At 33.5% G+C, this 72,089-nt stretch overlaps 2 protein-coding genes across 3 annotated transcripts in view; one reads left to right on the top strand and one right to left on the bottom strand.

Moving 5' to 3' along the window:
- Positions 1-6,213, bottom strand: part of LOC111058546 (probable splicing factor, arginine/serine-rich 7) — a 15,444-nt gene extending 9,231 nt beyond the window's left edge. Inside the window, exon 1 of the mRNA XM_039438915.1 lies at positions 4,810-6,213. Coding sequence (XP_039294849.1) covers positions 4,810-5,879 — 1,070 coding nt within the window. The 5' untranslated portion in view covers positions 5,880-6,213. The remainder of the gene's footprint in view (positions 1-4,809) is intronic.
- A 7,733-nt stretch (positions 6,214-13,946) lies between these two features.
- Positions 13,947-42,596, top strand: LOC111058548 (alpha-crystallin B chain-like). 2 transcript variants are annotated; one of them, XM_039438918.1, is made up of 4 exons: positions 13,947-14,413; positions 16,187-16,207; positions 20,185-20,377; positions 40,921-42,596. In XM_039438918.1, exons 1-4 carry the CDS (start codon positions 14,229-14,231, stop codon positions 41,113-41,115), a joined length of 594 nt encoding a protein of 197 aa, XP_039294852.1. In that variant the 5' UTR covers positions 13,947-14,228; the 3' UTR covers positions 41,116-42,596. The 2 variants fall into 2 exon arrangements, with proteins under 2 accessions (XP_039294852.1, XP_039294853.1); XM_039438919.1 differs by lacking the exon at positions 16,187-16,207 and having other exon boundaries at positions 13,963-14,413.
- Positions 42,597-72,089: the final 29,493 nt, after the last annotated feature.

Below are 72,089 nucleotides of genomic sequence, written 5' to 3' on the forward strand. Positions count from 1 at the left end.
TTATAAAAAGTATTTCAATAGGGCTACTTGTACAACATGTTATAGTGGAATAGAATGAAAGATTCTTTGTGTTTATGCAAAAAAGTATAAAAAGGGTACTAGTTATTTCTATAATATTATTTGTTTATTTCTTTAACAAATTGAAAAATGAGTTTCAAGTTGGCCCATATTTATAAACTCAGTCGTTTCAATTACAGTACACAGTACTTCACGTACAACCATGTGAATCTCTTTAATTCTTTCATTAAAAATACCATCATAATTGCCTCACTGTATTAAAATATCGTAGCCTACATAATATTATTGTAGTTGTAAAAAACACTAAATTTAGTTTTCTTTATTTAAAATAAACTAAACTAAATTTCTCTATTCTGAAATAGACTGATATATGATATTTTCATATTTTAAGATACTGTATCAATATTTGAGACAACAGAATAAAGCAAGTGTTGTTTATCATTCTATATTAATTTTATTGTAGTGAATAAGAGGAAAATATAATTTATAAATTAATTATGTTAGGCTTACATAAAACAATTGTAAATGAAATAGTAATACTTTTTAGTTCAATTATTAAGTTATAGGAATTTTAGAACCTTTATGCTATTTTCAAGTGTCAAAATTTGACACTTGAATATTGCATTAGTGCTCAAAACTAGTGTTCATGTAAAAAAGTACGAAAAGGGTAAGGTACTAGTAATTAATTATATAATAATCAAACAATCTATGATGTAGTCCTATTGAAATCTTAATAGTTGATACATTCTTGATTAAAATGAACAATTTGTGGACATTCTTCTTCTTTTTAATTATGAATCAAGAATCAAACAAGTTGAGACTTGGAAAAAATATCCGCGTTGCCAAATTGTACAAAATGCGGTCTTTTCATGACTAAATGTAAATCCTACATGACAGTGTTGTTGAATTGAATATATTCAGTGAGAAAAGAGTTCCATAAAAAGTTGCATTTTTAATCAATTTGGCAACGCTGATATTATTCGGTTCAAGTCTCAACTTCTTTCCTTCAGAGTGTACCTTGAAAGTAGATATCAATCGCTAGGGAGCGCCCCAGAATACAAAACTCTTATAAAAAATGACGCATAAATTTTGTCAGTTTTCCTGTTGAAAGTAGTGAAAAATCAAGAGAAATAAAGATATGACCTTATGAGGATATCCTTATAATTGTTCGGTACGGGAGTGGGTGGAAATTTTAAAAGCCAACTGAGCATTCCTGAATGTTTATAAAATTACGGCGTGCTATAGCGAGGTCCACGTTATAACGGCAGTGGAAAAATATAGGAGAACAGTGTTGATTTTCTTCTTTGCTCGTGCCTTCTAATCCTGATACCAGTATATCTGCTGTTATAATTAACTGTTCACTCTTGTTTTGAAATAATGAATTATATTTTGAATGTAAAAGACTAGGAAATTGTCAAAAAAACACAGATTTATATAAACTAAATATTTAGTTTTAGTTTATGAGAGATTGACAATGGTGTAATAACCGAAACAGGTCTTTCTAAGTATCAATAAATCTGAGGTTTTTTGACAATTTCTTAGTATATTCCATTCAATATGAATAATTACCACAATATCAACTTCTCAACTACACAAAAAGTAATTATATTTTATTTGTAGAGAATATCAACAGCAGCAATCACAATATATCAAATAAAAGAACAGTGATGCTAAACAAAAAAGGGAAAAAGATTGATTTTCAACTATGGTTATCCATGTACTCTAGGAAAAACTTGAATATTTGAGAAGGTAAGGTACCTAATCAGGAAAAGTCAATAGACGGTGTAGGTATGAAAGGATGGGATATAGGAAGAAAAAGAAGTGATGGGAAAAATATGATAGGACCAGGCGGTGAAAAAGGGATTGAAAGACTAGAGGATTTACAATGGATTGCAGAATAAGCAATCACACAAGTCAGAAGAGTAATCTTAGTGAAGGTATCTCATATATAGAAGAAAAAAATGCATTTAATCCAGGTGTTGATATACTTATTTATTTTTTCAGTTGTTATAGCACAGTTAATATTCTGTTCGGGGATTGTATTAACTTACTATTTTACTGCTTATATTTATAGGCGTTGTCTTTCGTGACTTGCAACTTGTGGTCTTTTTTTCCTGTTCTGAGCTTCTTCTGAAAAATGGCTGGCTACAAATGTTTGTCGTGGAGTTTTGCTCTAAATCATTTTCGTTTATTAATGTTTTAGATTGAGTTTTATATAAATTTTGTGCAAAATTAGCTATTAGTGTAGTAAAGCCATAGCCACTGTGTTTCAACTGTAAACTAAATAAGTATTTTAGTTCGTAGTTACTTGAAATAATTAGCCTTAAGATATTTTCTCTTTCTGTATTTTGTGAAATTTTATCTGAAGATTATAGTTAATTTGCTCTGAAAACTGGATTTCTCATTCATAGGCAATAGATCCATTCACAGTTTATCAAGAATCTATTTTATTGGAGCCGACAACTGTCCTTGTTTGATAGGTGTTAAATGCTATTCCAACCGTTCAAGGAAAAATTGGTAGCACGGCAAATGTTACCCCTGTTGTGGGACAGAATTAACAAAATAAATATGTCCCAAATGGTACACCATGAAATCCCTGGTTATAGAATTATTAGTAGGATAGATATCTTGATAGGTTGTGAATGGTTTGTTGCTGAGTGGGAAATCGGTTCAGAGAGATCAAGTCCTAATGAATATTATCTGTGCAGACTAGCAAAATGGCATACATATGAAAAATATTAAAAATGATAATGAGTTAATAGCTGCCTTAACACAACTGTTTGATAATTTTAAACAAGAGCAAAATGCTAGGTTTGATGAGCAAAATGCTAAGTTTAATGCTAGTTTGTGATATGAAGCAAGAATTTGCTGAAACATTGAGTGATAATCATGAAAATGAAAACAAATTGAAGCAGGATGATAGTAGTGTTAAGTTACAAGATCAACTCATTCAAGTTTCTGACAATGTAGCCTAGTTACTGTTGTTGAAAAAGTCAACCAGTGAGACAGTAGAATTGAGTAAAGAAGTAGGTACGGAGTTGTCTTCATTGAAAGTCAACTATCATGAAAGTACTATGCTACATTGAAGGTTAGGAAAACAGTAAACAAACGAATGTTTCTATGGATCAGATTACTACATCGAAAGTTAGGAAAACAGTAAATAAAATGAATGATTACATGAGACAGGTTTCTGTGGAGGTTAGGAACAATGTGAACAAAATGAATTTTGCTTTGAGTCAAGTTGATGAGTTCAACTTTCAACTGAGAATTGAAAAGGTGTATGCTATGCATTCTCAAGTGAAAATGACTAACTTTTGTAGGCAAAACTGCTTGTTGAAACAAATGAACCTATTAATAAAATCATGCTATTGAAGAAAACAAAACGCAAAGTCTCCATATGTGTTAGTGTTCAAAGTTGTTTTCAAGTTGCTTACTTACAAGATGATGACAATGAATCGCATGATGAAGGGTATTCCCCAACACACAATGATTAGGAATCCTGTGTCATGCCGGGATTCAGAATAGCAATGACCGTAAATACTACGTATGGTAAGAGTCCATAATTGTATCTTTTTTCTTTCCTGTAGCCTATTTTCTTGGCCCTTATCTTTTCAATTTTCTATTCTTTCCTGTCGTTGTGTAATATTCAGTAAATTTCTTCTATGATGCATATCTTAACCAATCTTGTCCATAGTCATTTAAATTGTATTTTTTCTGAATAATATTAGAAGTTGAAATAGTAGCTTATTTTCCTAATCTTTAAATTGTTGATAAAACTTAACTTTTCCAAAATCGTATCCATTGTTGTAAATAATTGTTTGCTTGCGGTATATTTTTTCATCATGTATTACATATTTTAATCATGTCTATTTTTTTTTCAGGTATCATATTAGGTAATTAGTTTTTCAGAGCAATTATGTCCCATGTTCTCATCTTTCATTGCATATTGTGCCATAAGCCATATGTAATTAGGTTATAGTTTTCTTCTGGCTTTTAACCCATTTTGCATTTTATTTTTTCTTTGCTGTCCAATACTTTGGATTTTTGGTAGACAAGTAGGTGTGATTTTTTTTAGAGGTGTGGCGTGAACCACATACGGCTGGACTCAATTATCTGACCTACTTGTTTGCGATATAAAAACCTTATGACTGCAACAACAAATGTTGTAAAACCTTTTGCATACTTTTGTTTTTGTGGTCCGATACTAGAGTCTGCTATCACATTGCCTTACAGACATCTAGGAACTATCCACCCAGTCACACAGTCAACATTTTTTTTCCTTCACCAGTTGTTTTTGTGGGAGTGATAGCTCACAATTATAACAAATTAGAGTCATACTTGGAATTTACAAAATTCCATAGTAGTATATTTTATTAAATATACTTCCTCATGAAAGTTCAGTACTGACATGTAGGATAGGCTCTAATTAATCTTTCTCTTCTTTGTATTGTTTTAGGGATTTATTTACCCAGTTTTCTTTTTCTCTTGTTTGTATTTTTTAGGGAACTTATTTACCCATTATCATCTTGATCATCTTGTATTATAATCTGAAATGTTTATACTTATTTACAGTCCTTTAAATTTTAAATTATTTTAAAAAATAATTGGTTTAATTTAAAACGTTGGTTATATTATCAATTGAAATGAGTTAAAGGCTAATTTTTTCTAAAGTGTTTTGTAATTGATATTTTTTTCAAATTTTAAAACTGTTTGTTCTATAATTTTGATATGATTGATTATCGTTTGAAATGGATGCTGGAGTGTATGTAGAAGCGGTCCCTGTCTCTGGACCTCGACCGCCTCGAGTGGGAGCGTTTCCTTGAGCGTGATCTGGAGCGACGTCGTGATCTTGACCGTGACCTCCTATGGCGCCTATGACCTCTTGACCTTGACCTGGATCTTCGATGACGATGGGACCGTCCGCGGGATCTGGACCTTGAGTGACCTCGAGTCTTGGAGCTGCTGCGACTGCGCTTCTTGTCTTTGGACAAAATTCCAATCACTGGATCGATGGCTGCCGAAATCAAGCTCTGTGCTTCCTTGACACGTGTCATGGCCTCCTCAATCTCCCGCTGTGCAGCTTCGTTACTCTTAGCCATTGGTTTCGCGATCGCTTGTGTAGAATGATAGACCTGTATCACTTTGCCAGCCAACTCACTTCCATTCATCTTCAAGCCGGGGATAATGCTACTCTGCTCAGAAAACTCTACCAAAGCATACCGGTTACTGTCATTGTCCCTAGTGCAGAATCTCACATATTTGACATCCCCAGCTGTACTAAAGAAATCGATCAACTGTTGGGCTGAGATGGAATTATCAATGTTGATGACCAACAGTGTTCTTCTAATCTCTTCAATTCGCCTGGCGTCGTATGTGACTGGTAGAGGTGGATAGAGTGGCAGTCCATTTGACACTAAAACTGGATCGTGAGTTGTGATTACCTGATTAGGCGGAAGTCCCTCGATCTGGTTAGTCACATGAGGAGGCAGTTTAGGATCATTAGGATACAATCCTGGCACGACGTTGGCTTGAGCAGCTATATCCAAAGCCCTGTACTCATCAGGTATTTCGCCGCCTGATGACTGATATGGTGTAACAATCAAAGCTCTGTCGATGAATACCGTGTTTGTCATATGCTGAGAAACTCCAACACTAGCTGTATCAAAGAATTTGACATAACATATTCTCGACTGAACAGGCACTGATACATCCCTGATGGTTGGGTACAATCGTATGTCTTCAATTTTCCCTATGAATCCAAAAAGTGTTTGCATCTGATCTTTAGTAGCCTGCGGTGCTATATTTGTTATCTGAATGACTTTGGATCCAGGGCTAACCGTGGAATCCGTTTCGGCAGTCATTTTAGATGACCGCCGACTACTCTTTCTGTAAGAACTAATATTAAGGCTATTGATTTACTGGTAAAAAATAAAACTTACTCGCATAACCACTCAAGTAGAACAAATACACACACTTATAATTGTACTAGGACATTTCTAAAAGTTTATATACTTTAGGAGATAGCACAATAAATAAATAATACGAATTGTAACGTTGCAGTCGTAAACAAACGTTCATCAGTTGTACAAAATACAAAACATGGCGGTCGGCAACATCGTGTTCGTGTGAGATAACATTCATACCATCCAAATTTCAGTTCATCTACAATCAGTTGTCATGTTGTCAGTTGTTTGTTGAATAATTGTTTTATATGTATTTAATCTGATATTATCGTAACAATTCTAATTATACTTTCATTTGGGAACAAAAACTTATCTCTCGCCCTTCCACCTTAGAAACACAATTGAATAGATTACACAGGTTATGTTCATTTATGTAAGATTCAGGAAAGATGAACTGAAATTTTGAGAATCTGAGATCAACTTTCCATGTACTCCTTTGTTAATGCCTTGTGAATATAACTTTTCTTCAATATAGTATTTTGTGATTTCTTGAAAAATGTCAATTTGTATGTTTTTTGAGATAAAAATACATCAAAGTTTATTGTTTGTCAAATTGAACTAGAGTATTTACTATAATTATTACTTAAATTAAGGAGCGAGATCGAGATCTTGATGGCTGGGTATTCTACAAGACCGCGAGCGCGAGATTCAAATTTTATACTCACTACCTTCTATGCCTACTCCATTTACTTTTTTATCTGATTGTGGTTAGAGATTTTAAAATACGATAAAAGATAGAGTCTTATGGACTATGAAGTTAATGATAAAATACACTTGTAATATTCATATTGTTCTCTAATAAAGTATTTTAATGGGGTAACTCAAATTGTTTAATTATTAAATACAAGTAACTAGTAGGTACCCTTTTTATACTTTCTTATACATAAACACATTGTGATCCAAATTTATTATATTATATTTTAATGCTTTGGAGAGCATTCAGATTTCTTTATTAGAAAATTTAATAAGTAATCTTTTGTTTTTGATTTTATTAATTGATTTAGGCCTATATTCTTTATTGCCGAATGCGTCTAGTTTCAACTGTGTGTGCCGACTGCACAAAAGCCGGTTAAATTTTAATCATGTCACCACAAGAGCCAATCGGAGAAGAATATTTTCAAAAATCCTTCTCTGATGGGCTCTCATGAACTAAATTAATCAAGATTAAAAATATTAACCCGGCCTAAGTGTGGATTTCTTATTTGTTCTTTCATGAATTTCTTAATTATTTTGCATGTGTATTTTTCAAATACTTTTTAAAATTATTACGCAAATAGCAATGCCAATGCCTGCGCCAATGCCAATAGCTACGCCAATGCCTGCGCCAATGCCAAAATCTGCGCCAATGCTGATGCCTACACTAATACCTACAACAAAATCAACACTAATAACTACGCCAAAATGCCAAAATCTATGCCGATGCCTGTGCTGATATCAATGCCTGCGCCAATGCCAATAGCTACGTCAATGCCTGCGCCAATGCCAAAATCTGCGCCAATGCTGCACCAATGCCAATAGCTACGCCAATGCCTGCGCCAATGCTGATGCCAACACCAAAATCAACGCCGATGCCTGTGCCAATGCCAATAGCTACGTCAATGCCTGCGCCAATGCCAAAATCTGCGCCAATGCTGCACCAATGTCAATAGCTACGCCAATGCCTGCGCCAATGCTGATGCCAACACCAAAATCAACGCCGATGCCTGTGCTGATATCAATGCCTGCGCCAATGCCAAAATCTGCGCCAATGCTGCACCAATGCCAATAGCTACGCCAATGCCTGCGCCAATGCTGATGCCAACACCAAAATCAACGCCGATGCCTGTGCTGATATCAATGCTGCACCAATGCCAATAGCTACGCCAATGCCTGCGCCAATGCTGATGCCAACACCAAAATCAACGCCGATGCCTGTGCTAATGCCAATGCCAATAGCAATGCCAATGCCTGCGCCAATGCCAATATCAACGCCGATGCCAAAGCCGACACCAAAGCATACGCAAATAGCAATGCCAATGCTTATTGCTGACTCTGTATCTCAAACTTCAACACTACTGCATTACCTGGAGGTAATTGCCATCCATGTTCACATTCACAACTTTGAATTCAGAAGAACAGTCACAGTATCATGAAAGAATTGATTTAAAAAATCCTCTCCTAAATTATTCCTGTATGCAGAACTCTAAACCTTGAAAGCTGAAAATATCAAAAAACCAAACCTTACCTAAATTAATCCTCACCTAAATTAATCCTGTATGCAGCGTCTATCTCTTTTCCAAAAAACGAATTACATTGTCATTTCAAGCCTGAAATGTACATTGTATAATTACAAATATGATACAAAATTTATGTGACTCTGTATTGAATTTGGAATGCAGCCGTCTACTACAAGCATGAGGCAATGCCAACTGAGATGTCACCTGTATCGAGTTTGGAATGCAGCCGTCTACTACAAGCATGAGGCAATGCCAACTGAGATGTCACCTGTATCGAGTTTGGAATGCAGCCGTCTACTACAAACATGAAGCAATGCTAACTGAGATGTCACCTGTATCGAGTTTGATATGCATCAGTCGACTACAAGTATCAGCTCAACACTACGTGCATCCAGATCAGCCCAACACTTAACGTCATCACATTGGAGTCACACTTAACTGAAAATCATACTGAGTGCCTTAACGGACTGTTTTCAAAATGTGCATCAATAAAATCAACCGCGTCAATAGTGAAAGAAATGAACATTTTTTGATTTATTGAAATTTTATGTGAAAATTAAATGTAACAATTCATCAATTCATTTAAAAAAAAAAAAAAATAAATAATAATAATAATTTTTTTATTCAACATACTAAATTTTTTTATGCAATAAAAATAAATTTTCTATCTATTAAATTTATGTGCAATTTCAAAAAAACTATTCTTTACATATTAAACTTTCTGTTGAGATATTTTTCTTTAAATTATAAAGCTAAATCAAAAGTAATATTGATATTTTATATTTTGAAATATTGTTTGGAAACATATAACAAACGCTATTGATGAATTTTTATAATAATTTTCAATATTTTTGGATGACATGTATTGTTTTTTCTAGAAAAAATTGTTACTGTTCTCAAATTTAAATTTCAACAATTTTCATTAGGGTCAATGTAAATTTTTTCTTTGAATTTTCAAACAGTAAATTTTTTTATGTCAAGAGGGGGTATTTGTAATATTACATTTTTCTTCTTACATTGGAATCGAATCTTCAATTCGAGATCTATGGAACTTTATAATAAATGTCAGAGTTATCAATAGACGGATAAACTTTTTGACGGAGAATTTATTATCGTAAATGTTTGTTGCATTGTTCCATGATGTCACCGAGGCAGGGTTAACAAATTACTAAATAAATCGTTTATTTAAATAGAAGATATGTATAAAAATTTAAAATAACATTTTCAAAATAAAGTTTTATTGAGAACAGATGTAGAATGTGAATTCTAAACTTGTAAATTATGATTTTGTGGTGACGTGTCTGTAATGTTGGAGGCGTTGTTTTCGTGACTTGCAACTTGTGTTTTTTCCTGTTCTGAGCTTCTTCTGAAAAATGGCTGGCTACAAATGTTGTCGTGGAGTTTTGCTCTAAATCATTTTCGTTTATTAATGTTTTAGATTGAGTTTTATATAAATTTTTGTGCAAAATTAGCTATTAGTGTAGTAAAGCCAATAGCCACTGTGTTTCAACTGTAAACTAGATAAGTATTTTAGTTCGTAGTTACTTGAAATAATTAGCCTTAAGATATTTTCTCTTTCTGTATTTTGTGAAATTTTATCTGAAGATTATAAGTTAATTTGCTCTGAAAACTGGATTTCTCATTCATAGGCAATAGATCCATTCACAGTTTATCAAGAATCTATTTTATTGGAGCCGACAACTGTCCTTGGTTTGATAGGTGTTAAATGCTATTCCAACCGTTTAAGGAAAAATTGGTAGCACGGCAAAGTCTCAACTTCTTTCCTTCAGAGTATACCTTGAAAGTAGATATCAATCGCTAGGGAGCGCCCCAGAATACAAAACTCTTATAAAAAATGACGCATAAATTTTGTCAGTTTTTTTATGTTGAAAGTAGTGAAAAATCAAGAGAAATAAAGATATGACCTTATGATGATATCCTTATAATTGTTCGGTACGGGAGCGGGTGAAAATTTTAAAAGCCAACTAAGCATTCCTGAATGTTTATAGAATTACGGCGTGCTATAGCGAGGTCCACGTTAAAACGGCAGTGGAAAAATATAGGAGAACAGTGTTGATTTTCTGTTTTGCTCGTGCAATTCTATACAGGAATGCTGATACCAGTATATCTGCTGTTATAATTAACTGTTCACTCTTGTTTTGGAATAATCCATTATATTTTAAATGTAAAATACTAGGGAATTGTCAAAAAACCACAGATTTATATAAACTAAATATTTAGTTTTAGTTTATAAGAGATTGACAATGGTGTAATAACCGAAACAGGTCTTTCTAAGTATCAATAAATCTGAGGTTTTTTGACAATTTCTTAGTATTTTATTTCATTAAATATGAATAACTACCACAATATCAACTTCTCAACTACACAAAAAGTGATTATATTTTATTCGTAGAGAATATCAACAGCAGCAATCACAATTTATATTAAATAAAAGAACAGTGATGCTAAACAGAAATGGGAAGAAGGTTGATTTTCAACTATTGTTATCCATGTACTAGGAAAAACTTCAATTCTTGAGAAGGTAAGGTAACTAATCAGGAAAAGTGAATAGACGATGTAGGTATGAAAGGATGGGATATAGGAAGGAAAAGATGTGATGGAAAAAATATGATAGGACCAGGTGGTGAAAAAATAATTGAAAGACTAGAGGATCTACAAAGGATTGCAGAATAAGCAATCACACAAGTCAGAAGAGTAATCTTAGTGAAAGTATCTCATAGATAGAAGAAAAAATTGCATTTAATCCAGGTGTTGATATCCTTTTTTACTTTTTCAGTTGTTTTAGCACAGTTAATATTCTGTTCGGGGATTGTATTAACTTACTATTTTACTGCTTATATTTATATGAGTTGTCTTCTGATTGTTTCGTTGTTAGTAGGTATTGTAAATTTAATATTTATTTGATGTATAGGTCGTAGGTTATATAGGCTGTTGGCAGTTTTATCGTACGCCGAGGTAATTCAGTTTATGCTAATAATATATTATTTTACTACACTCAACATATATAATTGTCTAATACTGACAACATTGAACTCTTAAAAAGTGGCACTGGCTGGGAGATGTCTAGGCTTATTTAGAATAGTTTTGATAATATTAATAGTTCTGATAGTGAATGATTAGTTGCTCACTTATCATGTTGTGATATCCACAATGCACAAAATATCATTGGAAAAGAAGGAAAAAGATTGGAAAATTAAAACGTATTGCGTACGGTATTGCTTAATATTAGAATACTGATAAAAATACATATTCAGTTACAAGAGGAATGAAAACAAAAATAATATACGTGGTAGGAAATTGTGACTCATTTCATATTTTCGAAGTAACTTACGGTAGTGACAATCATCAGTATGGTAAAATTGCCAAGTAGAGATCACAATCAAGTGGGAAGTGCATTAGCCATTATTAGCACACTATGTAGGTGAGCAAAAACTCTAAATCGGGCCGTAACTTGTTTTCTTTCGTTGAAAATCATTTCCACGTCACGAATTTCTCAGATCAGTGGGTGAGTTTCTGAATGAATGCATGAAATGCTTCACGTGTGGGACTCGGCTCGAAGCTGCTAGAACTATTTTGTATTAGGCGTTAATTTTAGCCCGTTTTGTCGTTTCTGTCGGCGGCGGGGAGTAAAGGTGTCTGTTGTAAACTTGCCAATTTTATAGCTGAAAAACTCTGCTGTGAGCAAGTGATTGAGTGAACAGCATGGGAAGACAGGCTTGCAAATTTGCTCCAGGAACTGTTATTTACAGTCGGTTACTGATACCGGTTACTGGTTAAATTTGAGCGCCTTACACACTTTTTTAAGTTCACTATTGGAACTGGAACATTTTTTCGAATTCTGCCTGCAATGGTAGTATAACTTCAACATAGATAAATGAGAATTAAACGCAGGAAACCACATACAATCTTGGGCGGAGCCAGCCAAGTGGCCTTATAGAAGTGAAGCTTTTGGGCTTCACTGTGGCTGGAGTAGCCAAGCCACATCAACAATGTCTGCTTGAAACTCTCCAGAGTGATATTTCTTCTCAGACGACTAAGGCCTTTGATCCCTAGGGAGCATCTGATGGAGGTATACTTTGCCATGTTCCACAGCCATACCAATTATGATATTCAGTTGTGGGGACATGTACCTGCCTGTAAAGAGGTTTTACTCCTCCAGAAAAAAAAACACTCAGGATATTGGACTCAGCAGGTTACCTTGACAACTGTCGACCCATCTTTATCAGGCTGGAAATATTCACTGTGTTCAATCAATACATCTTGCTTTCCTTGTTAGGCATGAAGAAAAAACCATCACTTGCTGGCAAGAAGAGCTGATAAACACTTTTATAGCACTAGAGGAAGAGTGAAATTAGATGTTCCATTCTGCAGGCTGAGCAAGAAGAAGGATTGTTTTCTGATGCTAACCCTGAGGATGTATAATCCTCTACCTGGGGGAGTGAGGAGCTTGGACATCCGGTGCTTCAGGATACGGTACTAATTAACAAATATTTTGAGGCTAACAAAACATCATTTGAATCTGTGATGCTTTTAATGACGGGGCATCTTGAAAAATGTGCAAAATGCCTATTTTTAATTGTTTTCATATGAGCCGTAGTGAACAAACGTAAATAAGTGTTATTTCTGACATAACTTATATGTCAATACTATGGCAAGGACCAAGTCATGTCCACTTCCAGACACAGTCAATTTTTAGCTTTGGTCATGACTGAGGAGAGAAGTATGAGAGTGAGAAGTGAGTACATTGTTGAAAATAGGATTCACTATTTCTATTGGCAAATAGTTGAGAGGAAATAGCTCATTGTTTGATCTATTTATAATCATATTATTTTAACCCAATCAGTCAAAAATGTAAAAAAGTGGGTTATAATTCTATAACACACAATATAATTATTGTAAAATAATATAAGAAAAAAATATTATAAAAGTCTTAATTTATTTCCATTTGCTATGTATAAAGAGCAAATAAAGGGCAATTAAAAATAACAAAGAGTAAATAAAGTGCAATTGGTAGAGAGCTGATTTACTTCAAGAAAAAAATATGCGATAGAATTATTGAAAAATATAGAATCATTGCTATCTTTTTTATTTGGGGCTACTTTTAATATAAATGAAAATATTATTCTGAGTACCCTTAAAAATTATTTTGGCATTAGTAGCCAAAACTTGTAGTGACAAAATAATTTATAAAGGTACTCAGAATAATATTTTTATTTATAGAATCATTGTTATGTATATGTTGCTATATATCTATCAAATGTCAAGTATCTACTATTGAAGGGAAAGAGAAGAGATTTATGAAATAATACATTTTATTTATGTGTTATGTGATCTTATATGCTTCCGAAGTTGCATCATCAGAACATAACACAAGCTGTAATGTAGGCTACCTATGAGGCTATGTACCCCAAGTTTCATTATGGATATAGTAACTTTCGGAAAGGCTTTGGGTAGACTTTTGTTCGCATTTTGTCCATTTACTGTCTTGGACAGAGTGACCCAAAGACACTTCCCATGGCCTTAGCTTCGCAGTTAATTTTGGACCACTCTGTAAATTGAGTGTCTCCACAAAGTAGAAGGAATTTCTTTCTCTGTGGTGTATCTGAAATTGTAGTAACCGTTCTACTAGTAACAACTAGTATCAGTTACCACAAGCCTCTCTAGCCACAGCTTGATGCAGAGCGTTGTGACGTCACGCATGAGTGGGTAATCATGACGCATGCGCAGTGTAGGCGTCGCTTTCCCCTCTCTCACAGCAGACAGCCGTGTTTTATTCTTCTATTTAAATAAGCCGACCGGCGAAGCTGCCAGAGCAGAGGTTAGTTGTTGCTAGTTGAGTGGGCAGACTTGTTCGCGAATAAACGTGCATACACGATTTGATTGAGCTCAGTACTCAGTAGAGTTTGCGTGGTGAGTGAAACACATTGACCATCCGTGGCAACAGCGATCGATTGTCTTTTTGTTTTGGTGGTTTATAAAAGCGTTGTGTTGCGATCACCACTTGTCACTTATGGCTGAGAGCGGCGTGAGACGCAACATCCCAGTGAGGCTCGGCGATTTCAGCGTCATCGACTCGGAGTTCAGCAACATCAGGGAGCGCTTCGACGCTGAAATGCGAAAAATGGAAGACGAAATGACCAAGTTCCGGTCCGAGCTCATGAACCGCGAGTCCAACTTCTTCAAGACATCGTCCAGGTGAGAGAGCCTTATCATAGCTGTTGCTGCTTATCATTATCTCAATAACCAAGCCTTATCATCAAGCTAGACCCGGTGTATTCTGATTCAAATTGATCCTCAAAATGGATAAAATTTATTTCATTCTTTGACAATCACAAATCATTATAGTATACAATAATATGATTGTGAGAAGACAACAGGCATAGTAACAGACAACAAAGTTAAAATCAACAATAATGCCTTATCATGAAGCTATCACCTGGTGTATCTCGGTTGTTATGATTTTCAAAATATATTAGTTCCATAAATTGATAGAGTAATATAAATAATACATGGTGTTCTGCACTAGTAATAGGACACTTGTGATGGCATAATAGCCTAAACAACTTGTGTCTTGAAAAAATGAAGAATAGGTACAATGATAGTTCATGAAATTCAACAATGTAATATGAAAATTGAATAAATAATAGCATATTCAATACATACAATGATGTATGTAAATTGGTGAAAGATGAATAAGTTGGTTTTAGTTGATCGATTTTCTCCACACTGGAACTAAATTTGATATAAGTGAACTTTGAAGTAAAAAATTAGCTCTTAAATAATTATGTGAGTGGTGATCATAAGTGATGAGTTGTTGAATGAGAATAATAATCCATTCAGAACAGTGAGTTATCTAGTTAACTTTCCATGGCAGCTATATATTTCAATCAAGAATTGAGTCCCCATTTTCAAGGAATATTAGTTAATGAATTTGGGTAAACTACATTTCAGAGATGTGGCCAATGAATAAAATCTACAGTTTCATTCATAACTGATCTCTCAGTGTAATTTCACATAGAATACAATAAATCATAGCAAATTGAGAAAGTTAATGAAGCTGAGGAAGAAATAGAACAGTACAGTAAGTTTCATCCTTTCATTCAAAGGAAATAGTAGAAAAACTAATACTGAGTTGTTATAATTAGTTAAAACTTATTATATTATTGTAATTGATCATTTACTGTAGGTCTAAACCAATGTGTAATACTATAGGTTTGATGTGTTATTGTTTTGAGATTTGTTACGATAAAATAGAAGCTGTCAAGTAGAGTGGAGATATCACTGTAGTGATGACCATGCGGGTCTCTAATTACCCAATTAACCCTGCAATGAATAGGGTAGGCTACTCCTCTTAACACGACCTTTCACACGTTATTAATCCAATTATCACATCTCTCGATAGTCGATCTCATCTCAACTATCGACTTTCCGATTATTTATCGATAATTGTTGACTAGTGATTCACTTCAAACTGTCTGAATTGTTTAAATAAGAAGCATTGATGTTATTTATAAAGAATACTGATACTTGAAAGAGAATCTCACTCTATTCTATTAATCGGATTAGATCTTTGAACTATCGACGACTCTTCGATTAACGATAATCGATGATCGATTTCATTCATTTCGTAAATTTGGATAATATTCCGCACTTGGATTGAGGTTTTCGAAATAATGAAACCGTTTGATCATTAAACTCCAAGCGATGAAGACTTTCATGATGAAATCTTCCCATGTTACAGTGATGAATTTATTATAGTCTATTGTATAGTTTGAGATTTGATGTTTGGTGTAAAACGTTTGTAAATCCTTCATCACATAATGACAAATGCTTTTGAGTAACAGCTTTAACAGTGTATAAAATACGACAATTAATCCATCTGAGATGTTTTTGTATTTAAATAATTCTACTAATATTGTGTTTTTTCATTGTAAACTAATGACTTACTAACACCACTTATGTTTACAGGTCTACCGAAAGGACATTTAGGTATGTTTTGAAAGTTTTGTGTAGCCTGAGATGTATGTTTCGTATTTTCTGATGAATGTTTCTCTCTATTCTTCAGATGCACACACAACATTTCATGTTTATTGTTTGCACATCTTTTGCATATCTTATTCTGTGTTGGAGATTGAAATTTATGTTCACATTCAATGCAGTATTCTTTCATTTTGTTAATGCACAAGATTTTTTGCTATAATACTATTCGAAATTGAATGGGAAGTGGATTCAATTTAGAGCTTTCCCAACTCAAATAATATATGTTCATTTAAATACATGAATAATCCATCACGAATTACTCCCATTGATCACAATATGTAGTTATGCTTGACATTGCTAGTATTGATATGATCTGCACCGCTTATTATATTTAATAGAATCAAGTGTATATATTCAGAGTCACATTCTTGTCATTCAAGTCCGTACATGTTATACAGTATGTTATGTGCTAAACAACATACGATATAGTGTTTGCCATTTTCATAGCTGCAATAGCCTAATTTCCTTTCCAATTCAATAATTAATCAATCATTAATCATAGCAGATCTCTCCATAGAAATTTCCATGCAAACACATGTATCCAAACTCCCATAATTTTAAAATCCTTATGCTTTTTCAATAGTATTTCTTCTTGTATTTGTTCCAAACGATGACTAACATCAAGCACAACGATACTTATTGAGAATAGTAAATATTGAAATCTTACTTATCTATTTTCTGAGTAGCATCTCGAGTATGGATATCAGAGAATGAACTTATTTGAACAATATTTGCAAACTGATTTTAAGATAAGGCCAACATAATGATCATACAATGAGTCATATTTTGGACTATGGTTATCTTACTCATTCAATAATCCAAATACACAGGCTACTGGAATGTTATCCTTGAAAGCTTGGAAAGTTACTGATTATGGAATAAACCAGTAAACAATGCATAATGAAGCATACCATATACACAATGCATGTTGAAGCATGATTGCACATTCTTGACATGGAAATATCCGAGTATAATCGAACCAAAGTTTCATAATCAATGAATTCTCTTTGTTGCTCATACTTGAAGAATAGAATAGAAGTTTTATTGTTCTCAAAAAGTACATTGTAGCAAAATTTCTAAGAAGCCGATGTTGAATGAATCATTTTCTTTCAACATGCCCCAAAATATATGTTGTGGGGTAGGCGGTTTCTTAAGTTGTGAAATATCCAAGTTAAAAATATTTGTCTCGTTCTAATTTGATATTGTTGGCAAGGAATCAATTGATTTCGAAATCCAATTAAGTTGTTTCAGAACAAGATTAATAGCGGTGTGAGAAAACAACATTGGTTGTCCTGGTTTTTCTCTCAAAAATTCCGTCATAATATTTGAATTCTGTTGTTTGAGGTTGTTATTGAAATGTGGGCAAATCGTTGAAAGATTCTTTCTGGCTTCTTAGTAATCTTTCATTCAAATTGATTAAATAGATTTTAGAGGAATTTTCAAAAAAATCATCTATCAATGTGTATTAAATACTAACTCAGAGGTAGTTGAGCATCAATTTATCATTATGTAGTTAATTGAATTGATGAAAATTTAATTGAACTAATTGGAAAAATACTATTTTTCACAGAACTTGACAAAAAACCTCTCCCTCAATTCTACCTATACAGCTTCTTTCATTATCATCATAATATTGTTTTTATCAAGCATTTGAGTCTTGAACACAAGCTTATTGAACAAGTCTAAATACAAGTTTTTTCAATTAATAACTTACGTATACTTATATTATCTTCTAAAGAATACTCCACTTTCTAAACTATATTCACATTACAACTAACCCTTAGAACTACTGAATTATCACAATAATGATTACCATAATTTATAAATTATTCACCACTTAATCATAATGTTCAATAATTCAATTCATTGCCAATATGTCTTCAAGAATGTAAAATTTATAACGATACGATCTACTATAAGTTATACGACTTTTCTGTATTATAAACAATAGTTCAGGCTACATCCAATATTCGTGGAACTTGGTACCATATCGCAATCAAACATTATCTGTCAATCTAACCTGGAAAAATAATATACAAAACTAACACACCGCAAAAGCTTTTTGTAACCGGATACCACATTTAAACACAATCTTACATTGCGCAATACTTGAAAGTGCATTGGATCGTAAATGGGGTGATGAGTAATAGGGGTGAAAAAAGGGGATTGAAGAGAGAGAAGACGAAAGAAAGAGAAGAGAGATGACAGAAAGAGAGCAGAGAGGAAATGAGAGGGAAAGAGTTACAGAGAGGAGTGTGTTTTGGATGACGTCATGAATTGACCATTTCGCAACTTGGAGGGTAGAAGGGGTGGTTTTTATGACCCACCCCTTACTCCCACCACTTCATATAATTTATTAGGGGGTGTAAACTCCTATACTAGCGTGTTATATATCTATTTTGTAGTTCAACGCTTAGTAATACTCGAAAGTGCACCTCTATCAAAGTCTCCAGCCATGACGTAAGTCCTTTAAAGTTTCAGATTTTATCTTGAGCTCTTTTCCTGGAAGCAATGAAATTTCTCTTTCAGGGAATTAAAAATTGTTTTTCCAGTTGCGTGTTCCTGTGTAGCTACGTCTCCCTGTGAAACATTCAAAACATTTCCTATGGGGATGTTTGTATGACACTTTATTCGTTTTCCCAGCAGAGTTTTTGTCTCTAAACATTTTTAACAAGTTATTCTAATGATTTAATTATTATATCCCTCATTTTCTTATAATGTACAGAATCAGTCTTACAAATTTGTGCAAAACCCAATCACATCAAAACACAATTAATTACACAATCAAATTTTATATCAATGAGAAGGTATGGCACTCTATTACGATAAGCGATAGAGATAGACTATTCAATAGAATATAATATATAAAATAAATTTTGTACGTGAAGTAGTTGCAGTAGTGCTCTATTAAGAATAGCGGTTCTCCTTTGATGCTTCATCAGTATAGAAAATTATTAATTGTGAATTCACGTGTTCAATCAAATTCCCGAAGATTAACTTCTTCCTCTCTTGTCTTGCAAAATAAATACATTGTTCTCCATCTGAGTAAAAATTATGACTTAGAGTAGGCTCTTCCTCGAGCTTCCTGAGTTGTAATTTCCACTCGTTATTTTCCTTTCGTATGTTTTATTCTTTACTATCTTCATCTCAAGGACCGTTTTCACACTTACCGATTGTTGGATATTTATCGTCACCCAGAATGTCCTCCGATTGATTGGCTAAGATTGATTGGCTGTTGGTGAGACTTAGCCAATCGGAGATCGGAGGACATACTGGGTATATTAAACAAGAATATCTAAAACCTTGTATATTAAGCATTGTATACTAAGCTGGAATAATATATCAACCCCAGAATATCCTCCGATTGGCGAAGAATTAGCTAATCAGAGGACATATTGGGTATATCACTTAGAAAACAAAACTGATACTACAATGAAATACGTGAAAACGAGATATCAAGTGAAGAAGTCTGATATTGACTTGCTGTGAATAAAACTATCACCTACTTTTGAATACTTTGAGAGCAAATTTCAAATTAATTGTTCTAATTATGTAACAAGTTTCATTATATGATGGTTAAAAAACTGAACAGAAGTGTTACATTATTTATTTAGACATAGCAAATTGCATTGAACTCGAAAGGATTTGGTGACGAGCATAACCCATTTTGAACTTTTCAATGTGAACTCACATTTGGGAGAGAATCGACTCAAGTTTCATCTTATTTTTCCTCTGCCAACCATTTCAATGTGAGATGTTTTGTACAAAATTAACAAAGAATAAATAGCCTAATTTAAGTGTAGGCATTGCTTCCTCGATTGCTGTGTTATTCAGTCGCAGACTATTGTGCTTTTGATGCTATGTTTATGATGATCAGTTTTTTACTTATAAAAATCACTGATTTTTCGTTAATGATTTGTTTGCAGCACATCCTCGAACACAGTGTCGACAAATGACGGCGTGAAGAGCGGTGGAGGAGGCCAGAACACGTGGCTCGAGTCGATCAACTCGCCCTTGATCCAGGAGGACGGTGACAACAAGTGCCTCAAGCTACGATTCGACGTCAGCCAGTACCAGCCCGAGGAAATCATTGTCAAAACCGTCGACAACAAGCTTCTGGTGAGTCTTTTTCTCGACATTTTTTTAACTTGTTCACAATGGAATTTGAACTTATAAATTATAAGTAATGAATAATAATATAATTTCTCCAGAATAATACTAAGTAAGGATCGTAGAGGAAGTTCTTTTCCCCTATATTGCCAGTTGAATCTAGTTGTTTTCAAGGTTCTAAAACTTTTCTACCTGAAAAGAGGACATTAGAACAGATAAATTCTACTATCATTTTATGAGAAGCTCTAATAGAATGCTGTATAGGTCCCCGAAAGACGATAAAGAGCTCTTTAGCCACTGAGTGCCGGTTGCACAAAAGCCGGTTAAATTTTAACAGTCATTAATTCCACAAGAACCAATCAGAGAAGGGCTTTTTTAATAAGACGACTTCTCTGATTGGTTCTCGTGGAATTAATCATGATTAAAATTTAACCTGCTTTTGTGCAACCGGCACTCATTCTTGATAAATGGCAGAAGCTAGTTTTGACGCAGCGTTATTGCATTTTTCCTTTGGAGGAGAGGTGGGGCTCAAAAACATCTTAGAGGGTTCCAAAGAAGGTTAGCAGTGCTCAAAATGACGACTGGAGTTTTGTTCATTTTTCATTCATTCATCAGTACAATCACAAATTATAGATATGACTGGGCGATACCAACAGACCTTGCCCGAAACTGTTCTACTTCCAAACTGTATAAATCGTAGAAATTCCAAAAGATAGGTTATGAGTCCAATTATATTACATTGCAGGGTTCCCATTTATTGGGTGGTAGGAGCTAAATATTCATGAAATGGTGCGTGGGTGCGTCATTGAGATCGGTGAGGGTGGCCACTCTTGATTGGTTACCGTACTTATTAGGTGAAAAATTAGGATTTCATTGTAGATCTTTGTTCTTTTTGGTCATTGTCAATTAAGTAAAATGTCCCGAATTTCTGGTATACCATGAATCTTTTATAGATTAGTGACTGTATAGAGATTCACGTTATCAGCACCTGATCAACATTGGTTTGCTCTACTCTTGTCTGTCATTATCCAAGCAGTTAGCTCTATTCTTTTCCACATCCGCACGGTTTTTTCTTCATCAACGATCATTCTAGGATTTCAATCACTAGAGCTTCCCAGTAGAGTCAATTGAGAGAGGGAAGTATTATTAGAAAAATGGACTTGGAGAAGGCAAAGAATATTATGGGATTGGAAGGCTAGATGGGAGATACTGTTTCACGAATCGTGCAAAATTTCCACTAAATTATGAGATTAAAGACTTTGAAAAATAATGAAAATCGGAATAGGAGAAATTAATATAAGAGGTAGAATAATAAACAGGTAGCACAAATTTATTGAAAATATTGGATTTCTAAGTATGGTTAGGTTGAGTTAGGTTAAGAGTATCACCTCACCTAACCTTTGTAACCTGATCTGTCCTGTTCAAGATTCTCAAACTGGTTCTCTTATGCCTTAATAAGTTTGTGGTTGAGGTAACAGTAGTAGAGAGGTTCTGATACTGGCTAGAAATATCACACCATGGAATAAATGAACTCAGTATGACATCTAGAGCTTAACTAATGTTCATAACAATATAAGTCATGAGGTATTTTTCAAATCTGTGTGACTGAAATTACTTGACAAACGATAAATATTATGGAGTGCGGTAATACAATCTCCTCTTTCATAGTCTTTTGACACTTGAAAGTTGTATCACAACAATCTCCCAGACAGTCTAAAATTGCTAAAATATCCATGAAGTCTCTAGCGAAGTCTCTCTTGGCCACCAAGTTAGCAAGGCTAAAAATAACTTTGACTTGAAGTTCCATAGTGGAAGGAGCACTGAAATATTATAGATCACATGGTTGTTTGTGTGAGTGCGTCCAACAATGTATGGCCACCTGTGTGTATGTGTGAGTATGTGGATGTCCTGTATAAGTATAGTGTCCTTGCCTTATAAGGAGAAACAATCAAAGACTTGAATAAGCACTACAGAGCTTGGAAGTAGCATAGGCCTAAATTCATTGTGTCTTTAACTTCTGTTTCAATAATTTACATCAGAATTCATCAATATCTCAGAATTCTATATCAATTAATATATAAATCATCAATTTTAATTCCTATAATAACTAGAATTTCTTATTCTTGGTTATCTGATTGTTTTTTTCCCTACAACCACTTTCTAATTCTGGCGCCAATTCAGTAAAATCAGGAGCTTTAAAGAATATATAAGCTGCCCACACACTGAAAAATTCAAGGCGAGCTGTATATTAAATTTATAACTTGTTCGAGAGTGTGGGCATTTTTTTCTGCTTTACAGGTTATTTTATATACTAACATGTACGATGAGCATTTGATATATTATCTCAATATCATTTAAATTATAACCTTTTTATTTCGACCATGTAACTTTCAATACTGCTTTTGTAATTAGAATTCACAAATTTTGTAATAGCACATAAAAATACCTCACATCAACATGAGAATAGCTTTTCTCTAGTAGTGCACTAAAACCATGCATTTCAAAATTCAAATTAAATCACTTGATTAAAATGAGTAGATGCTTGAAAAACCTGTACTCAAGAGTTTTGGATCTCTAGTAATTTTGAACTCTGATTCCTCTAGAATCTAGAGCTTTTCTTACTCGATAAAGATATCTTTCACAGAGAAGCTTGAACAGCAACTAAAACACTACATGAAATAAACTGCAGAAAAGAATGTGGATGTGAACATTTCAAAAATATCTCATTTCCTGTCAATTTTCCCTTCTCACAAATTAGCAACTATTGAGCTCAATTTTGCAAAATTGTATTCATACTCTGTTACTGCGAATACACACCACAGCTTACTATAATGTGGTACACTCTGTATATAGATAGATATATACATCACATTCCTGCAGCCTTTCATATATATGTGGCGAGAATCCACTCAGTAATTGGTGATGATGTCACTTCTATAATAAGCTGTTATCTAAGAGCTGAATGCAAATGCTAAATTGACCGTGACTCTTGAAATTGCCAAGTTTTGAATGACTAATGTTAGTCTTATCTTAGTTATTAGGGCTTTAATTGAATTATGTTCACACTGCCCAAACTAATTATATGTTGCAAAGACAACGTCTATCTAGATGTAACCTTTGGTATGATTATCATGCAAAATATAAGTTCTGCATTGCTAGATTTCAACAATTTTAATCCTCATAATATTTTCTCTCACAAACTGATGTTAATTTTATAGCATTGTCTACTGGATTCAGTCATACAACATGAAAAAACAAGATTCTATTGTCTAGAAAAAAAAATTGTTATATTATTTATCTGTGGTGATACTAAAACATTTGTGACAATCCTGGACTATCATCATCCCTACATCACTACATTTTTTTGTATTCCTTTTTCTCTACTTGACTGCAACTGTTATTAAAAAGTGTTTCGTCTTGGGGAAACAACATAAATTTTTCTTTACTCTTATTCTGGGTTCTCTTTCGTCTTGATTATTACTCCTCTTTCATTCAGTTATTCTCAACAGTAATTCTCATATGTTAGTTTCTCAAATTTATTTAATTTCTACATTATTTTTTATTATTTTTTACGGCCTTAATTATGAACTATTTCTAATATGAAAAACTAAGCTCTATTAAATACCAACCATTTACAACAACCAATATATACGATTTAAGTAAGTACTTGGTTAGTGAGCACGATCTTAGATCTTAGATCTTAAGATCGTTCATTATTTGGCCCAAGACTATTACAAGAGTAGTAATCTAGGAAGTCTAAAAATAGGGAATTAGTACTGAAATACCGATATGAAAATCAAGGATTTACCTATCGGAGTCATAAACAAAAATTGAATTAAATGCATGTCATGATAAAAACGTAATTTTCGAATCACTTTTCATCATTAATTATTAATTTCTTACGAATTATCAACTAATATAATCAACTACTCATGAACTTAGTTAATGATATTAATGAGGAAATTTGGATTACATGGAAAGCATTTCCACCTGAAAAAATGAACGACTCTGGTACTATTTGCATGGAATTCATTCAAGGAATTTCCATGACAACTTCAGTTTAATTGATAAAGTTTTTTCAGCGAAAGCTTCGTGTTTCAAGTTAGATAAGCCCTGTACTGCACTGCTCTGAATAGATGCCATTCATTGATCGCATCTAGTAATGTAATTTCAAAGGAATTGAATTTAGAACAATGACCTCGCATGCTAAGAGGTTAAGTACTTCTCAACTATTTAAAGCGATCTTTCGGAGATCGTATCGAAAGGTATTCTCTCTCCCTTTTTAATCCTATGAGTTTCTCTCACTCTGTTTAGTCTCTCATTTTCTTCTTCATCTTTCTGAAATTTCTTCTCTTGGCTTTTCTATCGCGACGACCTTCTCTCATTCTTCCTACTTCCACATTATTTGTTCTTTATTCCTTGATATATTTTCATTCTTCACTTATTTCTGTCTTTTCCAACTCTTTTCTTCCTTCATTTTCCCACCTATGTTTTCTTTTCCTTCTCCTTTCCTACTCCCAATTCTTTTCCTCTTTCTGTTGCTCTTATTTTTGGGTTTTCTCTATCCTGATCCATTTCCACGGAATCTCTCTTCGATTAAAATTTTTCTTCTATTATCTCACTAATTTTTCAGGTCCACGCACTCCTTCCCACCCCATTTTCTTCCGTTATTTCTCTTCTCTATCTTCTTCTAAATATAATTTTCCTCATTTTGATTTTTTTCATTTTCCTAAACCTCATTATTTCTTCCATTCTTATTCATATATTTTCACTCTTTCTATTAGTACGACCTTTTTCTTGTTCCTTCTATTTTTCTCATTTTTCCTTCATACTACTACTTTTCTCTTCTTCTTTTCCGTCTTCTTATTTCTTCTTCCTCCTGCTTCTCATTTTCTCCTCGTCCTTTTCTTCCACTTACTCTTCTTCCTCCTCCTCCTCCTCATTCTTCCACTCCTCCTCCTCCTCCTTTCCCTCCTCATTCTTCTCCTCCTCTTCCTTCTCCTCCTTCTCCATATCCTACTCCTCTTCCTCTTCCTCCTCCTCCTCCTCCTCCTCCTCCTCCTCCACCTCCTACTTCTTCTTCTCCTCCTAAAAAAACCGAAACCTTCGTGACAATATGACCCGGCGGCAGCCATAATACACGCAGAGACGACAATAAATGCACAATGCTCTGGAATGCATACTGCACATTTGCATTGCACATTGCAGACTGCATTTATGGCTTCTGCCCAGCTATGGAAAGTGCAACTCGGCTACAAAAACATGACCCATACAAGTTACCGACACTTAAGTGCTGTATTAAGCCTAAATTAGTATTCAGATGTAAGCGATAGTACGGCATGAGAAGCTATTGCGATAAGGTCTCATATCCTTCTATAGGAATAGATCTTAGTTCTGTGCAGTTCTATATTTGTTTGGGTGAAACACAAAGGAATTATAAAGCATCACGATGTTGGATGTTGGCAGTATTGTACCAGACACGTACAGTACTTGGTCTTTGTGTGTGGTCGCCAATGGGTTCATAACCTAGATAATAGTCTCAATTCAAAGCTTGATAAAAAATCGACGTTTTTTACCTTTGCATGAACTTGTGGCCTACATAAATGAGTAGTGGGTGGATCTATTGATAAGAAATTCAATCTTGACTGGATATAATATTCTAGATCACACATATAATTCAATAACCTTCTTGAAGGTAAATTTCGATTAAAATTCGGGAATGAAATACTAAAATAGTATGAGGGATTAACCTGTTTTTCATCCTCTATCATTCTTTCTTTGAATATGTACTTTATCATTGATGAATGAATAATTCTCTTTATATGAATGGGAGAAGATGGAATACGTCTGCTCCTTAGGGGTCCATTGAACTTTCAAATATTAAAAGTAATATATTTGGGGAACTTCTAATTAATAATGATTATCACTTTTGATATAAATGAGCTTCCATCATTTTTGGGATAAAATGAGTAAAAGCTGACAGATTTTGATTCTTCTCAACTCATAAAAGCATATCAACATTTCCATGAACATGAAAATCAAGTAGTGATTTAAAAAGCACAATGATATTCAAATCATTGAAAAATTCATTGATTTTTCGATAAAAAAGTACAATGGAAGAAATTCATTGTAGGAGTTGATTTAGGAGTAATTTGATAAATTGATAAACAAGTTTGCTGGTATTCATATTACAAGATCACAGTCCCATGTAACTATAGAGTATCTTTAATTAAGTTTGTAGCGTGAATGTTGATGATGATGATGATGTGTGAGCACATACGAAAGCATGTTCCTGTAAAATATTAATTTTTATTTAATTAAAGTGGATTTTTGACAACGTTTTAATTCTATTCAACTATAGAGTAATTTAATTGATAAACAAGTTAGTTGAGTTACATTTGTATTTGTATCACGAGTTAACAACACAGTTTGGATTTTGCAACTCATAAGCCGGTTACAAAACTAATAATATTCTTCTCTATAAAATATTCCCAGAATAGCATTGTTTGTGGGCGAAGAGTGAGTACAACAATCTACTCCTTATCATAGTTAGATGTGAATGAAGAAAGAATTCCTATTTTTCATCTTGCAATTACTCTTATCAGAACTGAGATTTTTTACTTGTTGCTTCCTACTCCTCAAGTGCTTGTACTTGGAAGTTGTGAACTTTGAAGCAGTTTCTCAACAGCTCACTATCAACCAAGTTGCCCAATCTTATTATCTCACGGCGTCTTCCAGTTTATTCTTCAGTGTTTCCGGATTTCAATTCATGCAAAGATAGAGAGAAGTTGCAGTGCAATCGCTGCATCATTATTGAACATTATATTCTTACTATAATTGACTTATAGTATATTATGCTTTTAAATTATGTGGGCTATTGCTATTGAATGAATGAATGAACAACGAAAAATAATACAGAGTTAGAACGGTAGAAGCAGTAGATTTGCTCACAAACATTAGATTAAGAGAAAACAATCTCAACTGCTATTTCAAACTGTAGGTGTTGAAAGTTGAATAATGCTGTTTCAATTTTTTCAAGAGAGTTAAGCTAAATTCTACTATTCACAATCAATGTAGACCTATATGAATCCAATGATTTGTTTCATGTTTTAAAGAAAGTTTCATTATCAGTCTATCTAAATTTGAAATTGTTTGTTTTATTCTGATTTGTAGTTCAGATTGATGATTTGGTGAAGAAATTGAAATGGTCATAGCCTACATAACATTTGGATTTGAGACAAAATTAGAAAATTGAAGAAGTTTTTGGCAATAGCCTGTTTTTTTCTAATCCAATTATCATATTGTTCTCTCTATCCAATAAATGATAGCTTCGTTATCAAGATTTCTATCACGATTACTAGTATCCCGAAGAAATCAATTAATTTGCGTGTATTTTAGAAGATTATACAATCTTAGACTTCAAAGCTTTAGAAACAATTACGGATTCAACACGAATTTTGGAAATGATCTTCACAGACAAGTTGTAAATCAATCACTAATCCTGTCACGGTTACCCATCCAATCTCAAATCCAAGCCCGCGTGACTCAGCTCACGACCATAATCAGCCTCTCCTCACAAAAGAAACAATTTAATGTATTTTATCCACTCATTGTCAGTATTCCACACAAGTGACATCAATGCTTTCTTATTCAAGCAATGCTGACAGATTAAAGTGAATCTTACTATATATTTTTAAGCTATCTATTACTATTGCTATTGAATGAATGAATGAACTTTATTTCGAAGTGAAAAGTGTAAATTTAAATTATTGTGCTCACTATAACCTTAGTGTCCGGTTTCCCATTAGGGAACTTTGGACTATATACGGCGAGGTGGAACTACCCTTGGGTCTCCCCACCATTCAAAGCCATACGCTAATAATAATAATAATACTAATGCTATCTAGTCATGAGACTAATGAGCAAATTTCATCGAACCTAACCTACTAAATAACAATGAAAAAATAACAATAAAGTTTTTTATTTAAATAGAAATAAAATACAGTGAAACTCTCACTAGTATAGAATCTCTTACTGCTAATGATAATATTATGTATACCTTATCCTACTATATGAGTTGGATAGTGTGGTATATATGATATATTTATATTATAAGAAAATTGTGTCTTCCATTCAACAGATGCTGTAAGTTTGAAGTGAGCCACACAACTGTGGAACCCTTCCTCGTGAATCTATTTTGAAGTGCAATTTATAGCTTCATTAAAAAGCTGTAGGCAAGCAGAACACAGCAGTCCGAACCAGAAGGCGCGTGACTTGAGTGAAATTCATAATTTCTCATAAATAACTTCAACGCTATCCATTCAACTAATGCTGACAGTATAATGTGGAATTCACTGTGGCGGAATCATTAAAGCGACAAACTCTCGTAAAATTTGAATTGAACCTCGCACTCACAGCAGAAATAACGGAGACGAACTCTGTTGATCGTCCAACTGAACACAGTTCGGTTAGTAATGAGTCTGGCTATCGTAAAATTGTGTTGTGAGCAGCCAAATAGAATGTCAGAGTTTATACAATAAGAGGACAACTTGAGAGTGGAATGAGTGTAGGTAGAAAAGGGAAAAAGATAGGGTGAAACGAGGTTTTGACGAAGAGGAAGGTGGATGGGAAAAAGATTTATGGTTGAATTCCTCATTTACAACGCAGATGTTTGGCAGAGAACAATTGTTGCATTCGGATATTTTATGTACTAAGGAAAACAATTATTAAAAAGCTGTAGAAAACTAATATAGAATAAAACTATGAATAGAATTCGTAAATATTACAAAATTATGACGATAAGGTGACCATTGTTGAATGCGATTGGAAGAGATAGTGAAATTAGTGAAGAATTGGAAAAGAAAAACTCCTAAAAATCAGAACACAAAAACAATTATAACGATAATTATCCATATTCTACCAGTTAGAGTACTTACTCAGCAGTAGAAACTTGTTTCACCGATGATGTTTCTCTGAGTAACTTCACTTTTGTGTGAGATCTCTTTTTCTTTTCAATTTTCCTTCATCAGTCTTTCAAACGTCATGACCAAACTTCAAACTTTTCAAACTCATCAGGTTCAACAATTCAAACAATCAGACCACGATTTCAAACTCTGTCAAAGCTCTTCCAAACTCTAGATAGAAATCGTTCAGGTTCAGCAACATATTTGTATCCCAATTATTCCATGATATGTGCATGTATGAATGAATGGAGGCGAATAAACATAGCGAGAATTACTCAGCTTAGCTAAGAGTGAATCAGAGATATACATCTCAAGAGTATTATTCACTACCGTATTTTTTCATCTAAAGGGCAGCCCCTTATCCCACATTCGAAAATACAACACAATCATGTTACAAGTTCACAAGTTAACAAGGTGGGCGTACCAGATTGAGATCTTAATACCACTCTCTCTCTCTCTCTCTGAAGAATACAGTACAACCTTCTACAGTCGAATTCACTTAAACTGGCAGCATTGGTTGAACGGGAAGCATCAATGTAATTCGTATAGGAACGCTGACAGTTTGGAGACAGTTTTAAGGTGGACAGCATTGTTCGAATGGGAATCTTTGATTTTTTACATAAGAAATGATGACAGTTAGAAGTGAACACCAGAATACTTGTAGGCGTTTTAGCATTAAGACTGTCAGTATTAATTGAATGGGAACCTTTGCTGTCATATATACAAAGAATGCTGACAGTTTGAAGTTGATACTAGAACACATGTAGGTGTTTCAGGTGGTACTCTGTCTAGTTCACGATTCTGGTTTTAAAAAAGTGTTCCAATGCATCAGCATGCTGATAAGATCTAAGTGGGCGTTTAACGCCTTTGCGAGATCAATCCATTGATGCCTACTCAATTTCGAGTCACCCGTCGAAAGTACTCGACTATTAAGAGACCATCGACCATCGCCTTATAAGCAGATGGTCGAGAAATGTGTGCTTTTGTAAAGTGCAGGGTATGATTCATAGGTGACAATTCAGAAATGTGTTTTTAGTGGCCAGTTAATGGAAGGGAAAAAATGTAGACGACGACATATGATTCATGGAGTTGGTAGTTCATGAAGATCTCTGTTCCTCCTCTCTGGTAGTAGTGTCAATAGCTTGAGTGTCTAGTCAATGGGAAGTTGAATTGTAGCAGAGCTTAGAATAGATCACCTCTATTTATTATCTTCTAAGCATGATCATAGAGTAAATATACTGTTTAAAGATACTGATACGTGTATCAGTTGTCCCTGGCATAATTCATCATGAATTTCATCAATAACATGGATACATAATCATAGAATGATTGGAACAGAAAAGACAGGCTCAGTTCTACTATTTCATTCCCTAATTTTGACCAAAATTTAGTCCGTCAGCACTGTTAAACACATTCATTTACATTAAGGAATTATGAAGAAGGAAAGTTTCACACTAAGTCAGCCTTCTCCTTGTTCCTTATTGAGCTGATTTTTGATGAATCGATAAACTATATACAGTAATACCACTATTTTATCTTTATTGTTTAAATAAAGATATTGTTGACTCACCATCATAATTATATGATAATCCATTATCGTATGAATTCTCACTTTTTTTAATTGAATTCTATTCAAAATAGTCACTTGGACTAACCATTAATTTTAATTTAGCATTTCTTAAAAAGTAAAATACATTAGAAAATACCAAAGTCCACTGAATCCTTCAGCTCTGTTCTACATTTATTGCACTATATAATTTGTACGAACTCTCCTGACATGATCTCCATAGCTTCACAGGAGGTGGTTTTCATTCAATAACTAAGTAGTCCTGACAATAATTACAAATAATATAGAGTGGTAAAATAGAAAAATAGAGATAAATAAACATAGATCAGCAGACTAATAATAGATTACAAAATGTACAATTGATTAGTGACATACAATGTAATAATCATAGTATGAAAATGTGCGGCATTGTCTCAGCTTCTAATTAGTTCATTTTCAGGCATTAATTTCATAACGCTGAACCTATGGTTGTTCAACACTCATTTGAGATAAGACAACGACGATATTGTCATGTACAATTCATTGAGTATTCACCTTTAACTGTCAGAATTAATCGAATGTAACCAGTGTGATGCTTCTTATAAGGGATTCTGACAGTATGAACTTATGAAATACACTATAGCATTGATATAAATCTAGGAAGCAGGTTTCCGTTTATGGCTATACATCTCAGTTGGCTGTACATATCCAGTTTGATTGATTAATTGAATATAAGGAATGTCCAGTTGATATCATTGACAGCAGCTGTTTGCTGACTAGTATGCCCTTGGTGGAATGTTATAGAAGTTTACATCACAAGGTGTCATGCAGGACAAAACTCATTTGAGCCTTGAACAATGCTTTTCCAAGTTAAACACCTCAAATCAATTATTGATTAAGAAAAATGGATGGAATCCTACAAAACTCAAAGTCTTGAAACTCTTGATTCTCTTAAACTCTATCAATCAATAAATTATTGATAAAGGAATTCGGATCAAATTCTACAAAACTCTGAATTATGAAACTCTGAAATAAACCTATTTAATAGTTTTGTAAACGAGAATCCAAATTGAATGCTGTCAACCATTTGAAGATTATTAGGCCTGTAATCTATTTTTTTATTAGAATTTGAATGAATGCAATCTCTTATTTATTCCCACCTGAACCATATACTTGTTGTACTGTTGATATTTAACAATGATTGTGAACTATTACACGTGGAGTCCTCATCTTTATATGATACACTATTGCAATTCTCAACTCTGGGAGTTGAAACTCGAGTTCGTGAAACTCGATTGATTACCTACTGTTTTCAAATCTATTTTTGGTGTAAAAGAAGTGTGAAAATCTTCCTACATTGACAGAATCTTAAATCATTCCAATCCTGAAAAACTATTGCTGATAACTTTTCTTATAAGTCTCAATACAATACAGAGAAACAAATATTACACTTGTAAATCAAGTCTACACTTTGTAACTGTAACTTAAGTTGTTACATTTAAGTGACAACAAACTCTGTTACTGTTGAATTAGAGGTCTCCTGTTATCATGTTCAGCCGAGAATGTATCACTTTATAACACAAAAAACATGGTTCTGGAAATCAGTTTGGTGGATACTTCGAAAATTATGTATCTTATACAATATATCTATTGCATCCTAATTAATAAAAAAACAATATATACACTTGTAGTACCCTTCTATTAAAACATTTTAACGACTAGTTTTAACTATTGGCCATTTTCAAGTTGAATTTTCAATGATCAAAACTAGTCTTTAAAATGTTTCAAAGTTTTAAAAATGTTTAAATAAAAGAGTACTACAAATTTTTATATTGTTTTTTTTTATAATTTGAATAAAGTAGCCCATATAAGTGAAGTGTTTCTATTGCATCCTGTACATGATATCTATTGATTTCAATATTACAATAAGCTGCGAGGTCAGTTAACAAAACCGAAATAAGAAATTGGCTTCCTTAAAAAAACTCTTGAAATTCAACATGGATCATTAGCTGTACTTCCATTTTAAAAGTCGGAAACATTCATCATAATACAACCACACACACTCTCAATTCTACATCACCCTCGTTAGCGAGCCACTTCGACAGCTTACAAATAGAACAGGTTACCAAAAATGGCCAACTGAGATGCCGATTATCATTAGAACCCAGATCATAAGTGAATTCGAGGGATCGTTAGTCACTCAACATGAGTAGCCAACATTTGTTTCTTATTCTTGTCACTTTCAAAGATGCAAAGTTTCGCGCAAATGCTCGCGGTTCCTTTGTGCTGCTCTATTACTATTTATGGTCAAACCGAAACGAAAAACAAAGTCAGTCGCCAAAGTTGTCAGCTCTTCAAAAACTTTCGAACCTTATTTGTAGACAGAAGCGCAGATTAAAAAAATCAATTCTCTCTTCTCTACAACAAACTTGTTAGCTATATGGTGAGATCTACTTCATACTGTCAGCAGTGGTTGAGTGGACGCATTAAAATAGTATGTAAGAAATGCCAACAATCTAAAATGAATCCCAGTATAGACTTGAAGATCACACACAGTGAAGTTGTTTTTAGTTGCAAACGTCATAAAAAGTATGAGACTTATTTGTTTCGACTCACAACCTCCCTGCAACAGGTAGAACCGTTAACCTTATTAGGATGTGTGTTGTTTTTAGATTTTGCGAACAAAAAAGTGAAATTGTTTTATTTGAAAATCGATTTACGATTTTGATTGCAACTTGCAAGTTGGTATCTCATGAATGTTCTCCTGTTAAGGATAATTATGTTGGTAGCTGCTTATTTTATGGACCTACCTCACTAAATAAGGATGAGATTTAGAAAGTAGAACACAAGAAGTAAACTGATATCAGTACTCTGTAGATATTTTACTGCCACGGATTTACATTATCAATAATTTATCAGCTTCATCCATTGGTGACACTGTATTACAATATGCTAGAAACATTACATTATATAGTTTTAGTAGCATTTAAATTGCCAATAAAAGCTAATTTACTTACTTTTCGATCATGTGGATCAGGAGACGTCATCAAAATATAATTCTATAATAAACATTCTACAATGTTCACTTTTTATTATCCACTAAATTCAGAAATTTCAATGTGTTGCCGAAAGGTTTAAAAGTACTTTTCCAGTTTCCTTCATTTAGAAGCTGATATGAGCTTATTCTCAAACATTCGAAAATCCAACATCTTCAAGTTTTAATATCACTCTCAAGTTATTTATCTTCTCTCTCAAGTTACTCAGTTTCATCACTCTATCTAACCGTTTTGGGCTTATAAGCCTGTGGTACTTTTCCTTAAGTTGTGTAATTCTGAATGATTAAATAAATAAATATATAAATAACCCATTATTAATCTTCATCATTATACTCCTTCTTATCCCTCCTTTTACTCGCTCCTTCTCCTACCTCCTTCTCCTTCTACTCTTCCTCTCCCTTCTCCTTTTTCTCTCATCCCCTCCTGCACATCTTCCTCTCCACTTCTCATTTCTCTCATTGCTATTTATTCGGTATAATCCTTCCAGTTCCCTCTTTCTCCCTTTTTTCTATCACTCTTTCTCTCTCTTTGTTTATTGCGCACTCTCTCTCACTCTCTATCCGTTCGAAAAATAGGCCATGATCGATAGTTCGTGCAACTTGGGCCAGACAAACAGTCTCTTTCACATCAACCAAACTGGAAGACACGAGTCCGGAGAATTATTTCATTCCGCAGTTTTCCGCTTTTTGATGAATTTCCCGGCTTTTCCGGATTGCGTGGTTCATAAAAAATCAATCTGCGGCCTGCTGCCAAGTTATTTATCAAACTACTTCTCACATCAACAACTCAATCTTCTTTCTTTGTAATGAAACTTTCTTAAGAATTCACATCTTATATTCTCCTTGCTTGCTCCTTATCAGTTTCTTTCGTATATTTTTCTGCTCAAATGTCTTATATTATATTTTAAAAGTCTTCTTTATATGCTAAATATCATAAAAATTAGGACGAACATTTCAATAGGTATTTTTTTTAAATAAATAATTTTATTTCCATCAAAATAACATCAAACATTCATTCTACAGTTTTGGAAATCATATGACCACTTTGAACTATCTAGATACTAGGTATTATCCTCTGCTCTGATATTCAGGAGAAGGTAACGGAATTCTTGTCATCAAACAACATCAATAAATAAAATAATATATATACAACCTTTTTTTTCTTGTAATATTGAACACTTGAAACCCTTTTTCATTCTCTATTGACAGGATGTGTATTAGCACCAACGGTATAATCTCTATATGGTTCATATGCCTATTTATATAATTTCATATACACCCATATTCAGTCATTTATCAATATTTTGTAATCCAATATACATAAAATTGAAGTATCATCAATAACGCCAGTCTTAAAATGATTTATTTCAGAATGTAATAAATGAAATAAATTTGTCGAATTATGTTTCATGTCAATCATGAAAAGTAATAGTAATTTTAGTAATAAAATAGTAATTGTGTGCATACGATGACTACTTTTTGTGTAGTTGAGAAGTTGAGATTATGGTAATTATTCATATTGAATGAAAAAGACTGAGAAATTGTCAAAAGACCACAGATTTATTGATACTTAGAAAGACCGGTTTCGGTTATTACACCATTGTCAATCTCTGATAAACTGAAACTAAATACAAGAGCAGCAGAATTTATACTAGTAGGCGAGTACTGACCATTGGCCCTTGACCAATAGCAGTACTCGCCTACTAGTATAAATTCTGCTGCTCTTGTATTTAGTTTTAGTTTATCAGAGATTGACAATGGTGTAATAACCGGAACCGGTCTTTCTAAGTATCAATAAATCTGTGGTTTTTTGACAATTTCTTAGTCTTTTTCATTCAATACGATGACTACATTATACTCTTGATATTTCATTTTATAATGATACATTATAACAGAACACTTTAAATATTCTATATCAATAAATCATCGATTCCCAATCATGACTTATTGATTCTCAACGTGACTTGCATTAATTTGTAGAGGAAGGTTCACTGAACTGTGTACTCTCAGTGTGGAGACGGGACTTGCAAGTTCCCAACTAAGTCCTTTAGTGGCTTAACAGGAAGACGACCTTTGCGTGTGAACTTATGCGAAGGCTTTGTTTAGCTCCATGCTTTGTCACCCACCCCAAACAAATCGGTTAACATAAATGTCAGACTCGTTCATCGTTTATCTGTGTAATGGTTAGGAAAAATAGGGGAGTTAAACGGAACATTGAGAAAGCTATAGTATGGTTGAAGAAATTTGCTCGGAATTTATAACTAATTAAATTTTTTTTGAGATAACTTGATATGATTGTTATATAGTTGTATATGACAATTTTTGTCACATCTATCTCATTTGTGATTTCAGTTATAAATGAACAAATCATAATGAATGCAATTTACGAGTTTAGACTCCAAATGTGGGATTTTACAGTAACTGGAAATTAAATTAATAAAATTCATTGTTCATTCATTGTCAAATTCATTGTTAGTTCATCGTTAAATAAGAATAATAAATTCACTCTTTTTCAATCCACTCATTCATTCTGCTCATCGAACCTTCTCTCTTTACTGATTTTGGTAGATAGTTTAAATGCAGTTTGGGTTGAAATTAAATTTGTTCTGATTTGATTTTCAGATAAGTGAAAGCTCTCTTTTAGAACTTGATCGTTTCATTTTGAAAACTATGTAAATTGTCATATTATAACACATAACCTTGCTACATTTGAACTGTTGTATAAATTAAAATATTGTAACCGTTCTGGGCGTAAGCCTGTGGTACTATTCTGAATGATCTAATAAATAAATAATATAGAATTTCAGAGAGTGATATGAGAAACAACTAAATATGATTTGCACTTATTGGATAAATATAATGACGTTTCGAGAAACAACAAGCAGGTACAAAGTATTGATATTGAAAACATGATTAAATTTCATTCAATTTGGCTACTTTCTGTTAATAAGCGTATAATTTCGCATGAAAAATGCACTATGAATTGAAAAGAACTGCCTAAATTATACACAATTTGGTACATAGGATATAGTTGCCTACATATAATATAATTTTTATGTGTGTGTTTTTTCATTGTTTGTGGTGTAACAAATTCGACTCATTGGTGGACAACTTTGATCGAATTACGAATTCATACCTTTAAATTACTAGTTATAATTTACGAGAAAATTTCTCCAACGAAATATATATTGAACTTTCTAGATCATACCACACACTGGACAATCGTTCGGAAACGGAGTGACCTTTTCCACACATGATGCATGATGTATGATCGGTCATGTTTCATTAATTCAAATGCATATGATTTATAGCCGCACCCACAGCTGGCTCGGCTCAAGAGAAACAAAGGGTGCCTAGTCAGACCACTCCTAGTTCGAACTGCGGAGAGAGCTTGAGTGAGAAGCAGAGCAGCAAGGAAGAGAGAAAATGGGGGGAAAGGATGATCTTATAGAGAAAAGAGATAGATGTAGGTAATCATATGGAAAAGAAATAAGAGAGATAGAGGAAGTAAATATGACTGAAGAAACAGAGAGAGAGGGATAGAGATAGAGCTTCAGAGAAGAGGAAGAAAGATTTAGAGAAGGAGGAGACAGCATCAGTTGATTGAGAAAGTGAGAGAAAGAAAAAGTTTATACATGATATGCAAAATTTTTATGAATCAGTGAGTGTATTAGAGGAGGAGAAAGAATTAAAGGGAGGGAAATAATTGAAGAGGAGAACGAATAAAAAGAGGAAATGAGAGAAGAATGAGGGGAGAAAGAGAGATGAGATGAATTCTATAGAAAAAGGGAGAAAGCAGAGGAACTAGAAAGATCCATATTGAAGGATGTAAGAACGAGAGAGAAAGGATAGAACTTAAATGAGATCAGATTAGACAACAAAGTTAAGAAGGATATAGGGATTGAAATAACAGTGAATGAAAGGAAATTCTGAGAGAAAATGTGTAGCGAGTGCGTGAGAAGAGAAAGAGAATGACAGAAAGAGTTGAAAATTTAGAGTGATAGAGAGGTGAGGAAGAGAGATTGTTTGAAGAGGTTAAAGTTTGATAAAACGAAGATTGAATGAGAAAAGAAGATGTTAGAATGTGATAAACAATGATGAAATTAGGGAGAAGAGATGAACTAGAGAAAGAATGAAAAGAAGATGAGGTAAACAAACAATATGAGAGGAAAGCAATATAGAGGTAAAGAGATAGAATAACAGAAAGAAATGATAGGAAGGAATAGAGGATAGCAGAGGACGAATAATAAAGGAATGATAAAAAGCAAAAATGATGAGAGACTTGTCTCTCTTCTAGTTTCGAGCAAATTATCTCTATTTCGTGACTGATACTGAAACTAAATTGAAAAAACGAGAAAAATGCAGGATGAATAAAATGAAACACAATAAGCCGCTATTCCATCAATAGAGGAGCCACACCTCAAACGTGACATGCGATATAGGCAAATACCTCCTTTTTCATGTAGGCAGACCTTTTTCTGTACATCAACATAACTATGTTTATGGTGTGACGAAATAATGGAAAAATAAACGATTATTGTACGTACATAACTATAATAAGATTCACTATAAACTGCGAGCAATGGTTGAATGGGTAGCATTTATGTCATTGATAAATGAATGCTGACATTTCATAGTGAATCTCACATCATAATCGTTTATAGTGTGGTGATGGAATTGAGGTTCCCAGCAAGTTTTTTCCCAGAGCTACATCGCCATTACAAGAAAATGGGAAACCTTTAATCAATTTATTCCAATAACCTTTAATATTCAATCAATATTCCAATCAATTTATTCTGCTAAACTTTAATATTCAATCAAGTTCAATAACTAACTAGTGATTTAAATCATCGTGTGGGTGGTATTGAAAGTTGGCCAGTTTCACATCAACTTTCTGTGATTTGAATTTATAAATTTAGTAGGATAACTACTTGAAATCGAAACAAGTTTACCTTTCTAGTTGATTTCACCTGGAAAACATATTAAAGAGTTTGGAGAATCAGAATTCCAGTTCAAAATATTTCCTAATGGTGAAGTTAGGACTTGAAAATCCTCTCTACCTCTCAATACTCAACCTTGACTGTAAATCAATATAACAAAAGCAATGTGAAAGTAGCCGATATCAATTACTGTACATAAATCTTGGATCAAATCCGTAATTTATTATTAATCTAAAGATTAGACAGTATTGTTATGCTTTCTGTCGTCCTTTTTGGAAAAAGACGGTTTTGTGAACTCACAACTCATTATCATAATTTCTAATATTCAAAATACTATTGCATGTTTGAATTAAAAATCTTCATAATTTACAAATTTGTAGGTCAAATTGAGGAAAATAGCCATCTAGGTCAGGCCACCACACTTCACCTCACATTTACGAAGGATTGTCAAACATTCTTGAATGAAAATTCGACTGAGTCATTGTCAATATTGTAGAAACGTGTAGAATTTGACAACATATTTGTGTTTTCATTCAATTCTTGAATGTTTGAATCAAGATGTTTTATTGATAACTTTACTAATGTTTAGCTATTGATTCATTATAACTTTGATTCGATTGATTCTGAAATATTGTTACAACGACCCCAAACCTAAGTTATGTACATAGTTTACTCCACATTATGAAATTCACATCCATCTTCTCTCTAACTCTAATTCCAACCTTGGAACATGTTTTATGATTCTAATTTATGCACAACTACGTAAATAATTATTATTCATCTTTTCATCTTGCGATGAAAGAAGACGTCCAACTGCAAACATACTCATCTGCATTCGCATGATAATTATTCGGATTATTCAAATGCAACAGCCAGCAGCTGGGGCTTGTGCAATCAAAGAGATCATTTTTATTTGCCAAAGTCACACTTTCAAGGTCATAGCTGCTGTTGCTAGGTTACTCATTCAATTGAATTCAATGAATGAAAAGGTGATTTGCATCTATTGTCGTTGTGGGGTTTAGTGGTCCATAAATTGTAAATGAGTGTTTAATGTAAATAATTTGCAGCTTGCAACTCTCTAAAAAATTATGATTCTTCTAGAAGAAGGAAATGAATAAATTAATATGAACTATAATTCTTTAAAAACAACAAATGTTTTTATTCTTCAATCATAATAGTTGACAATATTATTTTTTGTGATTGATGAAATCTTTCTCCTCCAAGCTTTAGAAATAATTCATAACTTACTCTTGTTTCAATTTTATTTGGATTTTATTTCAATAATATTATCATCCATAACATCAGATACTGTTACATGATTACAAACATACAACTAGTGTCAGTGTGAATACGATAAATTCAACACTATTTCTAAACATATTGCTTTATAATACGACAATACCAAGATCTGTGATCCCACTATAGAATCGATACAACCATGATACTTTCATGTACACAAAACTTGAGTTCCAATATTCATGGCATCACGGCTTTTGCATATTACTCCCTCATCTCATGTCGGTGTGCGCAAGGCTCTGGTCAATTTCAAATTTTGAATTCTAAATATCTTTTGTAGGAAATTTTGGTGCTCTGCAATTTTTGCATCTTGGACAGCTTTTCATACTAACTATTTTTATTGTGCTTTGTTTGTACACTCTCTTCAGACACTTCTTGTACTGTATTACAAGTGGATTTTTCAGTAAATTTTCAATTCCAAATGTATTTTTCTTGGCAATTTTCGTATTTTCGTATTTCGAGTGTTAGGGTAATTTAAAAATCTTCTTCAAGAAATTATTTTAATGGTAGCATGTCTTTTCCAAGAATTTTCTTGATACATACAATGAATGAATGTCTTCTCCAAGAAATTTCTTTTAATTATATATTTCAATTCAAAAAAGTTATATTTTCTACTAGGGTCGTGCCCTACACAAACTGCACTGTATCCTACAAAGTTGCACTATTTTTCAACTATATTATAATTATGACATAGTCTATTGTAACTGATTGACAAACTGTAACTAACCGTTTTGTGTGTTTGCTTGTTGCAGGTGCACGCTAAACACGAGGAGAAGTCAGACAGTAAATCGGTGTACAGAGAGTACAACCGCGAATTCCTGCTGCCGAAGGGCACCAACCCCGAGTCCATCAAGTCATCCCTCAGCAAAGATGGCGTCCTCACAGTCGAGGCCCCCCTCCCCGCCCTCGGCGCACCCGAAAAACTGATTCCAATCACACATAAGTAGATTAAGACCCCCACCCCCCACCACACCATCATTCATTCTAATACCGCTCACACTCTCACTAGACAACAAAATGCTACAAAACGACAAAAAATAATTGCGAAAATTCCAAACATCAGTTGACATCGTCTTATTTTTTATACAAGGTGATCATTTTTTCATTTCATGTGTATGTGCTTACTATCCTCATTTTCACATCATACAAATATACGAAGGTAACATTTTATATACTGTTAATTTTTCAACCCGCAGATTTCTCATTTGATTCTCAACCAACAAGGCTACAAATTATGAATTTTCAATCAAGAATCCATTAATTTTCTTAAATTTATTGTCTTTTACTTATTGTATAGATTATTGGTTTTATACAGTTTGTGAAGATTTTCTCGGCAATAGAGTATTGATTATTTTATATTCACCATAGGTGATATTCCTAGCAATAACCCTAAATCGTATTTTATGGTATACTTTTTAAGCAATATTGTTTCAAATAATATAGAATTATACATTACTTTGTTCAACTATCCACTGATATTTTTGATTTCTGCAGTGTATTTCCTCCACTAGAAAGTATTTTTGAGTTGAATGTGTTGGTCTATCCAATTAGATTCTAATTGCAGTATGTTATTTTTGTAATTTTTTATTATTTCTTTACTGAAACATAATAGTGTGTTGAAAATTTCTCTATCGAGTACAACCTTCAAAATCAATTCTCAATGATATTATTTTTAGATTCTTCACAATTTTTTGCTTCGATTAGGCCTACCTACATATTGAGTATGAAAATCATGAAATATTTCATATGCATTTAAATGTTCTGAACTACATGATTAGCAGATTTTCACAATGTCAGTGTATAGGATAGTGCACGTTTTATCAACGAATTCAAGGCCTGGATCTTGTTAGAAAATTGTAGCTTTAAATTTTATCATGTAGGCTTTTGAATGTCTGTATTCCAATCAATAGTGCCTCATTTTTATGTGGGTTTGTACTTACTGGTATGTGAAATTTGTATATTGATGAAAGTTTATCTGAAAAGGATCATTTTCTGAGAAGAAACTATTTATTTTTAGAGTGGAAGCTTTCTAAATATTGCTGAATCAACTACAATAGATTCCATATTGCTTTGAATGTTATGGTATAGAGTCTAAAATTATCAGAAGAATTGTGAGTTTATAATTTCTTTATTAAATCACTTTATTTATTTATTATTTTCTACGGATTGGTGTATCAATCGATTGTTATATTTTGTTTGTTGAATTTTATATAATTTCAATTCATTATAACCTGATTCTCATTTGATTACGTGTAATATAATTTGAAGCGACAGTCATCTAATTTATAAATTAATGTAATACAAGGATTTATTAGTATCGATTGACAAATTTTTAATAATTGTTTTTAATTATTTGTTCTATATTATTCACAGTTACTGGATATAATATTGTAAAATAACGGTGACGAATATATTTTATTATTTAAAATGAAGTGTTTGATTTCTTCATATCCTGCATATACTCTGACTATTATGTTAATGCACTACGCCTCTATTCTACTTGTTATAAGTTTTCTTGTCAGCTTTTCTATGAAGTCACAGCTCAATCCTATTGAGCAACAGCTTGGGAAATAAATTTTCAAAGATAACAATGTTGATACAGGAAATAATGTGATACAAATTCAGTGCACTTTCATATAATTTCATCGAAAATGAAAATTGTATAAAGTGCAAAGATTGGAAAATAATACATGAATATGAGTTGGAATAGAATCTTCAAGTTCAGTATAAAAATATATGATATGATGAGCCATCATAGAATACCAAGCAGGCTATAAAACATCTAAGAGATTATTTGAATTTTAAAAGATAAAAAATAATATAATTGAATGCATTGATCTACCTAGGCTTTTGAAGGCTTAGTAATCCAAATATGGGGCCAAGGCAGATCTATACATTCAATTTCCATCTATAAGCTATGATCTACAAGCATGAAAATACTTTTTATATTCAAATTTTCAATATAATATCGAGCAATATATCAGACCAGAGAAAACGTATACGATTGTTATATTTTCTCATTTTTTCTCAGATCAGACTAAAAAAGAAATACAAATTTTGTTCATTGATCAAGTAATAACATAATTATGTCAAGAGTGAAAACTATGAGAATAAATATACAAATAACAGAATACGGAGAACAATAATTTCATAATCCAAGTAATATCCAGCAACCTATAAAAAATCTGGTTTAATTAGTGTAGAATGTGAGATAAAAATGTAGTGCTTTGAAAAAGTAGTCTAAATAGCTAAGGCCCGGTTTCTCGGACACTTATTAAATATAATGGACCATTTAACCAATAGATTTGATATAAACTCAGTGGTCCATCAAATTAAATAAGTATCCTAGAAATCGAACTTAAAATTCTCTCGAAGTTTCAATTACTCAATGTAATATAATTATATGGTTAATGTAAATGAATAATATAATCCATAGCGTAATCCAATATAGCTTGAGCAATACGGGACTTACAACTCCATTCTACTAATTTATGCTTGTTCAGCTCCATCAAATCCTGATCTAAAGTAACTTGAAATATTCTGCACAGACTACAATATAATCCACAGTAGAGCTTTTGATTGTTATTCAGGTGGTTTGTTTCAACTATATCACATATAAGTTTATATTCAAGTAGTTTGTAGTTTGTTTTGACTATATCACATACATAAAGCCTGTGCAATTTGCAAAATATGAACAAGGATTATATATACACTAGTAAAATGCAATACGAAATTTGATAACTAACCGAGCGAAGTGAGGTCCAAGATTCAAGTCGACGGTTCGGCATTTCTCTTAATGTTTAAATGTTTATATGTTGCGCATTTACGGCGAAACGCGATAATAGATTTTCATGAAATTTGACAGGTATGTTCCTTTTTTAATTGCGCGTCGACGTATATACAAGGTTTTTGGAAATTTTGCATCTCAAGGATAATGTAAAAGGAAAAAGGAGCCTCCTTCATACGCCATTATTAGAGTAGAAATCAGACTATAGAATTATTCATCATAAATCAGCTGACAAGTGATTACACAGATGTGTGGAGAAGCCAGTCTATTGCTGTATTTCCATAAGGTCTATAGTTTCAATCAGGTACTTGTGGATGAGAATACTGCGTGAGGTCTACTGTTCACAGAACTACTAGTCTATCATGCAATTTCCAGCAACCTACAACAAATCTGGACAAATTACTGTGAAATATGAGTTACAAATGTAGTGCATTGATCAAGTAGACTGATATGATTTACACGGCTTAAAATTAGAACAGAAGCAGTCCGGCAGTCCGCCCCCTGCTCTCCTCATTTGGCCGCTTGTCAAAAAATCAAATAGGAAGTCGACTGATGTAATGCTGTTGGTATTCACCATTCAACTTATTTTAACTCAGCTCTTGGCCGGTGCTTTAGTCACATCCACTTCATACTCTGTCAGTATCTCTCATAAACGACAACAATGCTTACGATTAAGCCAGTGCTGACAGTTTTAGGTGAACTCGGCTCCAAGTTTCGTCCCATCTGCAGCGAGAAACACTTCATACTGTGTCAGTATTCCTTGAAAATAACATCAATGCTTCACATTCAAATTATTGCTGACAGTTTGTAGTGAACTCGGCTCCAAGTTCATTCCGTCAGTTGCTGCACTGTTTACAGTTGGACGCGTTTCTCACCCCTCATTGAAAGGTAGCTCATCTCATCAATTTCAGTAAAGGTTGCGCAGTGTCTCAAGGCTGGCATGATCTTGGACAAGATTTGAGCTGAGATTATTTCAAACACGAAAATTGTTTGTGATAATCTTGAACAAATTTAAATTGGTGTACTAAAATATAGATTAACACATTTAATTATCCATTGAATAACAAGTAACTGTTACCATAGGCCTATATCATCATCAATATTGAAATAAAAAAATCGAAGAACCAATTTTAATTTCAAGTTGATTAGGAGAAGCCCTCACCAGAAAGTTAATATCATTATGAATCTCTTATGATGTAAGCTGAAGGTGCCAATGATTATGGTGATTTATTTTTATTTTGATACATTATTTTATTGTTTATTCTACTTGCCAAAAACAAAATGCAATATACTGTATAATAATGTATATGCTAATGATAATGTATCAACCAAATTGATGCTGAATCTAAAGGTCGCTTTCCGTTTCGGAGCCTACCTGCAGCTTTAAGTCCACTCATTTCTCATCATCATCCGTTCAATTACCCATGCACAATCCTAGAGCTCATGTGGGCATTACCCAAGGCTAGTAAATACAAGACTTGGTGCCGGTTGCACAAAAGCCAGTTGGATTTAATTGTGGTTCATTTCACGAGAACGAATCGGAGAAGCCTTCGTAAACTGTATATTACCTATATATGGGCTACCTATACCATAATATCCTTGGGAATTACCCAAGTTTCTGCCAAGTGAGAGTTTAGGCCTACTATACAAAAATAATAGTGTGTCAACTGGAATTAGTTTCTCGTAATTTCAATTGAACATTGCTATCTTTCTTTGTATTCCCATTCAATATTTAACTCAGGAAGAAAGAATGAGATACAAGTTGACCTGCTTCGAATATAATATAAAGACTTTTGTGTTAACTGAAGAGTTTTTGATTCAAAATAAAACCGAAGATAGTCAAGAGTTTTAAAACTAAACTCTTGCAAAATTAAAACTAGCTGGGTATTCCTAGATGGGTACACCCATCATTAGCTGGCTATTTAACTAATTGAACAATCCTTCGTTTTTGAAAATGATCTTTAATAATAATGAGTTCATGAACTGCATCTAAGTTTCTATTATCTTCTGGGTGTTTTATTTGAGTAGTTTTATACTCTCGCGTCAAGTTGCTTTATTGTTGCACAGGTACATGTCTCAAACATACGAATTCCACTGATAAAATGTATTTTAGAAACAAAAGGTGAGTAACTCGTAATTATTTGCACTTACAATAACTAATTATGGGGATGGAATGTGTGGAATTTTCGACTATAGTCTGTATAAAATAAGTTGAAACTTGAAGAAAATATTTGTGTTGCCAAATTGTGCGAATTTTCAATCTTCTTATGCAAGCCCGTATTACAGAATATATTAAGATTGACAACTCTGCATCAACTGTGATGTCGGATTTGCTGCATCCTGTCGTATGGGCTTGCATGAAAATACTGCAATTTTCCAAAATCATTTGGCAAGACAAATATTGTTGATATATTATATATTATAATATTATATAAGTCTCAACTTATTTTATACAAACTATCATGTCTCATTTTTTCAAAAAGGAGTAGTCCTTTTAAAAATACTTTTGGTACAAAAAGGGCTAAACTCAAAAAGAGAATGAAAATTCGGATAAGGAAATAGTTATTTGTGCAACTAGTGTGCAAAGTGACAGTTTGCTACACTGGAAGAAACGTTTACGCACGAGCCGTAGGCGAGTGCGGAATAATGGTTTCTTGAGTACAGCAAACGTACTTTGTGCACGTGTTTCACATTAAATTTTTCCTACAGTCACCATTGAATATGAGAAGTGGGTAATTATGGGTAAAATTCCCTGAGATCCATCAAATGTTTTTCTGTGTAATTTTATTATTGATAAAAACCTTAATTTATTTTTCCTACAGTTACCTTGAAAAGTGACCATTCCTGCACTGATTACAGAATGCAAAGAATCACTTTCCCACTCTAGTGTGTAAAAGTATTACTTTGCGTACTCCTTATACTTTGCGTATTATCTTGCAGTCATCCCAATCAGCTGTTGACATTGTTAGTGTGTATTTTGAATACAAATTTGTTCTATCTATTTTTTTTCTGATTTTCAAATAAATAAAAATAAGAACTCATTGAATTATACATTTTGAATATTATTAATTATTCATTATTTCAATAATATTTTTTTCATTTATAAATTGATTGGTTGAAAAATTCTTTAGAAATTAAGATTTACTCAAGATTATTTAAACTTTCAAACCAATATTGGATTAATTTGATTTTTAATTTTAATAAATTATTGATTAACTTGGATTAACTTCAAATTAACTTCAATTGGATTATCAAGTTTAAAATGAATTAAAGTTGTTATTAATAAAAAAATTATATAAACAAACATTTGATGGATTTCAGTTTGACAAAGTAGGTAGTACTATCCTTTTCTAGCTCCACAACGAAGCCAAATCTGTTTTTGACAATGTAGAAATATAATTAATGAAGGCCCATAATAAATAGGTAACGTTGTTCTTCACTGCCATTATAACGTGGACCTTACTATACCACAGTCAGTGTTACCAACTTAATTTTGATTCTCCTGCACTGGTGCTCCATATAACCTACTAACTATTTTGCTTTGTCATGCTGCAAATCTGGAGTACGCAAAGTAATACTTTAATACTTTAATACACTAGAGCGGAAAAGTGATTCTTTGCGGCCTGCAATCAGTGCAGAAATGCTCACTTTTCAAGGTATCTGTAGGAAAAAGAATAGAATATAAAGTGCAATGACGAAAGAAAGAGAGAAAGAACCGACGGAGATTGTTGGTAAACTACTAATTAATATAAAAAAATCAAGAAAAATACCTATAATACAATTATTTCTAGCTTCAAATGTGAGCTTTGAATTTTGCCAGATACAAGTAATTAAACTGAAAATTGCATAAGTAAGGTCATGGCTAGTGCATCTTAATTATTACTTTTCCCAATGCATTTTATTATTACACCAATTGTTACTGCTTTTGCAAGTGGTCTTGAAGATTTTGGCATTGCAAAGCTGAATTATTGTTGATGGGAAAAATAAACAATGCCGAAGTTATATTGAGAATCTTCATTAACCTAGTTTCAGAGATATTCTGGCAAGTGAAACGGTGGGGGCAGTTCTATAAGAAACACTAAGTTTCAATTAAGTAACCGACAGTTTCAGAAAAGTTTGGCAGTTTTAATAATTAAAACTTTCAAGTTTTAATAATTATGACATTGTTGCGTTTGACTTCCTCAGGGGGGAAATCTGAAGGGGATTCCAGTTTAATTATCATGTTATATTCCACTCTTACTTTTCTCATTCTGATTAATCAATGTGAAAATGATAATACTTCTTATGTACATAATATCTCAAAGTTCACTAAAGATTAAGGGCTTGTTTGGATGACCACATTAATCTATTCGGATGCGTAACACTAGCGAATAAAATAATTCACCGTTTTCATTTGGTGAACAGAACAAACACACATGCTATTGATTATTTTATTGAATTTCATTTTATACCTTGCAGTTTTATATTTTTATCTTGTACTTATCACCTTATTACCTTGTTACCATTTTACCTTATTACCAAGCACTTGAACCCGCAAGTTAATTTGTATATAACTCTTAAAGGACGTCATAACTATATTCCATTAAACACTTTTGATAAAGAAAAGAGAAAAACTAGTAAGTCGCGACTAGACAATCGCCCTATTACCATAGGAAAGGAAAGTATTGCTTTCCGAAAAAATTAAGGTACCCCAATTTCCAAATTACTATACATTTCAAGGTCCCCTGAGTCCAAAAAAAAGTGGTTTTTGGGTATTGGTCTGTATGTGTGTGTGTATGAGTGTATGTGCGTCTGTGTACACGATATCTCATCTCCCAATTAACGGAATGACTTGAAATTTGGAAATTAAGGTCCTTACAATATAAGGATCCGACATGAATAATTTCGATCTAATGCAATTCAAGATGGCGGATAAAATGGTGAAAATGTTGTCAAAAACAGAGTTTTTTGCAATTTTCTCGAAAACGGATCCAACGATTTTGATCAAATTTATACCTAAAATACCAATTGAAAAGCTCTATCAACTGTAACAAGTCCCATATCTGTAAAAATTTCAGGAGCTCCGCCCCATCTATGCAAAGTTTGATTTTAGATTCCCAATTATCAGGCTTCAGATACAATTTAAACAAAAAAGTCCAAGTGGAAAAGATTGAGCATGGAAATCTCTACTACTATTGTTCAGTAGCATTTTCACCTAAAATTGAAAATAAGCTCAAAATTTGAGAAAATGTGATTATTCAATTGCAAACTGTTGGCAACTGTTGATTCTATTAAATCATTCACTATGAAAGAGATAGCAGACCTCGTGTGTCTACAGCGTTATTGTCCTGTCACCAGCTGGCTCAGATCTTTGAATAGTAGACTTGAGATGCGCGGGAACACTAGCGTCAGGTGATCGATCTTCATAACGGCAAGGAAAGTTGTGTGAGTGTGCCACACCAGATTTTTTTTCCTATTATTCTAGCTCTCATTCTCCCCTCTCTCTTCGAGAGCATCCACTACTTTTATTTTGCAACTCGAGTCTATACGCACAGACCACACTACCAATATCGAATTTCAATAATGGTTGTTTGTCTGTAATGCATTTAAACAAATAATATTATTGAATGTTGAAACTGTTGTGAAATTGAATAATGAATATTGCCGAAGGACTCATAATCAAGAGATTAAAGGAACAGCTACAGAGAAATGAAAAACACTCAGATAATAAGCACTGGGTCTCGTCAAAGTAGATTATCATCAGTTACAACAATAATCTTCACTTTGTTTTTCCAGTTAACATGTACCTGATTAGATAAGTAAGTTGAACCATCTCACTTGCAAATTAAAAACAGAAATTCTATACTCAATCTATAATAATCACTATCTATAGTTACACTTCTATCTCAATGATTAGACGATAGCTCAATGAAAGATGACTCTTGTCTTTACAAACAATTCATCAGGAAAATCATTTTCCATTACTACTTCACCAAGAAATGAAGCAGTGTTGTGGCCCTGCTAGATGTCAGGGAGCAGATAACAGAACAAAATTCAATAAATTTATTTTCTGGTGTCCAAACATTCCTTGAACGATAATAAGAAAGTAAGACAGAAAAATAGAAAAGTTGAAAACTGGAAGCTGTAAGTAAATATCGCATCCAGGACACTCCTTCCATAAAAGCTATTGTGATGTATAAGTATAGGTCTAGTCTAGTAGGTAGGCAATCTTGAGAATAGCTCTGTGAAATGGTAAATAGAACTAAAGAACAAAGAAATAGAGTAACACGCTGCCAACAATGCATGCAATAATATCCTACCAAAACATATCGATCACGGAATAAGCCTACACTGTTCAATGGACCATTTGTAGAGTAAATCCATTAATATTTTTGGAGATTTTTTGTTTAGAATCCCAATTTCATTAATGCAATTAATTTCTCATCACTTTTTCCTATCCTTTTTCCCTCTTTGCTCTCTCTCATTGTCTGAAGCTTCGTTTCTCTTTCTCCATCATTCTCTCTCACTCGCACCTACCTATCCATTTATCTCTCTCTTGCTGGTTCATCTTGTTTACTTACCGAAAGAAGGAAGAGCCATAGACTAGACCCACAAATAATGCTTTAGAGTGACATTGAGGTCTTTGATTACAGTGTGGGTTTTGACAAGTAGAATAAATATGCTCTGGCGTAATATATGCAGCAATATGTCACATTGTCCTACGCCATGTTTTAAGCACAGCCTTGATCCCCCACACATTGCATGATTATGCTTCTGGAACTAATAGATGAATTTGAATGTATCGTTTAATCTATATTAAATCTTTTGCAGCTGTCAGTCAAGTTCCAAGCCTCATTAATTTCAATCAAATATGATTTTGCATTGAATCAATAATAGTGATTGGAATTGAGGTGAAGACAATGCAAGGAGAGGACTAAGAATAGGTGAATTATTAACATACCGTAAGAATATTGTAAACGGATGAATGTTTGGTACTCGGTTTATAGTTGACAGAAATTTAATGAGTTTGAAAATGAGCAAAGAATAATATCATCTTGCTTGATTTAATCGTCTCTTCCATTATCCTCGCACCAGTCTAGAGGCTTCCGTGGACATCATTCACAAGAAGAAAAGCAAACATTATTAGTAGGATAAGTCAATTCTCAAATTTCAAATGTCCATATTGAAGAATATTGAAGTTCAGGTAAACCTGATTTAAAATTATGTTCAAGAAATACCTATGCATTAAAGTTTCATATAATCGTATGCTATGTATTCTAGGTACCTTGATCGTATGCAATTAAATTTCATAAGTGGATTCAATAAATTTATAAAAAAATCATAAATGAATTTCAGTAATATTTCATGAATTGTTTTTCATATCATTGTTTGAATTGGATTGTTATAACCAGAATAAAATTCATCTTACCCATGCAATTATTCTAGAGTATTGGACAGCTTAAAAATACAAAAAGTTGACGTTGTGTCACTGGAGCTTTTTAATAGCTCCCCTAATTCGTGGATTTTTGGCTCCTCGGAATAGTACAAGGAACATTTTCATTAGGTGTACCAGGAAATCTATCTGAGATAGAATGGCCTACCTGGTCTCATGCTGTAGAGCACAAAATTACGCCCAAAGGGATTCCGAAGCATACATTCAAATAAAGGGAATCGGAATATATAGTAAATTGGAAACATGAATTCCTCTAAATCCCATTTTTCCAACAATTTGTCTCGTTTTCGAAAAATCAAACTCAGGACTAAAAGAAAATAGAGAGCTCTGAATTGTATATCATTCTATTGAAATAATTATTTGTGCAACTAGTGCGCAAAGTGACAGTTTGCTGCACCGAAAGAGACGGAATGGTTTCTTGAGTGCAGCAGAGGAACTTTGCGCACGTATTTCACATTAAATTTTTCCTACAGTTACCATTGAATATGAAAAGTGGATAATTATGGGTAAAATTCCCTGAAATCCATCAAGTGTTTTTCTGTGTAATTTTTTTATTAATAAAAACCTTGATTCATTTAAAATTGAATAATGAGTAGTAAATGAATGAAGGCGGCACTCATGTGGTGGCTGTCGCTGTCATCCACTGTTGTCCACTGCCTTAATATTATAACGTGCACCACAGTCAGTGTTACCAACATAATTTTGTTTTTCCTGCACTGGTGCTCCATATAACCTACTAACTATTTTGCGTTGTCATGCTGCAAATCTGGAGTACGCAAATACTTTGCGTAGTAGAGCGGAAAAGTGATTCTTTGCGGCCTGCAATCAGTGCAGAAATGGCAACTTTTCAGGGTATCTGTGGGAAAATTATATTATTTTAAAAAAAGGTGGGAGTGTTTTTTCTGCCCGATGACAGAAAAAGTCAAAGTCGAGTGACAGAAAAGATCGATGCCCGAGGACAGATGACTCTATTTGGCGAAAATAGTAGAAAACTGAAAAAGAAGTCGAAAATCTGTAGTTTATGGGACACTCTTTAAAAAGCTCCAGGGCTAGAAGGTCAACTTTTTGTATCTAAGTGGTCCAATACTCAAAAATCATTGCACGAAAAAAATCAGCGTTTTTCCATTAAAAAGAACCTGGTGACTTGACTACATTATCGATCCCTAGTAAAAAATGTTCACTCTAGTAAACATTGAGCTGCTGTGGGCGTGTCCTGTATTGGCCAATGACAGAGCTCCAACTTCATCTGTCAACTCACGGCCAATTATATGGATCCATCCACACTATATCCAGCTGCTCGAAGTTGAAGCCTTCTGCTTACTAGAGATTGATATTGGCGTAACAGCCGAAACTAGTATCAGAGAATTGAATTGAATAAATCAGTAGATTCTACATTTCCAATTTGTTTCTATTATTTAATACTTTCTATTTTCCTACGATATTTTCCGAATTTCACAACAAACAATAAGCCTTCTGCTTACTAGAGATTGATATTGGCGTAACAGCCGAAACTAGTATCAGAGAATTGAATTGAATAAATCAGTAGATTCTACATTTCCAATTTGTTTCTATTATTTAATACTTTCTATTTTCCTACGATATTTTCCGAATTTCACAACAAACAATAAGCCTTCTGCTTACTAGAGATTGATATTGGCGTAACAGCCGAAACTAGTATCAGAGAATTGAATTGAATAAATCAGTAGATTCTACATTTCCAATTTGTTTCTATTATTTAATACTTTCTATTTTCCTACGATATTTTCCGAATTTCACAACAAACAATAATCCTTGTTTCTCTTCACATCCACTTATCTCGAGTTTTTGCATCAATATTTCATATGTATGTCTTGTCTGTGTTAATACTGTCAACTGAAGGTGAAACCAACTTAGTTGTTTACAAGTGAATTGCAGAACTGAAAAGAAGTCATCTATGAGTCACTCATCTAATCCGGTTGGTTTTAATATCTTTATTTAGGCAGATGTTTTACCTCACTAAACTAACACTATATCTCTCTCACTTACTCTCTCTCTCCTGTTCTTGGAACGTCTCATTACTTTTTCTCAATTTTTGTATCTCTCTCTCTTTGTTTTGACACGTAATATTCTAGCCACCTCTTTTTATTACACCCACAAGAAATTCTGCATTTTTCTGTTCCATTTTTAGCACTGTTCGGTCAGACTGTATTATTCAACTGTTCTCTAGTATTGTGCCAACAAAATATATCAAAGAAACAAAGCAGAAAAGAGAGATGCGCCCCTACCGAGCGCAGAGAATATAATTTGCTGACTGTCACTTATTTCTAAACGTCTTTGAAACTTCTTCTCTACCTATACTTTTTCACTGCTTTTCTACTTCACTCTCTCTCTCTTCTTCTCTCCTCCTCTACTATTCAGAGGTTTACTCCCACCTCTTCCCTGGTATGTTTCTCAAATACCTTTCTTACCACTATAAAAATAATATATTCTTCCTTTGCCTATTTCGTCTATTATTTTTCCTTGATTTGCTTCTTTACACTTCCTTCATCTCTATTTTCCTATCATTATTTTTGTCGCATACTTCCTCGCTCCGTGAATCTCATTGTACTTTTGCCTCATTCTACACTTCTTGCCTTTGTAACAAAAAATGTATCTCTCTTCTTCTTTCCCAATTTTGATTTGATTGTAAGTTATTGTTCATATTCCTTCTTCATTTCCATCTCGATGAAGTTTCAAATGGATCCCTTGTTCATTATAATCTCGATGTAGTTTCAATATGAATGTCTCTTAACTTCCATTCATATACCATTCTGTTCTTCAATTATTTTTTCAAATTTCGTTGTTTTCTTCTTCTTTTTCTTCTTCTTCTTCTTCTTCTTCTTCTTCTTCTTCTTCTTCTTCTTCTTCTTCTTCTTCTTCTTCTTCTTCTTCTTCTTCTTCTTCTTCTTCTTTTCCGTCTTCTCCGTCTTCTCTGTCTTCTTGTTTCTTCTTGTAAACTTATCCAAGCATCTCTCTCCCAAATCATCTATTCTCCATCTTCTGCTCTATTGTTACTCATATTTTGTGACAGCATATGTAGTACAATGTAACGATTGTTGCACTTGACTTTTTGCACTCTCTCTCTTTATCTTATTTATTTATTTATCTTATTTATTTATTTATTTATTTATTTATCTTATTTGAATAGTTCCAAATTTTCTTAAATAACTTAATATTATTCGTTAAAAGTGTTGATCTAATTAATTTATCATTTTAACCCATCTAAATTCAAAATTTATAGTTTTAATGTTTATTTCGGACCATAATTTTATAAAAATTGTACAAGTGAAATTCTAACCTTTTCTTGGACTTTGTCACCTATAAATTTGGAAGAAAAATAGCACAAGGACTACTTTATTATTTTATCTTCCAATGTTATTACATTAGTGTCATTTGCTTTGTAAATAAATAATAATAATAATAATAATAAATAAATCTCTATCTCTGTCTCTCTCTCGCCAAGTAAAATTATTCTTTGTTTATTACACGTAAGTCAGATAAATTGTAACAATATTCTGAGCCAAACAAATAGTAATAATATTTTGCAAGTCGAATAATGATGACAGGTGCGGTAAGCTAATCACAAGCGTGGACCGAAGCACTAATATAATTCTGTGACATCACACATTTCTGTGACCTTCACAGCTTCACAGCGGCGCTTTTCTGTGAGCGAACCGGCCTTGTTTAGGCTGGTCCAACTTTTCACATCAATATGTCATCAAACATACAACAAGCAGCCTACATGGAACACCAATATTACAAGGAAGTCCAAATATGGAGCTTTGTCTTAAAATATTTGTTTGAATAAATTTTTATCAATAACAGAGTATTGGGTGGTTCACATTGTTTTTCAGTTTGAAGGTGATATTCCAATTTACACAATTTCACAAAAATTATTATTTGTGTGAAGAGAGAACATAAACATAATCAAACGCCTGATCAACCATAATGATATCACGAATTGACCAGTGAGTATAGAATTTAATTGACTGAGCGAAGTGAGGTCTAAAGGTGCGTACAGATATACGCGCCGCGAACATGAGCAATTCACTTTTAATCAGCTGACTATATCTGTATTTTTACAGAAACGGTAAGATATAGATATAAAAAGCTTGGCATCAGCTGGTTAAAAGTGAATTGCTCATGTTCGCGGCGCGTATATCTGTACGCACCTTTAGACCTCACTTCGCTCAGTCAATTAAATTCTATACTCACTGGTCAATTCGTGATATTATTATGGTTGGGCCCTACAATATCATTATCATTACAAGTCGACGGTTTTGCATTTCTCTTTATTTATATTTATATGTTTTTATGTTTATGTTTCGCATTTACGGCGAAACGCAGCAATTGATTTTCGTTAAATTTGACAGGTATGTTCCTTTTTCAATTTCACGTTGACGTTGTCACGTTATTCTTTATATTTAAATAACGATTAGCCTCCTGCTTGGCATCAGTCGGTAAAGCATGAGATTTGATATAATTAGGTCGTGGTTTTCTAATAGTATTCAGTCTTAAAAAATCTTGATAGGCCTAGATATGGGCTTCTCCAATAACTCTTGTAATTCAATAAATAATAAATATATATAAATATGATACTTATACTATAGTGTTGAGGAATAAAAAATAAATTGCACACCATGAACGTTCATACATATATTACACAAATAATGCAAAGATCAATCGAGGCAAAAAATATATATAGAGCGATAAAAAAAAATATAATATAAAAATAGAACAATAATTGAAATCAATAAAATATCACAGGCTAAACTTTATATTCTAGATTTATGGCACGAATCATTACCATGTGCCTTTATCTTAAAATCATATGCATTCTTTTGCATGTAGCTGCGATATGCACTTGCTAATACTTGTCGACTTGGACAATTCAATTAAAAATATGTGCTTTAAGATCAGCTTGATAAATTAGCCACTAATAATCCAAATATATATATATATTAAAATCTCTAGTACTTAGTAGATTTATTTGTATCGAATATATATTTTTATCTCAGGGTGCAAGATTCGGCACCTGACGGAATAGGTAGAGCCATTCATCTAGTGAATTAGAACTATAATAAATTATTGCAAATTGTATTGCAAAAAATTAAATATTATATGCATATGTTTTAATAGCCTAGATTTTGTACTTCTTTGATTAATAGAAATTTCTGAAATATTGATCTATATTTTTCTTTCAAATAAATACCTTTAATACTAATTTTACTTGCGCAAGTATTACTCTTATTAATTTCTCAATTTATAATAAAACCCTTTCGGCGAGCTAGCTTTGATCATCAGATTAATTCGAAGCACTAGGGCGCCCATCACTAATTCAAATTTAATCACTCACGTGTCGAAAATCTTCTTGTAAGCCGCCGATGTCGATCCAACTCCATGTGGTCCGGGAATATGGTAGCCGGAATCGTCTCCTCCAAGGGGTTATAAATTTAATTAAAAATGAAAATGACTTCTGCTTCACAATAGCATCACGAAGTCTTTTAAGAAATTTAATAATTTACTTTAACTTTAACTTTTACAAAATCATTAGTAAGGTACTACGCTCTAAAATATTTGGGGTCCTCTTATGGTGGCATTGGCTGGCGAGTGCTGGTTCTTCTTTCTCAAGTTTTACAGATCCTCTTTCCGACTTTCAAATTAGCATAAAATTTAAATATCTTAGTCCTCCGCCATTAGGTTCAAATAGATCTTACAAAAAATGCCAAAATATTGCTTAGATTATATGATTAATAATTTCTTTGCATTCGAGCCATATCGATAACATAGATTATACAAAATTTTAACACAAAATCTAGTACATTTATATAAATATATAGAAATATTTTTGAATTGGCCTACAGTTGCCGCCTATTAACTGCCGTTTTACTATTGGTGCATGCAAATTTTATTCGGTATTCATGCGCCTGGTAACTCTTATTTCCTGAATACATTAAATTATTTTTATTTGGTTTTTTATTTATGCTCTTTGCATGCTAGTTAATATTCTATACATTAATATTAATTCCATGCTACCTAATAATTAGCCACGTGGACGGGTGTTTTTTCATATTGCACACCATCTGATTGCAATAAAGCTCTGCCAAGGGGTTTTGGTCAGATTCTACGTTCCTCGGTTTGATCGATCTCTAGGTCACCGATCCGTGAATACATGTACATAACCTCAATCTTCAAATATTTTATATAATAATCTATTTATGAGCAATAAACTTCCTTCAAATCCTTTTTAGGTTCTTGTACCATTTAGCCAGAACAAGCTGATGCTATCTAATCTTAGTTATTATCTATTTGGCGATATTAGCCAGTTACTTTATTTCAGACCTATTACTGTTTCTGTTAGGGCTTTTTATCTACCCAGATTTAATATGTTACACGCGCCCCTGGGTTTGAATTCAAAATATTTGAGAATCACAATGTTTTTAATGAAAACCCACCCTTCAATACATCGATATACACTATACTTATTTATAAATTATACTCTCCTACTTCTATCACAGTTCGCAGACATATTTGCTGCATCTCCTTTATACCTTTATCAAATACAATAACAAATTCTCCTCCTCAACACACATAAAATATCATAAATATAAACTTCTAAACGTACTCCTCCTGACAACACTTAAAACATAGTAATTTTTAAATTCGCCGCTTGCAGGGCCGCCAACCTAACTACACACATTTCATAATTCTCATAAATGATTCCTTTTAGACAATAATTTCGATTCACAAACTTCTGGGCTTATATCTTATAGTATTTCTTAGGTCTTAATATAAATAATTTTCTATACATCAGGTACAATACTTTTCTTTTGCTAATGGCTCTTTGGTTTTTTGGTAGCTTGTATTCACTTTAAGTCTTTTCAGGTAACAAACGTGGCATAATTAAAAGTAATAAATATAAAACATATAAATAAATATACCGACATTAATAAATATAATAAATAACAATAATAAATAACTTTTTGGGTACAGTACTTCTTTTTATAAACATATGTTCAACAGACGTCACATATTTGATTTAGGTGGCTTTGCTCAGCTGGTCGCTGTTCTACATTTCATACTGCTACATGTTACATCAGAATTTGCTGTCGAATTTCATAACTAACCTAACTGCTCAATTTTTTCTCTTAAAAAGGTAATTAACAAATTTTAATTTTACTATCCCCGCTTGTGTCCTTTTTTATCTGATGTATATAATTTAATTACATATTTAAAAATTATTCTTTTTCTTATTGCAGGCTTCTAACGGCTGGAAGGAATTAAAACACTGGATTGTTGCCACGCGGTCCTATACCAAGATTAAATTTATTAAGGAAGGTTAGTAATCGGTTTGATAATAATGTTTTCCTTGATTTCTTATCATATTTATTTCAAATTCTGTGATATGGTTTGTAGAAATTTCGTGGCTTTCCCGTATCTTTTGGTTTTCTGCTTGTAGCTGTTGTAGGCTGGCTAGGTTATCTGCTGTTGATTTGTGAGGCTGTCCTATTGATAATTTTTCTTCATGAATTTAAAGCCCTTGTATCTTGTGTATTTTTTCTTCAAATAACTCCTTGTTCCTTTAATAATAATTTCTTTTAATTGATTCAAAGCCTTCCATTTATTTTCTTTCAAGACTATCCACTTAAATTCATTATTAGGCTTCATCATCATAATAAACAATTCAATAATATAACACTTCCAATCAACACTAATAAATTCTTTCAACAATAACATGGTCTTAATTATAGCATCACTTTTCAATATTATCACAGCCATGGTAATCCACACAATACAATAAATCAAAACACTAATTAGTTCTTTAATAATATAATTTTTCCACATATAATAGCCCGGTACTCCCATTCTATTGACATTATTTCTTACTTCTTTCACCCTTATTAACCACTTTCCATTCTTCATTAGTCCATCTTCCATTTCCTTTTTGCCCATGCATGAATCCATATTTGCTTTGTTACCAGTTCCATTATTGTTATATTTCTTTGGCTATTATTCCGGTCACATCGCTGATCGGCTCTCTTAAAACGTATGTGCCGCGGATGCACGCCGTCGGTCCGCTCCTGTCCTCCTCGGTGTCGGTCCGGTGTCCTCTTCGGGCGTTTGAACCGTGCATGCGGCCGGTATGCGCGCGCGCGGTTCCTCCTTCGTCGCTTCTTCCGCCTCCGGGCCTTGCGATGCATGTTCTCCCGAATGCCGTCCTCTCTGTCCTGATGTCGGCCGTCCGGTGTCCTCGGGCGCTTCCGTCTCCGGGCCTTGCGGTGGTCGCTCCTCTTGTCCTGGATGCCATCCTCTCGTTCTTCCATGGGGTCCTTGGTTGCTTCGGTGGTGTCCTTGATAAGCGGTTGTAGGTTCGGTGCGCGGATCTGTTACATTTTCAGTTTGTTCTATATTCATCAACTCCTTAATTATAGCATGATCCTGGTGGCTGTTTATATTTAGCAGTGACTCTTCGGTGGCGGGTTGCTCTTCGTTGGGGAACAATATACTTAGAATAGGTTGATGTTTGCGGCTGGCTTTAATTGCATGTTTGGCGGCGGTTTTTGTAGTAGGCTGTCTTGTATTGGCTTCGGTTCTTCTAATAATATTTTCGGTAAATCATTTCTAAAGGTGGTGTATGATGTTGAAATATCCTGCTTTTCTTGGTTTGTTTCATTTGAGCTTGTGCTTGTTATATCGGGGGTATCATATAGTCCTGGTTTATTAGCTGTAGTTTTCTGTATATCTGGTGGCGGGTCGTTGGGTGCTGGGTTCCGGGTTTTTTGTTGATTCAATCCTATTGCATGTGCTAATGTATAATTTGTACTTACTTGTTGAGGTGGCGGTTTATAATTTCTGTTGTAATTGTTTTGTGTGTGATTATTATGTGAGTTTAATCGATCACGGCCATCATAGTGATTCTTACGATTGCTCTGCTGGGCATAGTGGTTGGTTGTGCGATTTTGAAATTTTTCATTATTCCAATTACCATTTTGCCTGTGCTCATAGCGGCGTTCAAATTGAGGAGCAGATCGGTAGCGATCATATGATACCGGTTCATAATTTTGGCTGTTATGCTGATTAAATTTTGAATTATGTTGATTTGGTGCGTATCTCTGGTCTGAGCGGTGGTTTGATATTGCCATTGCAGACTGTATGCCATATAAATGATTTATCAGCTGCTTACAATCAGTAATGGGTTGTGTGGCGAGTGCCATTCTAACTTGATACGGTAGCTTCTTTAAAATAATACTTGCTAATGCCGATTCATTAATGGGCTCGCTCAATTGAGAATTTTTAAACTGTAGGGCAGTGACGAAAGTGGTACATGCACCGTCTAAGTTAGGGTTGAAATCGCATGATATGATGTCCGCTAGCACGTCCAACTGTTTACTTCTGCTCCAATACTGTTCCAGGAAGACAGCTACAAACTCATCCAATGATGTAAATTCATGGGCTCTACTCCGAAAGAACATCAGGGGTTCGCCAATCAATAAATTAGTCAAACGAAGACGCCAAAAATTCCAAGAGGTAGGTGCAAGAGTTTGTACTAATTTTATCTGATCAATGAATGGTTGAGGTTGCAAATGGCGATCAGTATTATCAAATTTTCCTAGTCCTTGTAATATACTATGTACGTTGAGGTTGTCTGTTTGAATCCCTTGAGGTTGTTGTTGAATATGATTTTCCAATGCTATTATTTTTTCCTGTGTTATCTGCCATTGACTATTATGTGTAATTTTATTTGCGTTTATTTCTTGATTTAATTGAGTCAGAGTGGATTTTTGAATTAGTAGAGTTCCATTTAAAGCTTTACAGGTTTCAGTATTTTGATTGATGCTACCTTGCAGTTGGTTCATTTTTGTGGACATATTAATCTGTTTGTTTTGTATTTCTTTAATATTGTTAATATTTTTGTCAACTGTAGTTGTTAAGTTTTGATTGGCAACGGTAATTTGTTTGTGGATTTCTTGGTGGCAATCGGCCTTAATGTTATTTGTTATATCCTGAATAGGTGTAGTGATTTGTGTAGTTAGGTTATCTATCCTTTCATTGAGTTCACATGTAACCGTATCCAACCTTTCCGATAATCCTGCCGTAACTTTATCCTGACTTTCTTTTTGTAGGGTTATCATTGCTTTTAATTCTTCCCTATGATTCTCTACTTTAGTTTCAATATTATCCAACCGTTGTTCTACTGATTTTATAGCGCCTGCGGTCTCTTTCATACCCTGTTCCACTGTTTGTTTATTTTCCTCTTTTACTGTAGCAATCTCTTTTTTAATCTCCTGCATCATATTATCCATTGTTTTTTGTAACATAATGTTGAAAGTGCTACTAGTTTGTTCCATTATTACCTTTTGAAGCGGATCTAATTCTGTGATTGAAAATATACTTTGTTTACTCAGGTGTGACTCGGCCTCCGGCGATGCGGGTTCTGCAGGCTGCTCCTCGCCCCCTTCAAAGTTGATCTCTACTATCCGTTGATTCAATGGTGTGTCAGCGGCGTCGATTCGAGTGGATGATAGAGGTTGCAGACCTGGTGGATCGAAGACTATCGACCCGACGCTTCCTGGTTCCCTTTCTCGTGGCGTATTGGCATCTACCGTGGTGGGGTTTGATGTGCTTGGAGTCGACAAAGTGGGATCTGTGCAACCGCCGTACATATATGAAACTTCAGAGTTTGCGGGAGTGTGATTCATTATGTCAAATATGATAAATGCTAATTAAACAGTGATAAAAATGATAAGCGAAAATGCTTAAAAAAGAGACACAAACCGGGACTTACAGTGAACAGTGATGTGTAAAGTGTTTGGATACTCTTACAACAAGGTATTTATACTTAAGTTTTTTATAATGCTCTAGCGCCCCCAATGTTTTGTTGATTTATTCTTGGCTAGTTTACAGGCTGTGACTTATTTTCCAACCGGCTTAAACACATAATATATTTTTGACTAGAAAGTAATAGCAGTTTAGGCTTGTAAAATATAATCTCTCTCTATAGACATGTATTTTTCACAGTACTAATAATATAAAATTTTCTTTAAAACATATAATTTCTCTTATTTAAAGCTATTGATTCCCCAAAAAGTAATACAAATTTCCCTTCGCCAGTTTTCCTCACAACTCGTATAAGTTATCTATAATTTTCAATATGGTTATTGACTTAATTTCAAATAATTATTCGATGAGCTTGGCTCTCATCATCAGTCCCACGTTGGTACGGCATGTCTTTATGTCACGTTATTCTTTATATTTAAATAACGATTAGCCTCCTGCTTGGCATCAGTCGGTAAAGCATGAGATTTGATATAATTAGGTCGTGGTTTTCTAATAGTATTCAGTCTTAAAAAATCTTGATAGGCCTAGATATGGGCTTCTCCTATAACTCTTGTAATTCAATAAATAATAAATATATATAAATGATACTTATACTATAGTGTTGAGGAATAAAAAATAAATTGCACACCATGAAAGTTCATACATATATTACACAAATAATGCAAAAATAGATCGAGGCAAAAAATATAAAGAGCGATAAAAAAAATATAATATAAAAATAGAACAATAATTGAAATCAGTAAAATATCACAGGCTAAACTTTATATTCTAGATTTATGGCACGAATCATTACCATGTGCCTTTATCTTAAAATCATATGCATTCTTTTGCATGTAGCTGCGATATGCACTTGCTAATACTTGTCGACTTGGACAATTCAATTAAAAATATGTGCTTTAAGATCAGCTTGATAAATTAGCCACTAATAATCCAAATATATATATATATATTAAAATCTCTAGTACTTAGTAGATTTATTTGTATCGAATATATATTTTTATCTCAGGGTGCAAGATTCGGCACCTGACGGAATAGGTAGAGCCATTCATCTAGTGAATTAGAACTATAATAAATTATCGCAAATTGTATTGCAAAAATTAAATATATATGCATATGTTTTAATAGCCTAGATTTTGTACTTCTTTGATTAATAGAAATTTCTGAAATATTGATCTATATTTTTCTTTCAAATAAATACCTTTAATACTAATTTTACTTGCGCAAGTATTACTCTTATTAATTTCTCAATTTATAATAAAACCCTTTCGGCGAGCTAGCTTTGATCATCAGATTAATTCGAAGCACTAGGGCGCCCATCACTAATTCAAATTTAATCACTCACGTGTCGAAAATCTTCTTGTAAGCCGCCGATGTCGATCCAACTCCATGTGGTCCGGGAATATGGTAGCCGGAATCGTCTCCTCCAAGGGGTTATAAATTTAATTAAAAATGAAAATGACTTCTGCTTCACAATAGCATCACGAAGTCTTTTAAGAAATTTAATAATTTACTTTAACTTTAACTTTTACAAAATCATTAGTAAGGTACTACGCTCTAAAATATTTGGGGTCCTCTTATGGTGGCATTTGGCTGGCGAGTGCTGGTTCTTCTTTCTCAAGTTTTACAGATCCTCTTTCCGACTTTCAAATTAGCATAAAATTTAAATATCTTAGTCCTCCGCCATTAGGTTCAAATAGATCTTACAAAAAATGCCAAAATATTGCTTAGATTATATGATTAATAATTTCTTTGCATTCGAGCCATATCGATAACATAGATTACACAAATTTTAACACAAAATCTAGTACATTTATATAAATATATAGAAATATTTTTGAATTGGCCTACAGTTGCCGCCTATTAACTGCCGTTTTACTATTGGTGCATGCAAATTTTATTCGGTATTCATGCGCCTGGTAACTCTTATTTCCTGAATACATTAAATTATTTTTATTTGGTTTTTTATTTATGCTCTTTGCATGCTAGTTAATATTCTATACATTAATATTAATTCCATGCTACCTAATAATTAGCCACGTGGACGGGTGTTTTTTCATATTGCACACCATCTGATTGCAATAAAGCTCTGCCAAGGGGTTTTGGTCAGATTCTACGTTCCTCGGTTTGATCGATCTCTAGGTCACCGATCCGTGAATACATGTACATAACCTCAATCTTCAAATATTTTATATAATAATCTATTTATGAGCAATAAACTTCCTTCAAATCCTTTTTAGGTTCTTGTACCATTTAGCCAGAACAAGCTGATGCTATCTAATCTTAGTTATTATCTATTTGGCGATATTAGCCAGTTACTTTATTTCAGACCTATTACTGTTTCTGTTAGGGCTTTTTATCTACCCAGATTTAATATGTTACAACGTATATACAAGGTTTTTGGAAATTTTGCATTTCAAGGATAATATAATAGGAAAAGGAGCCTCCTCCATACGCCAATATTAGAGTAAAAATCAGACTATAGAATTATTTATCATAGATCAGGTGTCGAGTGGATTATAAATTGCATTCAATGACGCATGCAATTCAATATCTCAATGCAACTTATTGAAAACACAGTATGGACTATTAATTGCATGCAGTGAGGCATGCAATTGATAACTTGAAGTAGCATAGTATTTTCTCCCGACGTTTCTCTGCTTTCAACTCGGTAAGCTTTTGATGGTAGCAGCATAGCTGTTCATACAACGATATCTCGCCGACACGACAGGACAGGTCTGAATTCACTCTGAAGGACAGTATTAGAGGAGACTGTGGTTTATAACTGCAAGAGGTCTACTGTTCACAAAACTACTAGTATCGAATGTAGAATGAATAGAATATAGGATATATATGAATATTGAATATAGAATTAAATTTTAGTCTCACTGCAATTGACTCAATGTGTATCAACTTATACTGCATCATTGTGTAGAAGAATAGAATGGAAGAATAGAAAGACTGCTTCATTATTCAAGTTAAAACAATACAATGTGATATACATAGCCTACACACATTTTAGTGTATGCTTGGAAAATGAATGATGAATGTAAAAAAACACACTGCAGCTTTTTTATCTTTCCACCACTCTCACTACTGGAAGCTAACTCAGTTTGTTCATGCTTATATAAGAAATAATGAACTAGAATCGAAAAACTTTATTTATTTTGAATGAATGCACAGATTTGTGAATATGTGATAGCAATCTAACAAACACCCATACACTAATTTCAATTTTTGTTTCCAAAAGAAATGACCTAACAATCATCAACACGATAAGTAAATGACAGACGAAACTGACACATCTTGTCAAACGTTCAAAAATCAACCTAAGTTCGTTATTTTGTTATTTCTTGCTGAACTGCCTACTCGATTTCCTAAATTTTGTGCGACATTGTTCGACTGTCGCCTTCTAGTGAAGATCGATATTGAAATTTGGGGCCAGGGACAAATCCAAATTGTCCACCCACTTTGCTTTGTGTTGACATTTTTCTGATCAAAACCATGTTCTCTATGAAAGAAACCATCGATTTAAACTGGCCTTTTTCAAGACTGTGATTTGACCCATTTTACTTTAATGCGTTCCATTCATCTACTATTCATTTTTATTTCTGTTTCTTTGCCCGAACTTATACTGTAAATGGATATTTATACTTATATAAGTATAAAAGTATATAAGTATATTTGGATTTGAACTTATACTGTATATATTAACTACCTAGTAGTATCTATAAGGACTTTCCATCAATACTATCCAATGAGCCGTTAGATTTATCTGGTATTGAAATGTTTTCTAATCTAGAAGAATCTAAGAAGCTTTGTGCTTTCTTGCTTGTTGTCGCGTTGCTTTTTTTGAAAACAAGACAAATTCACCTTTGAAAATTATTTCCTTCACATAATATATCTCAATAATTCAAGACTAATACAAATAATAATACACACGTGAATGATGTGTTTATTGTTGTAATTTTTCAATGATTCTAATCATGGCTTACTTTAGATAACATGGATCTATCTATAGTAGGCTATGTTTCAATCCAAATCATCAACATCAAAAGAATATCCATACTATTCAAAACATACATCATAAGCCTAGACGAATTATATATATTATTCATCTTGTTATAGTTTGGACGAATTAGACTCTTTTCGTTATCAATTGGTTGGCCATACACTTTTTATTTTCAAGAGGAAAATGAAATCTATATATATAAAAGCGAAATGGCACTCACTCACTCACTCACTCACTCGCATAACTAAAAATCTACCGGACCAAAAACGTTCAAATTTGGTAGGTATGTTCAGTTGGCCCTTTAGAGGCGCACTAAGAACGGATTTGGCAATATTTTAACTTTAAGGGTTGTTTTTAAGGGTTTAAAGTTCGTCTTTTAGCATGTATATTCTTCTTCTCCCAATCTCTTAATTATAATTGAAATTTCCATATCATATGTTACTATAGAACTATAATCTAGATAGAGTACCTCTTCGAAACAGTTGTTAACTGGCAACTAAATTAATAATTTTGTCAGGTTGGCATTAAGTTGAGTTGACTTTCAAGAACAGTATTATGATCCATTTCCCATTTCTTTTTTCCAATTTTAAGTTAGACTCCCCCAAGCAATAGTAGGTGGTGGAAGGTTTCTGACTCATAGATCATTTAGAATCTAGGACTTGTTATTACTAATGAATAAACAAATTCCTCCTGTTTTTCAACACATTCTTGGAACTGGAGTTGCTTCACACTGAAATTTCAAAAGCAAACAAAACAACCGTACTCTCAGCTTCTTCCTTCTTTCTCCTTCTCTCTCTCTCTCTCTCTATTAATACTTTTCAGTTTCTCTAGCTCTTTCTCTCATTGTTTATCTTGCACCCTCTCAATCTTTCTCTTATCGTAACTCATTATATTTCACTTGCACGTTTTTCTAGTTAACTTCCACTCTTTTTAACTTTCTTATCACTCTAAATCCCTAGTTCACTCACTCTAGTTCCTCTCAAACACTACTTTCTCTCTCCTATATGACTTCTCAAAATGTTGCCCTCTCTCTTCTCAAGATTTTTTTCTCTCTCTCACTTGGAGACCCAAAAATAGCCCTCAACGGCCCCTTTGCCGACAAGCTTTCGCCGATTTCCAAGTCTCCGCTAAGTTTAGATCCCTGAACGGACACGAAATCAAAAGCAAATGGAAGAATCGGGAAAGCAAAACAGGATAGAAAAGAGTGACAGACATGGAGACCAGTGGAGAGTGGGATTTCTCCAAAAGATTGATGTCTGTTGATCTTTTCTGGAATTCTCTGTCAGTCACCAGTTAGCAACTCATGTTGTCAGAGATCACATTGTTAAAAATGTTAGAGACCAGGCTTTAAAAATGTAATGCGGGGTTCAATGCTTCAATCTCACTGAGGCCGTCTTGTGAAACTTATTTACAAATTAATAGTTAATTATCAATATTCTTGTTTTATATGAAAGCTACAAAAGTTGACTCGTAAATTATTAGTCATTTAGTCAACTCGAAATGTTGGAGTGAACAATTATTATTAAACGAAAATCCCAATTAAATGCTGTAAATCACCCCGAAGACTTCTGCTACTGCAAATATTGACAACAGGGTAAACAGCTAGATGGAAATTCGATTTAATTTCGACTGCAAATATTGACAACAGGGTAGACAGCTAGATGGAAATTCGATTTAATTTCGACTGCAAATATTGACAACAGGGTAAACAGCTAGATGGAAATTCGATTTAATTTCGACTGCAAATATTGACAACAGGGTAGACAGCTAGATGGAAATTCGATTTAATTTCGACTGCAAATATTGACAACAGGGTAAACAGCTAGATGGAAATTCGATTTAATTTCGACTGCAAATATTGACAACAGGGTAGACAGCTAGATGGAAATTCGATTTGATTTCGATGGAATTTTCATCTAGCTGTTTACCCTGTTGTCAATATTTGCAGTAGCAGAAGTCTTCGGGGTGATTTACAGCATTTAATTGGGATTTTCGTTCAATAATATTTATTCATTAATTAGCATTTGAACAAATGCAACTTCCAATTTATTCCCATCTGTAGTTGGAGTGAACCTTGAATAATTCAAAATTATTGAACTGAAGTTTATTCAATTCTAATGATTATATTTTTTTATTGAAATTTATATGGAAAAAGTTTGAGTTAAATGGGTTACGAATAAAGTATCGGTACGGGAGAACAATATCCGAATGAACTATGCAGAACCAGCTTATCAGAATTCTAAATTCTAAACCGATTTCTCCAGATAAATTATGATTCATTGTGTCATTTACCAGTGAAGCGAATTTATAAATTGGATAGATATTTTCTACCGTCGATTTTATGTATATAAAAAATCACAAAACTTGTTTGAAAAAACATCACGTGAAAATTAGTGTGGTCATAGGGTTTTACCATAAACTCCGTGATGCAGCTGCAATGAGTTGGAAACAATTTTCTTATGAAACTTCTAATTCAGCTTCTGTAAAGATACTACCAAATCATTTATCTTATTGGAAAAAATATATTCACAGAAATTGTCAACACATTATCTACAAATAATGTTTAGAAACATTATTTTATTGTAAAACTAAGCATTAAGCTGAAATAGCGGCTTGCCCTACAGGCAAAATCATTTCCAAGATCCAAAGCGAAAAGCTGAACTACCAAGCAGAGTTGAAAGAGAAATTGAGAGGCACTCCTGCTGACTGGTGGTAGGAGTCTGCACTAGACAACTCACTTGTGAACAGCAAGCAGCATCTAGCGGCAAATAATACAACTAAATCGACGTGAGGCTACCTATAAGTAGTCCACTCAATATAGACATAAAAATGAGGTATAAAAATGAGGGTGTACTTGCAATTATTTATATTGTAGTTTTGATTTGTTAATATGATATTTGGATAAATGAGAGAAGTCCAGAACCAAATTCTTCATCCAGAATTTACTTGTGCTGGATACAGGATGGCCAAAAAACCTTATATTTTCGGTTCATTTACCAGTTTTCAGCTATTTCTGCCAAATCCAGTAATCGGACAGAGAAATTTGTTTTTTTTTTTAGATTATAGAATTCTGAATAGAATGAGGTTATTCGGAACTCTCTATCTCCAATGAGTACTGAGTTATAACTTTTCAAAAACGAGTAACATTTTTGAGAAAAAATCAATTTTGATGAATTTTAGTTTTCGATCAACAATATTTTCTGATTGTTACCATTCAGATATATAATTCAAAATCCCTCGGGGCGTATTTTTGTGCTCTACAATCTGCAATCGGGTGGAGCGCTCTATATCATATAGATTTCCAGGTACACCTGACAACAATGCTCCTTGTATTGTGAAAAACACCTAATTTCCAGCTTCAACCATCATCACCAACTTCATTGCTCTCACATTGATATTCCGCACAATGATAATAAGTTCATGAGATTATGTTCTATGAGAAACACCCGTTAGATACACTCCATTTTAGTATTTCCTAGTGAAGAGGCGCGCATATGACACCTCAAGGATCAAAATTTCAATCACTTATAACTTTTGACACGATGCTTAAATTTCATCGTACTACACTTCATTCTTCTCGGCTCGTCAAGGAGGTCGAAAAGTATGCATCATAAGTCAAATTCGGTCGAAAAATGAAAAATTTATTGTTGAGTGTACAAAGCCCAATACAAAAAAATGGCCAATTTCTATATTCTAAAAACCTCGAAGTAGATGGAAAGCGCACATTGACAGAATGTCAACCAGTAAAATCCGTATGAATACTCTCAATTACAAATCAGCAGGTAAGAGAGCCCTTAGGAGACCAAGGAAGGGGTGATCTCAAAACTAAGCATGATCTTCCTCAAAACTAAGTAACTTTCGAGAGCACTGGGATGACAACAATGTATGACGACATGTGTGTGTACACACATGTTCATCATGCATGTCCTGTTGTTAGTGGTCAGCCTTACTTTAGATCTCAAATTTTAGAGGGAGGGGATAAAAACATTTTTCCAAATAATGGGGGGATGTGTCCCCCTCTGTCCACAGTGGAGATTACACCCGTTGATCATAACTGGTGAATTTTGAGGATAAATTTTACTCTTTGGTAAATTTGACTCTCACAAGTAGGCCTATTGCATAGCTGCAGTCATTGTGAAAGTTTATTCTTGAGATTACTATGATAGATATTCTACTTTTTGCCGCTAGATGATGTTAGCGGTCCACAAGTGAGCACTGTAGTACACAATTTTGTCGCTAGGCAGCAGCTTCCTTCAAATTTTCAACTTGGATTCAGCACTTCCTTTGAATTAAAGAAAAGGCTTGCATTTGGGCAAGCATTTCAACTCTCAACAACACTATTATTTTAAATTATGCTTCTTTTTGTGTTGATATGCTCAAGTTTCCGTCTATATTGTCTACAGTTTTATAATAGAATTCTAAATTTTCCGGACGTGGATTAGTGATTCTGATGTTTTGATCCACTGATATTTTGTTTTGTGTTTCTGGCTTTCTAAAATCAAAAGAAACGTCTTGAAAATAAAATCTTAGCCCATCTATCTGTACCCACTGTCCTCGCACTTTAGTAATACAGTTCAGTATGCTGCTATAGATTGCAGCACTTCATGGCTTAGTTTTACACAGCACAACACATCTACACTGCATAATGTTATTATTGAAAATCTCCTCGAGTTATTAAAGCTCTTCCAATAGATAGAACCAAACTGTTCTCACGTTTTAATGTCAGCATCTGATTAACATTAATTGTTTGTTCGCTTGTCTGTCATTGGAGAAAGCTGATAACTTTATCCTTTTCCAACTCAGCGACGTTGTCAAATTGTTGGGATTGTTTGGAGGCTATATGTAGATATATAATGAAACACAGTAAAACTTATCAAGTACCCTTCTATTTTATCACAACACAGCTAGTTTCAATTCTTCAAACTCTTCAAAAGCCATTAGCTCTGAAATAAAAGGGTACTTCATATCTTTTGTCCAAATCTTGTAATCATCAAGTCTGTGTTGTATTAAGTCTTGTGATTTGGGTCTGTATTTGTTGTATAGTTTATTGAGGAAATAAACTCTTATTGCGTTTCAATAATTTCAGTAGCCCTGAAAAGAAAGTGAGGCAGTGTGGTAATGTCAGTATGTACAGTTTTTTACTCACAAATACATTATGTAATATCAGTACTTTGATGGTTTTTATTACTGTAGTAGTTGACGACACCACAGCTTGTGATGATAAACTTCTCAGTATTCTTTTATTCATTCCTTAATTGAATTGTCGACTCATATTAGGAACTGCAGTATTGAGAAGCTCTATTCATGAAATTTATTTCTGGATTTTCAAGAATTACAAACAATATAAGCCTCTACTTTGCTTATTCCTAGATATTAACTAACCAATTAAATTTTCAACGAAAAGGATAATCACATTTAAAGAACTCAATTACCAGAAATATGAGCTCGCATTTGAAGAGGTGCTAAAACAAATGAGATAGATCGCAGAAGATGATTGGATTGTTGAGAGAGCAGCAGTCAGTAATCGGATCAATTTGGAGCGATATTCGCGAAAGAAGTGAAGTTGGAGACTTTTGAAATCGGATCAATGCAGGGATGTCATTGAAGGGGCACTTGATTGTGTGTACTTAATAAAATATGAGCAAAAAGAGTTGAAGAAGAATCTGCTAAGAGTGAAGCGGGGGGAGGAGGAAACGAGCTGGGAAAGAAGGAGGACGAGTAGGAGGCGGTGATGAAGAAAAAAGAGGAGGAGAGTACATAAAGCTGAATGACGGTCGTACTAATGAGATTACACCAATTTTAATCTGGATATTCAATCGGATAGAATGAAGCTCTC

The sequence above is a fragment of the Nilaparvata lugens genome, chromosome 12 (assembly GCF_014356525.2).
Source record: "Nilaparvata lugens isolate BPH chromosome 12, ASM1435652v1, whole genome shotgun sequence".
NCBI classification, from domain to species: domain Eukaryota; kingdom Metazoa; phylum Arthropoda; class Insecta; order Hemiptera; family Delphacidae; genus Nilaparvata; species Nilaparvata lugens.

Bases quoted from the DNA above. Each gene is read 5' to 3' on its own strand.
- LOC111058548 (XM_039438918.1), top strand. From the start codon at position 14,229: ATGGCTGAGAGCGGCGTGAGACGCAACATCCCAGTGAGGCTCGGCGAT. The intron at 16,208-20,184 runs GTATGTTTTGAA...ATTTGTTTGCAG, and splicing joins TCTACCGAAAGGACATTTAG to CACATCCTCGAACACAGTGT. The intron at 20,378-40,920 runs GTGAGTCTTTTT...TGCTTGTTGCAG, and splicing joins CCGTCGACAACAAGCTTCTG to GTGCACGCTAAACACGAGGA.